The 72,089-nt window shown below is 39.9% G+C and overlaps 2 protein-coding genes across 2 annotated transcripts; one reads left to right on the forward strand and one right to left on the reverse strand.

The window, feature by feature from the left end:
• The first annotated feature begins 31,056 nt into the window (after positions 1-31,056).
• On the forward strand, positions 31,057-44,989 carry LOC141587054 (AMP deaminase-like). Its single transcript, XM_074408473.1, has 20 exons — positions 31,057-31,614; positions 33,407-33,582; positions 33,901-34,105; positions 36,485-36,663; positions 36,776-36,827; positions 36,963-37,090; positions 37,184-37,363; positions 37,570-37,637; positions 37,777-37,919; positions 38,384-38,445; positions 39,544-39,657; positions 40,836-40,976; positions 41,804-41,956; positions 42,368-42,421; positions 42,983-43,093; positions 43,195-43,368; positions 43,446-43,526; positions 44,294-44,392; positions 44,500-44,622; positions 44,703-44,989. The coding sequence occupies exons 1-19, from the start codon at positions 31,245-31,247 to the stop codon at positions 44,566-44,568; spliced, it is 2,559 nt and encodes an 852-aa protein (XP_074264574.1). The 5' UTR covers positions 31,057-31,244; the 3' UTR covers positions 44,569-44,622; positions 44,703-44,989.
• Positions 44,990-46,571: 1,582 nt separating this feature from the next.
• LOC141587055 (protein SCO1 homolog 1, mitochondrial-like) lies at positions 46,572-50,577 on the reverse strand. Its single transcript, XM_074408474.1, has 6 exons — positions 50,214-50,577; positions 49,305-49,395; positions 48,134-48,346; positions 47,536-47,625; positions 47,058-47,190; positions 46,572-46,877 (listed from the first exon to the last, which is right to left on the reverse strand). Exons 1-6 carry the CDS (start codon positions 50,502-50,504, stop codon positions 46,766-46,768), a joined length of 930 nt encoding a protein of 309 aa, XP_074264575.1. The 5' UTR covers positions 50,505-50,577; the 3' UTR covers positions 46,572-46,765.
• Between the last annotated feature and the right edge of the window lie 21,512 nt (positions 50,578-72,089).

The raw sequence follows: 72,089 nt of genomic DNA on the forward strand, positions 1-72,089 counted from the left end.
TAGCGGGCTTTGATCACAATTCTTCACTTGTCTTCTTACGTTATTAATTGAGCGCTTTTTCGTTTTTACCTTCGGCCTGGCCGAGGCAGTTAGAATGCGTATCTCAACTGTGCTTAACGTTTTTTTTTTAAAACATGTGAACATGTTAGCGTATCGACCGTTGTGTCCCCTGCCAGGCCTTCGGTTGGCCGAGGCGGCTAGAGGTTACGGCTCGACAGCGTTCGTATCTGTAGATATATTGATCGCTTCCTCTGCCAGGCCTTCGGTTGGCCGAGGCGGCTAGAATTGCGTCTCAACTGTACTTATACGTTCCTAAGGCATGTTGGTCGCTTTCGAGTATCAATCTATGGTAGTGATCGCCGTGGCGTCTACTTCTTGGGGTGACTGCCCGGCTTGCACCGTGGCGTCTACCTCGATATGACTACGGGGGGGAATAAACACTTTGATGGAAAACTTGGATGATTCTTCATTAGATATAAACACGCGTTGGGGTGCCAACAACAGTTTTGGACACCTCCGCCGCTATACAAAGTATTTCCTGAGGTTGTCAGTGTTCCAATGGCTCATCAAAGGCACACCCTCCATGGCTGTCAGCCGGTATGTACCCGGCCTCATTTCTTCAACCACTTTGTAGGGACCCTCCCAGTTGGCCGTCAATTTACCATGAATGTTTCCTTTGTTGGTGGCGGCCGACTTTCTTAGGACTAGATCCCCTACTTTTAAGTCCCTTTTGTGGACTCTTTGGTTGTAGGCTCTTCTCATTCGGTTTTGGTATACTGCCAAGTTGAGGCGTGCTGTATCTCGGCTTTCTTCGACCAGGTCTAGGGAGGTTCTCAGACCTTCCTCATTTTCAACCGGGTTAAAGGTGGCCGTTACGAATGCCGCACCGCCGCTTCAATTAGCGGGATCGCCGGACCCGTAGACTAAGTGGAATGGACTGTACCCCGTTGCTTCTTTCTCCGTGGTTCGAAGGGACCACAGGACGCCGGGTAGTTCATCGGCCCATCTTCCCTTTAGGTCTTCAACTTTCTTCTTCAAACCATTGAGGATTGTTTTATTGGTCGCCTCACTTTGTCCGTTGCTCTGTGGGTGGCAGACGGAGGAGTATGCAAATTTGATACCAAGTTCTTCCAACCAGTTCATTATTGTGTCACTCCAAAACTCTCGGCCGTGGTCAAATACCATGACTTGGGGTAACCCAAAACGAGTTATGACATTTTCCCAGATTACCTTTCTTACGGCCGCCGTGGTCTTGGCAGTACCCGACGACCTTCGACCCATTTGGTGAAGTAGTCAACGGCGACAATCAAGTACTTTCTTCCTCCGGATGCCGTTGGAAATGGCCCTAGTAGATCCATCCCCCACTTGTGCAAAAGGAAGGGGACTAAGTACTGGGTTGCGGGTCTCGCGAAGGTGCATGTATCACCGGAGCATGCATTTGACGATTGTTGCACTTTTTGGTTTTGGCTCTTGAATCCTCAAGCATGGTGGGCCAGAAGTAGCCGGCTCGGAGAGCTTTGTGGGCTAGTGTTCTTACCCCCATGTGATGACCACGGATGCCTTCGTGAATTTCTATCGATATTAGCTCGCGTCGGGCCGACATATTTCAAGAGTGGCCTTATCACGGACCTCTGTATAATTCTCCTTCAAACACCAAGTACCTTCTTTGCGATCCTTTTTATCTTCTCGTGAGAGATCTGCGGTCCTCCGGTAACTCATTCATCAGTTTGTACTTCATTATCGGAGTCATCCACGTTGTCTCGGCCTCTATGTCGCCCACCATGCCGACGGTCTCGGTAATGCTTTTGGCATTCCCGATGTCCACCAAAGACGTTCGACCGACATTCTTGATGGTTGAACTGCAAGCTTTGAGAGAGCGTCGGCTGGGTTGTTCTCAGACTTGGGAATGCATTGTATCTGGAAAGATTTCAATTTTGAAGTGTCAGCTTTTACCCTTTCCAGGTATCTTACCATCCCGTCGTCTCGAGTCTCGTACTCTCCTCTGATTTGATTAGCCACTAAAAGTGAATCTGTTTTCAAAATGATGTGTTCCGCCCCGGCAACTCTAGCTAGCTCGACTCCAGTTATCACCGCCTCGTATTCGGATTCGTTGTTTGAGGCCGAGAAGGTAAATTTTAAGGCGTACTCAAACTCGTCCCCGTTTGGGCTGATGATAAGGATGCCGACTCCTGAGTTGTTCGCCGTGGAGGACCCGTCGGTGTATACTTCCCAAACTCCGGGGTTTGGTTCTTCTTGATATGTGCACTCGGCCAGGAAGTCTGCAAGTGCTTGTCCCTTTATCGAGGGCCTCGGCTTGTATTGAATGCCGAAGCCGGATAGCTCTACTGCCCATTTGATGAGCCTGCCGGATTGCTCAAATTTTTCCAATGCTTTCTCCAATGGTTGGTCGGTTAAGACCGTCACGGGATGTGCGTCGAAGTAAGGTTTCAGTTTCCTTGCGGCAACGACGACAAAGAAAGGCTGCTTTTTCAATCGGGGTAATTTCTTTCGGCGGGCAACAATGTATGGTGACAAAGTAGATTGGGTGTTGCTTTGTTTGTCTTCTTCTCACGATGATCACGGATCGACCGTGGCCGAGGTAATCGCTATGTATAGATATATAGCGTCTCCCCGAGATTGGCCTGGACAGGGGTTGGGAGAGTTTGAAGATGAGCTTTCGATTGCACGAAAGCTGTGCTCTGTTCCTCCCCCCAGCTGAAGTCTTTATTTCCCTTCAACACTTTGAAGAATGGGGTGCTCTTGTCGGCTGACCAAGAGATGAAACGGGCGAGAGCCTCCATCCTCCCGGTCAACATCATAACCTCTTTTCGATTCCTCGGCTCCGGCAGGTCCAGTATTGCTTGGACTTTTTCTGGATTGGCATCAATTCCCCTGGCGCTGACAAGCACGCCGAGGAACTTACCTGACCGGACACCGAAGTTGCATTTCATTGGGTTAAGTTTCATCTTGTATTTCCTTAGTGAACAAAATGTCTCGTGTAAATCGGCTAAGTGCTCATTTGTCGACTTGCTTTTTACAATAGCATCGTCGACGTAAGCCTCAATGTTTCGTCCTTTTTGATTTTGGAACACTTTGTCCACCAGTCTTGTGTAAGTTGCGCCGGCGTTCTTCAAACCGAACGGCATCATTTTATACATGTATGTGCCGTTACCGGTGATAAATGCGCATTTAGGCATGTCTTCTTCGGCCATGAATACCTGATGATACCCTGAGAAAGCGTCCAACAGGCTCAGCATAGTGTAGCCTGCCGTGGCGTCGATTAAACTATCTATTCGAGGCAAGGGATAGCAATCTTTGGGGCACGCTTTATTAAGATTGGTAAAATCTACACACATCCTCCACGCCCCCGATGATTTCTTCACCATTACAACATTAGCTAACCACTCAGGATAAGTACAAGGCATGATAAAGCCCGCTGCTAGTAATTTATCTACCTCGGCTTTGATGGCCTCATCCTTCTCGGCTGAGGAGTTCCTCATCTTCTGCTTGACAGGGCGAGCGGTGGAGAGTACGTTCAGCTTGTGAACAATTACCTCCCGGCTCACGCCTGGCATCTCGGCTGCTGAGTAAGCGAAGACGTCTTTGTTCTTCCTCAGCAGGTCTAGGAGAGCGGCCCTGAATTTTAGCTCCAGGTTGACACCGAGCGATTCACGTGCGCCCGGGTCAATTTCCACTTCTTCGGTCTCGGCTCCTTCGACCATGCCGACAAAGGGCATCCATGAGGTCGCCCTCCTGTTGTAAGGATGGGCTTTTCCCCTTCTTCGACTTCTTCGCCACTTTGAGGGATTGCATGTTGCACCCTCCGCGATATCCGGGCGTTGACTACTTCGTCTTTTTCGTCCTTTGAGACGAGCTTATGCGCTTCCCCCGTCCGAGACATACATCGTGTCGTGGCCCTGATGGACATTACTTGCATCGGCCTCGCTCACAGTGACTCGGCCTATGAGAACGTTGTAGGCGGACGAGCCGTCAATGACCACGAACTCCGATAGGACGTTCTTAGCCGCATTCCCCTCGCCGAACATCACCGTGATCCCGATTGACCCCGGGGTACCGGTGGCCCGGAAAAAGCGTACAACGGATTGGTGCGGGGGCTCAAGTCCTCAACCTTCAGTAGAGATTGAGAAAGCACTCCACGAACTTGATGTTCGTGTAGGCGCCTGTGTCAATCAGGCACCTCTTGACCAGGTGGTTGGCTATGTCCAAGTGGACTACAAGTGGGTCGTTGTGCGGGCGATGACTCCTCGTAGTCCTTCTTCCCAATAGTCATATCGGGGATGTTGGAAGCGGGGATCGCTGTTTTGGGCACAAAGTTGATGGCCGATATAGCTCGTTCAGTGCGTTTGTGCCCATGAGCGGACCCACCGTTCTCGTTGCCCCGATGACAACATGGATTACTCTATCCGTTCAAAGACGGATTTTTATTTGAGCCGCGGTATTAGTCTTTTGGCCTCCGGAACATATTTCTTTGAGGCTCCCCTTCCTGGATCGGCTCTTCGATGGCATTCTTCGATGCCTGCGATTTGTCGATTAAGTGACCGGTGTGGCCGTGGTACTCACGATCTTGCTCGTGTCACCGTCCCCCTCGCCTTGGGAGGCCTTTCCCACTTCGACCCTCGTTCTTGCTCGGGAGAAGACCTCGGCGGATCGACCGGGGGTGTGACCATTGTACCGCTTTTGGTAGTACGGCCCCGAACTCCCCGCGCCCGCCGAGTTCTCATTTCTGGCGGACTTGTCGGCCGTGACCTATTATTGTCACGGCGTCCTTCATCCGGTTGTCCTCCCGGCGCTCTTACTCTCGAGTGCCCGGCCTCGCTGTGGCCTACCCAGGTTTTGTGATAGTCCTCCACCTTTATGGCTTGGTCGGCCATCTTCCTGGCGGAGTCTAGGTTCAGGCCTCCACACTTGATGAGCTCGTTTTTTAAGTCCCCTCTTGGGAGGCCTTTCATCGCTGAAAGGCCGCCATTCGCTTGCTCACTCACGAATCTGCTGAACCTTGGCGTCGAACCTCTTCACATAACTTCGGAGAGACTCGCCTCCCTCTTGTTTGATAGTCAGGAGATCCGATGTCTCGACGGCCCTTCTCTTATTGCAAGAATATTGGGCCAAAAATATGTCCCTTAGGTCGCCATAACAGTATATCGACCCATTGGGTAGCCCCTTGTACCAACTTTGTGCCATCCCATGCAGGGTCGTTAGGAAGACTCGGCACCAAACCTCATCAGGCTGCTCCCATACCGACATGTAAGACTCGAAAGCCTCGGCATGGTCGGTTGGGTCGCTTTCTCCTTTGTATGATATGGGCGGCAACTTTAGTTTAGTCGGCACCGGGACCTCTAGGACATAGGCGCTGAGGGGCTGTCTGACCACGTGTCGCATGACACGCGGCGATCGGCTCCTCGTATCCTTAGTCCGGCTCCTCTCCCCGTGGCGGGAAGGGCTTCTTCTCCGACTCTGGTGAGTCGGACTTCTTCTCCGACTCTGGTGAGTCGGACTTCTTCTCCGACTCTGGTGAGTCGGACTTCTTTCACTCCTCTGGGGCAGGCCTCGGTGGTGGTGCGGCGACACTGTCCTCCCGCGAGTGCGGGAAGGACTCAGGTCTACCACCGTACTGGCTCCCAGGCGTCTTGACATGGTCGCTTCCTCCAATGCTCCGTTCAAGTTTTTCTGAGTCACTTTTGGGCCCTGGTCTTCGTGGGGGTGCTGCTGCCGCTCTTGTCGTCGTGATAGTGTGAGCCGTGCTACCCATTAGGTCCGGGAGTAGCTTTAGTTTAGCGCATCAACCACATGTCCCATGACAAAGACTTGGTCGGTGGGCGGCGGTGTTTAGCTGTATTATTGGCATCCCGTCGCGGGCTGAATTACTCGGCGGTGGGGACTGCCAATCCCGCAATTGTGGACTGTATCATCCTGGCGATCGGTTTAAATCAGTCACAACTATTTCTTGTTGCTTTGACATTTTCTTAGCTTGTTGGGTGGGTTTTGTTTGTTTTTTTTTGTAAGGGATTTGACTAGCTTCTAGTATCTTTTTCCCACAGACGGCGCCAATTGTTCCGGGTGTAATTCCAGAGCAGTATTGTTTACCACGCAAGCTTGGTGAATGGATGTCCTTCCTTGCCTTGACTCTTCCTCTCGGTCTCTCCTGAAACAATGAACGAACTGAGGGCTCGGCTTTGCACCGAGCGTACTCACTCCGACGCTCAAGTCAGTGAACTTAAAGGGATTAAGTTGTGTGTTACTTGACAAAGTATATTGTAGAGAGATAAGGGAGTTTATACCAGATGAATAGTGAGTTTTAGGTTAGATTGTGGATCCCCTTCTCAATGAGAGAAGTGGAGTATTTATAGACTTTCACCTTTTGTCACGTAGTGGCCAAGTGGCCAAGTGGCTAGCAGGTGGAAGGACTGTTCTACCCTCGGCCGAGGGGCCCATGGCAGGCCGGCTGACTCCATGCCGAGGGGTCTTGGATATGAGTACGCGGATATGTCTCCCGGCCGGCTGATGGCTCAGCCGGGACCCAAGTGACCGGCCGACAGGCTGCGTCGGTTAGGCGGTCTAACATGTTGACTTGCTGTCTCTTGATCCTTGACCTTGCTCAATATGTTGACTCGGTCAGGGGGTGCAGAATATGCCCCATCAAATGCGATCACAACTGTTGATCATGATGATCACATGTTTAAGTCTCATTCTAAAGAATACAATTGGGAAGTAATATTTCTGTCAACTGGTCCACACATATCGGTAATGATTGGCTGACTAGAGTTTGACATTACTGTCGTGCGACGGTGGTGATCAGTTGATCCCCTTAGGTCATACCTAAAGGGTAACACTATTAATTGATTATTTAATTGATCGTATGACGATACGGGTTGATTAAATTACTTAAAATTAACGGACGATTTTGGAAGTAATATTTACGTATCTCATTATAATTTGATTAAATAAGATACGGTCTAAGTGATCGAATTGTTTTATTACTTAGATGAAATTATTGTTTAAGGAAACAATTGCATTTGAATGAATAATTTATTATAAATACAAGATGTTGTGATTTATAATTGGTAAAATATTTTGGTACAAGTAATTATGAATTACTAAGTCAATTTTGTATATGACGTATTTTTATTAATGCGTTGATTTTTAATATGTTAAAAAAACATAACAATTTTACATGACATGTGACATGTGACAAATTGACAAATTGACAAAGATAAAATGGAATCTATTTTATCTTAATATGACCGAAATAATGGGGTGTATTAGGAAAATATTATGTTGATTAACTAAGTGGTAAACATAATCATTCTTGCCTAAACCTAGCCATGCAAACCTAGTGCCTCTTGTGAAGAGCACCTTGCTCATGCATTGGCCCTCTTTAACCCTCCCTCTACCCGGTTTTGTGAAGGAAAAACCATGGGTTTTTCTTTCATAATTTTTACAATATACACTACTAAAAAGATTAGTGTATCATTCATTCATACACACATCTAAAATAAGAATTTTAGAGAGATAAAAATCCTTCCTCTTTCTCCCTTCTCTTAGCCGAAATATTAAGAGAACAAATAATATTTTGGTCAATTTTATTCAAAATTAATATTGTTCTAGTAATAATAATATTAATTTTATTAAGAGATTACCTTGGGTATTAATCCTTGGGAGGGATTCTACACTTGAATCCTTGTTCATCCAATATTTGGAGAGCTCAAGAACAAGTGAGTAGGAGAACTCACTTGTGCCCAAAAATCCGAAATATCAATGTAAGGGTTGATGATTTCTTCCTTATTTTTATTATTGTTTGCATGCATAAGATCAATGTTTAATTTTATGACTAAATTAAATCATCACATATATGAATATGTTAAGTAATGAGATATAGATTTCTTACACACTTATGCTCAGGCAAGGAAGATAAATGGGCTCTATAGATTACTTACTTCTTCTCAGCATCATGTCAGGCATCACAGGGACTATGCTTATAATAATATTGTTCCTCCAGTTCTTTCATGTAATGCAAATAAGACTAGTATTTAATTGTTGCATGCTAGGCTAGGCCATACATCAAAAGATAAACTCAGCCATGTAACAGCATATAATAAAACATCAATACAAGATTTTTTTTTTGTGAATCTTATGTTTTGGCAAAGCATCACATTCTGCCCTTTTCTAGGAGTGTCTCACATGCTTCTAATTGTTTTGATCTTGTGCATATGGATCTTTGTGGTCCTTATAAGGCCCCTAGTTTAAATGGTGCCAAGTATTTCTTGACCATTCTAGATGATTATTCTAGATGTACATGGACTACTTAATGCAGAACAAACAGCAAGCTTTTGGCTTGATCTCTGGTTTCCTCAATTATGTTCAGACACAGTTTAGTGCTTGTGTTAAGGTCATTAGAACTGGCCATGGATCAGAATTCATTCAAGATACTTGTGGTGGCTTATTTGTTGATTGAGGGACAATCCATCAAAAGAGTGTTATGGGGAGGCCTCAACAAAATGGTCGAGTTGAGAGAAAGCACGAGCACTTGCTTAACACAACAAGAGCTTTGAACATACATGTCGGTCTGCCTATAAAGTTTTGGGGTGAATCAATTTTGACAGCTACCTACCTCATTAATAAAATTCCCACCCCAATACTTGGTTGGAAAACCCCATTTAAGATCTTATTCAAAGAGAAACCTTCATATAATGAACTGAGAGTTTTTGGCTCTTTATGTTTTGCCTCTATGCTTATCACTCACAGGGATAAATTTGGTGTTAAGGCCAGGAAATATATCTTCATAGGTTACCCCTATGGAGAGAAATGTTACAAGCTTTATGATTTAACTAATCATAAAGTCTTTTTAAGTAGAGATGTTTTGTTTAGGGAAACCACCTTTCCTTTTAAAGATGGTTCTTCTATTGGTCATTCTGAGCATAGTATTGCAACTGAGTGTGTTAATTCAGCTGATTCCTCTTGGTGTCCTCTTCAAGAGTCTCAGAACAATCACCTATTCACTCACAATGATACTCCCACTACATCACCTACTACCTCAATGCCAAATACTGATATATCCTCCTCTTCTACCATACCAAACACTGATTCAATTCCATCTAATCCTCCCATTTCTTCTCCCTCACATAACTCCATTCCTACCCAATCCTCCCCTTCTTCCATTACCCATTCTCAATCCACTGTTTTTCCTCGACAATCTATAAGGACAAGACAACTTTATGTCAAATTATGTAACACCCCGTAAACAACAGGAGTACAAAATGGTATATTTTATTAATAGCAGCGGACATTATAGAGCGTTACCGCCTTATTTCCCCATACAGAGAAATACAAGGCTTACATTATTTCTCAGTACAACCAAATATCTAGTAACATGTTTTATTGATAGGTCTATCTTATTATGATACATTATCCTTATTCTATTTCCTTGCGTCAACCTCACTCATGCCCTTCCCTGTTTCCTGTACCTGAAAAAGATTAATAAAATAAAGGGTCAACCAACCACAGGTTGAGTATATTTCCCATAACCTCCAACTCAAATTAATATAATTCGGGTCATTATTATTGAACAGGGCCACATTACGGAGCCGAGACTCCCTTAGGCTATGCCCTCCTCCGTGTACACAGGATAACCATCTTTTTCTCTTTTTCTCTTTTTTTCTTTTTCTTTTTCTCTTTTTCTTTCTTTATTTTTATCCGGATATAACGGGGCGGAGCCAATTGCCAAGCCCCCTGCCGAGCCCACTTCAGAGCTCACATCCATGTACACGGGATAAAATAATAATGTGGTCCGGTCCCTTCCAATAATAATATCCCGGATGATACATTGGCCAAATGTACATCTTAGCAATGGTATTTTAACATTACCATTATCACGTGAGCATTATAACGTCAATTATTAACACAAACAGTACCACGGTCATATGTCAAGTAAACCACATTACGTAAAATATACAAGTATAACATAACTTTATCACATAAACAATAATTCACGTACATTATAATATCAGTTGAGTAATTATAACGATAATATACTTACTCATTATATTAACTTAAGACGAAGAGGTAGGAAATATACCTCAATTGCTTCACTATTCGGAATACCCGTACTTATGCTTTCTCTAACTGGTTGTTATTTAGTTGTGTGTGCATGGATTTGCCATTGGTTCACGTCCTTTTTATAGTAAAACTAAGTCGGTTACAATAGTAACCCTATTCCTACCTATATCTTTACGTGGATTTCACATTGTCCATGCAAAACCTATATGCCAAGCTATGTTGTATTCCTCACCAATCATACATACGTACTATTTTTTTACTAGTATTTAGAACATGTGACATATGTAAATAAACTATGTAAAATATCGTAAAATATCTTAGATATTTAACTTTACGGGTTATTTTTTTTTAGATAGGTCTAGTAAAAATTTTACGGGTGAAATTATTATTAAGTTGGACTCCATTCGAACTATTTTATTTTTATTCTAGGGTCTTACCTATACTAGGTTACTATGTCTTTGGAAATTTATTTGGTCAATATCTCCTTCTACGATGGACCCCTTTCATTTGTGTACCTTTTTGACTTTACTTGATAAAAATTCTTTCCCTTTTTAAATAACTATTTTTCTCAAATAAGATAATTTTATTTGGGGTATCACATTCTACCCCCCTTAAAATAAGTTTCGTCCTCGAAACTTGGAGTATTACCTTATTGGAACAAATAAGGGTATCGGATTCGCATTTCTTGTTCTGTTTCCCAAGTTGCTTCTGTGTCATCATGATGTGACCACAAAACCTTTACTAGTGGAATAACTTTGTTTCGAAGAGCCTTTTCCTTGTGATCTAAAATTTGAATCGGCTTCTCCTCGTAGGTTAAGTCATCCCTAACTCGCACCGGAGGTAAGTTAATGATGTGACTCGGGTCAGGGATATACTTTCTTAGGAGTGACACATGAAAAACGTCATAGATTCTAGAAAGTTCTATCGGAAGGGATAATCTATAGGCAACATCTCCAACTCGCTCCACTATCTCAAATGGTCCTATATATCTTGGACTCAATTTTCTCTGTTTCCCGAATCTAATAACCCCCTTTGTAGGTGATACCTTGAGGAAAACCGAATCACCTACTTTGAATTCCACTTGTCGTTTCTTAGGGTCAGCATAACTCTTTTGACGACTCTGAGCGCTTCTCATTTTCCTTGTATGAACTTTATCTTATCTCGTGGTCTCTTGAATCGATCGGTCCAATGATCCTCGACTCATCAATATCGCTCCAACATATTGGAGATCTACATTTCCTCCCATACAAGGCCTCAAAAGGAGCCATTCCAATGCTAGCATGGTAACTGTTATTATACGAGAACTCTATCAAGGGCAAATGTTGTTCCCAAGACACATGCCCTCAACAAATCCTCTAGGATTTGAATTGTTCTCTCTGTCTGTCCATCGGTCTGTAGATGGAAAGCCGTGCTAAAGTTCAAATGAGTTCCTAGGGAATTTTGAAAACTTTTCCAAAATTTTGCTAAAAAGTTTGTGTCACGATCCGACACAATGGTTTTGGGAACTCCGTGTAATCTAACAATTTCCTTTATGTATTTCTTTGCCAACTGTTCTGAGTTCCATATTGTTTTTGTTGCTAAAAAGTGTGCGCTCTTGGTTAATCGGTCCACAATTACCCATATCTCATTCATTCCCTGGGCTGTCGGAGGTAGTCCTGTCACAAAATCCATTGCTATTGACTCCCATTTCCAGGTGGGAACATCTAAAGGCTGCAAAAGTCCTCCTGGCCTTTGATGTTCGATTTTTACTTGTTGACAGGTTAGACATTTTGCGACAAATTCGGCAACCTCCTGTTTCATATTATTCCACCAAAACATTTTGGGGAGGTCCTTGTACATTTTGTTCCCCCCTGGATGAATCAAATATCGCGTGTTGTGAGCTTCCTCTAAAATATTTTTCTTAAGGGTTTCATTATTAGGTACACACAACCGATCTTGAAACCAAAGTGACCCGTCATTTTGGATGATGAACCCAGGGGATTTCCCTATCTCAACGTTCCTCCGAATCTTTTCTAATTGGAGGTCCATCTTTTGGGTCTCTTTTATTTCCTCCGTTAAGTTTGGTCTCACCTCTAAGGCTCTTAGCTGCCCGACACAAACCCCGTCATCCATGTCGGTACATAGATTTTTATTGCCTTCTTGGATGCTGATTTGATCACCCATAAGCGAGTTAACAGTAAGTCGTTTACGGCTAAGTGCATCCGCAACCACGTTTGCTTTACCTGGGTGGTATTGGATGTCTATTTCATAATCCTTGAGAAACTCAAGCCACCTACGTTGCCTCATGTTAAGCTCCTTTTGGGTGAATAGGTATTTCAAACTCTTGTGGTCTGTGTAGATACGACAAGAAACTCCATAAAGATAGTGTCTCCAAATTTTTAGGGCAAAGACCACAGCAGCTAACTCCAAATCATGGGTTGGGTAATTTTGTTCGTAAGGTTTTAGTTATCTTGATGCATAGGCAATAACTTTCCCATTTTGCATTAAAACACAACCCAATCCCTGTTTTGAAGCATCGCTGAAAATTTCAAACCCGTCCGTGCCATTTGGAAGGGTAAGAACAGGTGCCGAGGTAAGTCGTTTCTTAAGTTCACTAAATGCTTTTTCACATTTCTCACTACATTCAAACTTGGTACTCTTCTTTATAAGGTTTGTGAGTGGTTGGGCGATCTTTTAAAAATCCTCCACAAAGCGGCGATAATACCCCGCCAATCCCAAGAAGCTACGTACTTCTGTAACGTTTTTGGGTTTAGGCCATTTTATAATTGCCTCAACCTTTTGGGGATCCACTTGCACACCTTTCTCTGAGATAACGTGCCCTAAGAAAACAACTTTGTCTAACCAAAACTCGCATTTCTTCAGCTTAGCATATAGCTTATTATCCCGCAACGTTTCCAAGACTATTCTCAGGTGTTTACCATGCTCCTCTCTGGTTTTGGAATAGACCAGGATGTCATCAATGAAAACAACCACAAATTTGTCCAAGTATGGCGTGAAGACTCTATTCATGAGATCCATTAAGACCGCGGGGGCATTGGTAAGACCAAAAGGCATAACTACAAACTCATAATGCCCATATCGAGTCCTAAAGGCTGTTTTTGGAATATCTTCGGGTTTTATCCTCAATTGGTGGTATCCTGATCACAGGTCAATTTTGGAGAATACGGTCGAGCCTTGTAATTGGTCAAACAAGTCATCTATCCGGGGTAAAGGATACTTATTTTTAATGGTTACTTTATTAAGCTCACGATAATCTATGCACAATCTCAAACTTCCATCCTTCTTTTTCACAAAGAGTACGGGTGCACCCCATGGTGAGGAACTTGGCCTAATGTACCCTTTCTCTAATAGTTCATCAAGTTGATCTTTGAGTTCCTTCAGCTCCGCAGGATCCATCCTATAAGGTGCCTTAGATATAGGTCCTACACCGGGTACTAATTCAATGGTAAAATCCACCTCACGATGTGGGGGCATCCCTGGTATTTCTTCTGGGAATACGTCTGCAAACTCTCTAACTACAGGTATGTTAGATACACAGGGTTCAGACTCTGGGATTTGGTGAACTTCACACAGGAACCCTTCACATCCCTGTCATAGTAACTTTAAGGTTTTAACAGGGATATGATCATATTGACTTCGTTGTTTTTCACCCCCTGAAAATTTATTTTGTCCCGGTTTGGTTTCGAAATAGTTACTATTTTCTTATGACACTCTATAAGAACATGATTTGCTATAAGCCAATCCATCCCTAGAATGATATCAAAATCGTGTAGGTCAAGTTTGACAAGATCAACTAGGAAAGGGTTTTCTTCTATGGTTATGGTACAATCCTTGTATACAACGGAACACGGGATTGTTTCTCCGGTGGGTAATTGTGGGAAATAATCTGTATACTTCCCTTAAACTAGAAGGATTATAACGAATTTTAACAATGATGATAAAGGTCATAAACAAAATACATAAACAAAGTATAAGGATTTAGAATTAACCTTCGGTCCTAGCAAAATTGGCCTAAGAACAATATCAAAATTGATATTCGCCTATTAGTTGCACCCAAGACGATATGAGATATGCCCTTTGATTATGCTAGAAATCGATCTAAAATTTTCTGTAAAATTTAGTTGTTTTTGTGTTTTTTTGATGAGAGAGAGGAGGCAAGGTCAAGAAAAAGCATTAGGGTAGAAATAATTCTCTCCCTTTCTTTTTATACAGACCGAAATTTGGAGTCAATTAGGAAAGAAAAACCTTTCCTAATTTCGGCCATCAAACCGTGACAAGGAGTATTTCCTCCTTATTTTTGGTCTTTCCAAAAATATATAATATGTGTTGAATTTTCATCTAGTGAGGATCGAACCCATGACCTCTTGGTATGTGTATCCTCACTATTACCACTATGACACATTCAGCTTGTTGATATTAAATACAACTGATTATATTTAATTACGAATTAACAGATTAATTCGTCCAAGCTAACATTATATATATTTAATTAAATATAACTTATTATATTTAATTACGAATTGACAAATTAATTAAATCTCAACTAATATTATTTAATTTTCATTAAATAATTATCTCATCAACACATCGACTAACTTTTTAGTCATTTTGGGCATCAATGTGATTATATTTCTATAACCACATTTCTCAAACACATCCTATAGGTGTGACCTTTAGGGACCAGTTGATCACCGCCATCTGTATGATAATAACGTCAAACTTTCTAGCAAGCCAACCGTTATTAGGTAAACGTTAATCAACTGATTAAATATACGAAGTATACCCTTGTGAACCTGTAAGAGATTTACAAATGTTATCACACTAATTTGTGGAGGACACAAGCTCCAACAAACTCCCACTTGTCCTCACAAGTGTATGTGCGATAACCGATTCTCATATCCTATAAATTTTCTCCCACTCAATGTAAAACAATTTGCAAATCCGAATTCACAAAGGTCGTATTTTACAAGCGATCAATATCAAGAGTGGTTTCCCCGACTAGAGAGTAACTTAACTGATAAACGAATCAACATTCGAGCATGGCCATGCATTTCGATTCTGACTCCTCGAGTGGCCCAGAGAAATAACTATACCTGATAAGGGTTGGATATTTTCCTCAACTCAAATCCTGCAGATGTAAGCACAAGTATGAAATGACCCGGAAAAAATCTACTTAGCCCCGATTCACGGTAGACCGTGAGAAAGAAACCAAAGTCACCCAAAAACTGCCTTAATCTCAAGAGACGGTCGATAGTCAAAAGAATCGACTCTAGGAACACAATGGATGTCCTATCCACGACCTGGCACCGAATGTTTTTAAACATTTAGGACTCCATTACGTTGTCACAAAAAGTTGTCCTACGAGGTATCGTCATAATCTCGTATCTGTGATCGATTAGTCAACCGTTTAACTTATGGCTCGTTGAACCCACCATCAATCGACTGCACAATATAATAGCCGGAGTTATCAGCTCACATTGGCGATTACGGACCAAAACAAATATAATGTAATTCATTCACTTTGTGGCGTTCAATGTTGTCGATAAATCCACATGAAAAACAAAATATTATATATATAAAACGATGAAGTTATAAATAATATATGAAAAAGATAATGTATCAAATCCATAATCAAGTACTACAACTCTGGAACATGTTTAATTCCCATGGAATTAACATGCCCTACATGCTTATCATAATTTAACGGTTTGGTGAGAGGATCCGCGATGTTATCATCCGTCGCAATCTTGTCAATCACTATCTCTTCTTGCTCCACGTAATCACGGATCAGGTGAGCCTTCCGAAATACATGTCTAGATTTGTTGCTAGACTTTGGCTCCTTAGCCTGGAAGATGGCACCTCTATTATCACAATAGATGGTGATCGGGTCATTCGAACTAGGAACTACCGAAAACCCTTGTAAGAATTGACGCATCCATATCGCTTCCTTTCTTTGCCTCCGAAGCGGCATAGTACTCGGATTCAGAGTAGAATCGCTACAACACTCTGTTGGAAATCTTCCACCGACCGCAAGACCATTAAGAGTGAAGATGAACCCGGACTGAGATTTAGAATCGTCTCGATCCGTTTGGAAGCTAGCATCTGCACAGAATCGGTTGCGCATAGCTTAGTATCGCCTCCATAAGTCAATACCCAATCCTTAGTCCTCCGTAGGTACTTGAGGATATTTTTGATCGCTATCCAGGTGTTTTCACCTGAGTCTTTTGGTACCGACTCGTCATACTCAATGCATATGCCACGTCTGGACGTGTGCATATCATGGCATACATGATCGATCCTATTGCTGATGCATAAGGAACACGACTCATGAGCTCAATACCTTCAGGCGTCGTGGGTGACTGAGACTTGCTCAACTGCATCCCAGTCGTCATAGGAAGGTTCCCCTTCTTGGAGTTGGTCATGCTGAACCTCTCAAGAACCTTATCCAAATAAGACTCCTGACTAAGTGATAACGTCCGTCGTGATCTATCTCGGTAGATACGGATTCCCAAAATACGCTGTGCCTCACCCAGATCTTTCATCTGGAAATGGTTCTTCAACCATTCTTTAACCGAAGAAAGGAGAGGAATGTCATTCCCAATCAAGAGTATATCATCGACATACAATATCAAGAATACAATCTTGCTCCCACTCGACTTGATATATAAGCATGGTTCTTCGACCGATCGAATGAAGCCATACTCTTTTATCACTTGGTCGAAACGATGATTCCAACTCCGAGAAGCTTGCTTAAGTCCATAAATGGAATGCTTAAGCTTGCATACTTTCTTAGGATGTTTAGGATCTATGAAACCTTCGGGTTGCACCATGTACAACTCTTCCTCCAAATAATCGTTTAAGAAGGCGGTTTTCACATCCATTTGCCAAATTTCATAATCATGAAATGCGGCAATCGCTAAGATTATCTGAATGGAAAGTAGCATGACTACAGGTGCAAAAATCTCATCATAATGCAATCCTTGCACTTGAGTGAAACCTTTTGCCACAAGTCGTGCCTTATAGATATCTGGTTGCGCGTCTACAAAACGCTTTATTTTGTAAAGCCATTTGCACTGTAGAGGTTTTACCTTATTAGGTAAATCAACTAGATCTCATACGTTATTCTCATACATGGAGTCCATCTCGGATTGCATGGCTTCAAGCCATAGCTTTGAGTCAGAACAGGCCATAGCACCTTTATAGGTTGCGGGTTCATTACTTTCTAGAAGTAAAACGTCATTCTCCTCGACCATACCAATGTATCTGTCCGGAGGATGAGAGTCTCTACCCGACCTCCTGGGTTCCTCAGGAATCTTAACCGTATCATCAGTTGGAGGTACAGCTTCCTCCATTTGTTCCTCGGTTGTTGGTTCTGGAATCTCCGACAGCTCGAAGGTTCTATTACTCGACTTGTTCTCGAGAAATTCTTTCTCTAAGAACGTCGCACTAGCCGCAACAAAAACTCGATGTTCGGTAGGCGAATAGAAGTAATGACCAAATGTTCCTTTTGGATAACCTATAAAGTATGTCTTGACCGATCGCGGGCCGAGCTTATCCTCGTGTCTCCACTTGACATAAGCCTCGCAGCCCCAAACCCGAATAAAGGACAAGTTAGGGACCGTTCCCTTCCACATTTCATATGGAGTCTTGTCGACAGCTTTAGACGGACTTCGGTTAAGTATAAGAGCAGCTGACAAAAGAGCATAACCCCATAATGAATCATGCACTACGGTGTGACTCATCATGGATCGAACCATATCAAGTAAGGTTCGATTTCTCCGCTCGGACACACCATTTAATTGAGGTGTTCCGGTGGATTTAATCGTAGAGCGATTCCACGGTCTTTCAGGTGTTGATCAAACTCATTTGAAAGATATTCGCCACCCCGATCCGAACGGAGTGCTTTAATCTTTCTACCCATTGGTTGGTTCTGCCCCTATTCTCGGTATTCCTTGAATTTCTCAAAGGACTCACTTTTATGCTTCATTAAGTAGACATATCCGTATCTACTCAAATCGTTCGTGAAAGTGATAAAATATCTATAGCCATCTCTAGCGGTAATTGACATAGGTCCACATACGTCCGTATGTATGAGTCCTAATAGGTCACTAGCGCGCATTCCAACACCTTTGAAGGAAATTCGAGTCATCTTTCCAATGAGACATGATTCACACGTGCCATATGCGAAAAATCCGATTGAGGGAATAGTCCCATTATCGACGAGTTTTTTTTACGCGTTTCTCATTTATGTGTCCCATTCGACAATGCCATAGATAGGTTTGATCTTTGTCACCAACCTTTAATTTCTTATTATTCATGTGTAATACTTCCGTGGTTTGATCTAAGATGTAAATTCCATTCATGGAAATCGCTTTGCCATAAATCATTTCATTAAAAGAGAAAATCCAACTATTATCCTTTATTGAAAATGTAAAACCGTCTTTAGCAAGTACGGAAACAAAAATAATGTTCTTAGATAAACTGGGTACATAGTAACGGTTATTTAAAGATAACTCAAAACCACTAGGGAGTTGGATTACATATGTTCCCTTCGAGGCGTGAGCTACTCATGCTCCATTCCCGACTCGCAAGTCCACATCACCTTTTTCGAGAGGTATGATGTTCTTTAGGCCCTGCAAATGATTACACAGATGAGAACCACAACCAGTATCTAGTACCCAAGTTCCGAAACTTGCATGGTTAATCTCAATCATATGAATATAAGATGACATACCAACAGAACGACGCGGCTGCCTTGATGTCCTCACGGTAGACGGGACAGTTCCTCCTCCAATGTCCATCTTGTGACAATGGTGGCACTCTATGTCACCGCCCTTGCTCTTTGTCTTTCCCTCGTGAGCCACTAGTCTCACCAGCGCACTTTTACCGTTTCCCGGCTTCTTGAACTTTGGCTTACCTACGCTAGGTCGCCATGAGCCTTGCTTTTACCTTTACTCTTGTTGTGAATCGTGAGAACATCCCGCTTCATGCTCCCACTCAATTTCATATCCTTCTCGGTGCATGCGAGAAGGGAGTGTAGCTCATGAGGACTCTTTTTCAAGTCATTCATGTAGTAGTTCGCCCTGAAAAGGGCAAAACCATCGTGAAGAGAATGAAGCATTCGGTCAATGACAATGCTCTCACTGATTCTACAATTCAGTGACTCCAGTTTCTCGACATTCTCAATCATGTGAAGAATGTATGGGCTAACCGGTTGGCCCATCCGAGTTTCGCATCAAAGAAGCGACAAGTATGCTCATATGTAACGATTCTCGGTGCCTTTGAGAACTCGTTAGTGAGCGTGGTGAAAATCTTGTTTGCACCTTGGGCAATGAAGCGTCTCCGCAAATTGGTTTCCATTGCAAAGATGAGTACGTTCTTTATCGCACCCGCTTCCATAACGAAATCACTATAAGCGAGTGACTCGTTGACTCCTGCATTTGGGCCTGGTTGACCGGTATTGGCTCGATTAAATACCCGAGCTTACCGTCGCAGATGGCGACATTCCGTAGTGCCGCCTCCCGGTCCATAAAATTGGACCCATCATTCTTCGATCGAGTGGATTCATTTTTGTCCATGAACATTTTAAGCCAGGACGAACGATCTAGTGTGGCACTAGGCATTGGGATTGCGTTATTTCCACCCATTTGTTGTAACAAAGATATTGATAATAAGCGTGTTCTACACTGCAAAAGAAGAATAAAATAATAAGCATGCATCGTTTTTATTTTAAGTCTAATGAACTAATGTCATAACGCGAAGACTCTAAAACATTTATACAATTGACCTCCCTCAAGAATTATATAAATGACCCCAAGACTCAATTCTCTGTAAATTGATAAGCTAACCAGTTAGCTAATTCTACCGTTAGAATTCTTGGTCGATAAATTTCTGTAAATACTATCTTTAGTCCATCATAATCACGAGAAACTCTTCGGACTACAATGTTGAGGTAAACTAAGTCAACACAACTACTTACCCAACGTAGAAGGGGTCATATTAGGCCTACCGACGAAGAAGGGATTCATAGATGTTTGCCCTTATAAAGACTAATCTCAATTTCCGTTTTAGAGAAAGATCCCATCAACTTTTTAATTCATTTTAAGTGAACTATAATCTAGCATGCGAGAATGATTTAAACTAAGGTGATGGCTAAAAGACTGTGATATCTGCATGTCCATGAAAACTAACATACAACCTATATGAGTCAATTTTCATGCAATTTAGTAGTAGGTGGTTTGGTTTTAGGCGGAATATGATGCAATTACTAGCATGTGAATGAAAAGCAATAAAATGAAAAACGAAAAAAAAAAAGTCCTAAAAAAGTCCTAGTGTGGCCTATCCTATCAAAATGAACAATAAATACAAGTTTGGAATCCATCCTTGGACCCGAGAAGCTTGTCTTGATGTTCCATCTTGATCCATGTAGCGGGAGTGAGCTTGAATCTTCATCTTTAGTCTTCTTTGAAATTACAATAAATAAAATTACATAATTGACCTATTAATTACATTCTAATTTCAAAACCCAAAACTAAAATAAAGGAGATTCGAGATCTCATAATTACATAAAAATCATGTTTCCTTCATTACGAAAACATAATTTGACTAAGGCCACACTAAGTATTACATAATACAACCGATTGCAAAAATTAAATACGTAAATAAAATTCATTCATTCGATTCATTCAACAAAAATAAAAGCATCAACTAAAATAAATTAAACATACATAATACAATACATTAATTATGTTGATTAATTTATCCAAACCACCTATTTAAATTAAATTAAGTGACAATTTCGCAATTTAATCACATTAATTTCATTTCAATCCATATTAAACTTGTAATATGAATTCTATCCGTCAAAATTTTAAACCGCTTTAAAATAACTCGGTATCTTTAATTTGTGAACCGATTCACAATAACTAATTGGCCAAAAATAAAAAATAAAAACAAAAACCAATTAAAATTGGTTCGGCTGAAAAAATAAACAAATTTTTTTTTTTTTTTTTTTAACAGCTACTTCACGGCTGATCATAAAAAAAAAACAGCCCCTTCCCTCTTTTTTTTTTTATTCGGCAATTAAGAAAAGGAAAAAAAACTTTCCATAATTTTTTTTTCGGAAAAAAAACTTTCCTTCTTTTCTTTTTTTTTTTTTTCTGATTCGGTAATAGAGAAAAAAAATAACCTAAAAACGTTTTTTTTTTCCACGGCATACCTAAAAAAAAATTGAGCCGTCAAAATTATTTTCCTTTTGCGACAAAAAGCCCTAATACAAAAATTGATGAAGAACAAAGTTTATAGTTGCTAATAGAACATGATTTAGCAAATGAATTAACAATCATGATTAATCTTATATGCTAAAACTATATAGCAAAAACAAGTTCTTGTATCAATGACATGATGATACTATATCTATTCTAACTTAATCTGCATTAAATCAAAATTTCTCAATACTTCATATGATAATTTTAACCGATTAAAACAATGATATGATCAAAAGAAATTGAATATAAATCATCAAACAAAAGGAAAAACGAAATAAAAAAAAAAACAGGCCGAAAGAAAAAAAGGTCTCGGCCAAAAAAAAATTTCAACCGAAAAAAAAAACGAAACCCTAATTTATTTTCTCGAAAATTAGGTTATAGTTTACATACAAAATTTATGAAAATCATCAAAATTAAAATCGTGGCCTAGTGCTCTGATACCACTTGTGGGAAATAATCTGTATACTTCCCTTAAACTATAAGGATTATAACGAATTTTAACAATGATGATAAAGGTCATAAACAAAATACATAAACAAAGTATAAGGATTTAGAATTAACCTTCGGTCCTAGCAAAATTGGCCTAAGAACAATATCAAAATTGATATTCGCCTATTAGTTGCACCCAAGACGATATGAGATATGCCCTTTGATTATGCTAGAAATCGATCTAAAATTTTCTGTAAAATTTAGTTGTTTTTGTGTTTTTTTGATGAGAGAGAGGAGGCAAGGTCAAGAAAAAGCATTAGGGTAGAAATAATTCTCTCCCTTTCTTTTTATACAGACCGAAATTTGGAGTCAATTAGGAAAGAAAAACCTTTCCTAATTTCGGCCATCAAACCGTGACAAGGAGTATTTCCTCCTTATTTTTGGTCTTTCCAAAAATATATAATATGTGTTGAATTGTCATCTAGTGAGGATCGAACCCATGACCTCTTGGTATGTGTATCCTCACTATTACCACTATGACACATTCAGCTTGTTGATATTAAATACAACTGATTATATTTAATTACGAATTAACAGATTAATTCGTCCAAGCTAACATTATATATATTTAATTAAATATAACTTATTATATTTAATTTACGAATTGACAGTTAATTCGTCTCAACTAATATTATTTAATTTTCATTAAATAATTATCTCATCAACACATCGACTAACTTTTTAGTCATTTTGGGCATCAATGTGATTATATTTCTATAACCACATTTCTCAAACACATCCTATAGGTGTGACCTTTAGGGACCAGTTGATCACCGTCATCTGTATGATAATAACGTCAAACTTTCTAGCAAGCCAACCGTTATTAGGTAAACGTTAATCAACTGATTAAATATACGAAGTATACCCTTGTGAACCTGTAAGAGATTTACAAATGTTATCACACTAATTTGTGGAGGACACAAGCTCCAACAATAATCCTATCAGGAGTCCTATATCCGGGTTACTGGGCACTAATTTCAATTTCTTACTTAACGAATGTGATATAAAAGAGTGAGTTGCTCCGGTATCAAACAGTACACTAACAGGAGTAGAGTTAAATAGAATGTTACCCGTGACCACATCATTTGAATGTTCTGCCTCCTGGGCATTCATCACGTACATTCGACCAGGCACAAGGCCTTGTCTTTGTACCATGTTTCCTTGCGACCCTGGGGGAATCCTAGGGGGGTTGTTGTTGTTAGTGTTGGTGCCCACTCCAGGCGGCTTGCTCCTTGCTATTGGACAATTAAACCTTTTATGATCAGGGCTCCCACACTCAAAGCATCGCAGGATGGGGTACCTACATTGGTTTGTGTTGTGATTGGTTAATCCACATTTTGCACATCGGGGCATCTGGTTTCTTCCCTGAAACATGTTTGAGGAAAACCTTCCTCCTGCCAAATTAGGCTGCTTATTCTGATAATTTTGACCTAACGCACCGCCTCCCTCAAACTTTCTTTTTGGTTTGGTTTGTTCACCCTCACGCTCCTTCATTATCCTTTCTGTATTGGTAGCCTTATCATACATCTCTTGGTAGTTCAAACAGGTATGGGTTGACAACCTGTCACGAAGACTCCAATTAAGCCCCCTTTCGAAACGATTCATTCTTAATTCCTCAGTCGCCACCATGTGCGGTGCGAATCGAGACAATTCCATGAATTTTGTTGCATATTCCATAACAGACATTGACCTCTGTGTTAAACTATTAAATTCCTCTTCCTTCTGTCTCCTAAGAGACACGGGGTAAAATTTTGACCTCAGGAGTTCCTTAAACTCAGCCCATCCAAAACCTTCCTCATTTTTCTTTTCCTTAACTGTTTCCCACCAAAGGTCAGCTTGGCCGACCAGGTAGTAAACAGCAAACCCGACCTTCCATTTGTCAAGGCAGTTTACAGCCTCAAAAAGTTTGTCCATACCCCTTACCCAATCCTCAAAGACCACAGGGTCAATTTTTCCGTCGTAAGTTCTTGGGTTATAGCTAGCCATTTTCCTAAAATATTTCATACCCTCATCTTCCCCATTAGACTTATTTCCCTTCACAGCTTCAGCTATCATGGCGACAAGGGTTCTGGTGTCTGACTGGTCTTGGGTTATTAGTTGATTCACCTCCGAGCTTTCGGGGTTAGACATCCTACCGTACGAATGAAAAAAAAAAGTTAGGTACTTTCTACATAATTCCGCATAGGCCCAAGTAATTACTTACATAGTAGTTATGCATCATATCAAACTTATCATACAACATTCTTATCTTACAACATCTTATTATACATTACATCACACCTACTTTATATTAGTGGGATACCGAGAAAGGGTCGGGTAGTTCATTATCATAGTTGTTATTCTACCCTTATTTATTTCACACACCCCCTTTTTTTTCACACTTATATTACATATGTTACATATGTTACATCCTGACATTTATTGCGAACATTTCAGTTGTCATCCTCGCCGGAGTCGGGTGTGTACTCTGACACTGTACTTTCACCATCACTTTCGTCATCGGCATCACCATTCTCATTATTATCCCCGTTTGCGGAGTCAGCATCTGATAAGTAAATCACATTGTTCCTTTCTAATGTAATTAACTCTGCAGTTATGTCTTCAAATGTGGGATACCATAGACAATTCAGTCTCCCTCCAATATATATATATTTCTCATGGTTTGGAAACCCATTAACAATTAAATCGGAATATTTTTCCTTGATTCCGGCCCATGGGACAACGTTGGGTAACGTCTCTACGAGACATTGTGCTTGGAACGGAACAGTAAGACCAAAATGGGGAAACGCATAGTTGTAGATTGTCATGGCTACTCTTAGGCGTTCTATGTGGTCACTCACCCTGTCATTGGGGTTCATAGCAATTTCATGTGGGTTCGGAAAGGGTGCTGCCATGATCTTAAATCAACACAATACACAAGTAATCACATAATTAGATCAAGCATATGCATCCACGTAAGAAAACAAATAAGTAGGCAAGATAAAATCGTCTAAGCTACCCGTTAATCCTAGGGCGTCTACCCATCTCTCTCTCAATTTTTATGTTTTATTGACCCGTTTTTTTTTTTTTTTTTTAGCCTGGGCTCTGATACCACTTTTGTGACGCCCTATAAACAACAGGAGTACAAAATGGTATATTTTATTAATAGCAGCGGAAATTACAGAGCGTTACCGCCGTATTTCCCCATACAGAGAAATACAAGGCTTACATTATTTCTCAGTACAACCAAATATCTAGTAACATGTTTTATTGATAGGTCTATCTTATTATGATACATTATCCTTATTCTATTTCCTTGCGTCAACCTCACTCATGCCCTTCCCTGTTTCCTATACCTGAAAAAGATTAATAAAATAAAGGGTCAACCAACCACAGGTTGAGTATATTTTCCATAACCTCCAACTCAAATTAATATAATTCGGGTCATTATTATTGAACAAGGCCACATTACGGAGCTGAGACTCCCTTAGGCTATGCCCTCCTCCGTGTACACAGGATAACCATCTTTTTCTCCTTTTCTCCTTTTCTCTTTTTCTTTTTCTCTTTTTCTTTCTTTCTTTTTATCCGGATATAACGGAGCGGAGCCAATTGCCGAGCACCCTGCCGAGCCCACTTCAGAGCTCACATCCATGTACACGGGATAAAATAATAATGTGGTCCGGTCCCTTCCAATAATAATGTCCCGGATGATACATTGGCCAAATGTACATCTTAGTAATGGTATTTTAACATTACCATTATCACATGAGCATTATAACGTCAATTATTAACACAAACATTGGCCAAATGTGCAGCTTCCCTTGGTCCATGAGCCTTTTCAAGGCACTCGCATAAGTTGACCCTATATTGGTGAACACTCTCTGGGGGCGTTCAACTTTCTTGGCAGATGGTTCGACGAGGTTGACATCATCAATCTTGTTTGTCTGACCGTAAGGGCGAGATCCGGTTGAGGTGGATCCTTGATAACCCCTGCCTGTGGTCTTTGCTAAGACACCCTTTCGGAGGTCGTCCTCAATACGTGTCCTCAGAATCTGCAGATCTTGAAAAGTTTTGATGTTCTGATACCTCAGCAGGTTGGCATAAACCGGGCGGAGGTTGTTGACAAATTTCTCCACCAGAGTTGATTCACTCGGCTTACTGACCAACTGAGTACTCACCCTCCTCCAACGGGTTAGGAACTCAGTGAACCCCTCTTTGTCGTTTTGGTTTAACACCTCGAGAGTACGGGTGTTGGCCTGGATCTCGACATTGTCGGCATACTGTTTGGCAAAGTCAACTGCGATTTCATCCTAGGTGGTAAGGTTTTTCGGGTCCAAGGAGTAGTACCATTGGCGAGGAATTGGCTCCAAAGAGGATGGGAAGATCCTGGTAAAAAGTTCCTCTTTGACCCCCTTAATGGCCATGTAGTCTTTGAAAGCACGGATGTGGTTGAGTGGGTCCTTCACTCCCTTGAACTTAGGCACATCAGTCAGGGTGAAGTTGTCGGGTAACTGGTCCTCAACAGGTTCGAACCTTCGGTTATTTTCAAGGTGGATGTTGTTACCCCAGGCTAGGAGTTGTTCTTCCAAGAGTTTCAGCCTCTTCTTAGTCTCAGTCAGAGGTGGGGTATTATGTTCCCCAATTTCCTTGTTCTCCAGGGCGTCGATACGGGTCTCGACGCGATCCAGGGTGACCTTAAGAGCGGTAAGTAGGCTGGGTAGCTGATCAGTTGTGACATCTCTGTTGTTATCATTGTTGTTGTTGGACGAAGCTGAAGACGGGGCCATGGCTCTGAGGCAGAAAAACGGCTCACATTACAACTCAATCCGACACGGTTCCAAGACTGAACACAGACAACACAGAGGACGAGATCAAGATCGAATCAACAAGACGGGGTGACCGTGTGTGGTCCCTCGATGCTGACTCGATTTATAACGTGACGGTGTTTGACCGAACCTTTGACACGAGTCCAACATGACGGCGCGACGCCATTGGACGGGTCTCGTGGTGAGACGACTCATAAGTAAAGACCCATAAGTACGTTTGCTTTGACTCGATAGACACGAGGCGGAATTGGAATGGTGGACTGAAGTTTTCGAAAATAGAAATTTTCAAAAGATTCATTTGTCGCTTTAATGGGCGGCTTCCGAAGATAGAAATCTCTGCAAGTCAATCAGTTGAAAAGGGTTGTCTTAAGTTTATTTGCAAAAGACGGTTTGAGTTTGAGTCGGCTCGGAAAACGGTGTGTTGCTTCCCAAGACGGTTTTGAAATTCAAAATTGTATGTTTTGAAAATCGAGTTTGAAATGTTTGAAGAGGTCTCGGGGACGGCGCATGGTCCTCGGGATCCGAAAGTGTCTCGAGAAAAAGGGCGTGTGCTTTTCTCGGGTTTTGAAAGAGCCATTGTCGGCGCGAAACGGGTTAAAATCCGTGTCTAGACGCGGCGATTATGACGGCGTAAAAAGGTGATTTTGAAATGGTTATACAAAACCGGTTTTGAAAATTGTCATTACGACGGCCTAGAAAGGCGTGTTGAAATGGTTATACAAAACCGAGTTTGAAAATCGTCATTACGACGGCCTAGAAAGGCGTGTTGAAATGGTTATACAAAACCGAGTTTGAAAATCGTCATTACGACGGCCTAGAAAGGCGTGCATCGGTCGGCGAAAGACCGAGGTTTGAAATGGCCATTATAACGGCGCAAAAGGTGATTTTGAAAGTTTGCAAAATGACACGGAAGGACTTATGATCAAGTAGCACATAAGCACTCACAGTTTCATTATATTATGCATCATGCTGACACGGGTTTTGGCTTAAAAGGGTGGGTTACACACCAAGCAATCAAACCCCGATTTGCGAGAGGGATACCAATCCAAACAAAATGTGTAAGGAGGGTGCCCTAGTCTCGTGCTCGAAAGTGATGAAAGCTCTTTGACGAAACATAAATGTGTAACGTCAATGGTATGCTTGATTCAATCGGGATTCGAAACGCGGGGATGAGAAAACTCACGCCGACGAAACGAGTCAATTGGTCGAAAAGGGTTAGGTTGTGGGCCCGGACAAGGAACCCGACCGTGACCGTAATATCAATTAATGCATTCCAACCAAGACCTCGTTCGAGTCTCACCATCTAGGGATCACAAAGACGTAAGTGTCCTAGTTCTCCCCAGCGGAGTCGCCAATCTGTGGACATGGCCCACCTGCGTATGCCCAGCCGATCTGTGGACAATGGCAGCGGTCTTTTTGAAAGCCACGCTCGGCGGCGTAAAGGTGCTTTCGACCGGATCGTTTTAGATCGGTCGGTTTCGTCTCGTTAAGGGTCTCGAAACGATTAGAGATGTTCGGAGTCGCCACCAAGCATTTGTGGGATGCCTGGAACCCGTTCGAATTCCACTTTATACCTCGGTCTAATCGAAGCACAAAGCAGCGTTTTGACATAGGTACTAAAGACAAGGAAATCGTCCCTCTTTAGCATCCTATCTCTAGAATGACTCTCGTACGCCCTGGATAAGGTCGTCCACTATCCAAAGTTTCTGAGTAAGAGGTGAAGGTACGTATTGGGAAGCCCTTTAATCAGACACCCAATCCCGCCCGCGTTTAGCGGCCTCTACTGATCGATCTTGGTTGGTTGAATGTAAAAGTTGATAAAACGGTTTAAATGCATGAATGCACATCCAATGTTTTAAACCTAACATGTGAGAGCTTTCTAAGTCGGATGATTTAATCCAAGTATCAAGTATAAGATGTCGAGTTGGATTAATGGTTGATTTGCATGCAAGACGGAAATTAAACATCCATTTACCGTATTAGGTTTAGGGTACATAACATGATCCATTTGTCTTAGTAAGGCATTTTGCAAATATGATTTTGAATAATCGAATAGTCATCTGATCCGTCCTATATCCGGGTTAACCGGAGTCGGGATCGTCCTAGACTAATCTTTGGAAGGGAACAGACCACTGCACTGACGGATATAAGAGGCGCGAGCCAGCCGGCGGTGTAAGGGGCCTCCCTCTGGTTTTGAAAATGAGAAAGAAAAGGCCTGCTTGAGGCGCGGGTTAGCCAACGGCTGTATGCCGTGTTCTGACTGTTTAGAAAACGTTATGAAACGTGTTGAAAATGGGTATTTGAACCCGGTTTGATTTTGAAAGGGTCGTTTAGACCGCACTTGTTGATTTGAAGAACTAGACTCGAATAATCATCATTGTTTGATAATATTCGATGTCGGGTTCGATTTGACAAGCTTGACATGAATAGTTTTGAAAATGATTATGGACTAATTGTTTTAAGTCCATTTTGAATGTAATTAGTCGGTATTCATCATCGTACCCGGGTTAAAATCCGGCATGGTATATAGAACCAAGGATGATTTCGTGTTGGTGACTAATATGTTTGTTTGAAAATGTAAAGAAATGAAATAAAAGGCTTTAAAATACCTCTTAAATGTCATTAACCAAATATTATCACCGAAACACGGATTTAACCGTCATGGTATGAAGAACCAAGGGTGAAAAATGCTTTATGGTTAAAACATGTGAAATGAAACAAAAGGGTTTCGAAAATACTTGAAATGGTAAAAACCGATTACAAATATGAAAATGGATTAAGGGAAATGACGAGAACAAACACGGTTGATCTCTCGTCCGAGCACCCCATTTAGGCGCGAGCGATTGGCGACCTAAGGGGCTTCGCGCTCGGACCAAAAATCGCCTCTTGCTCGTTTATTCCATGTTTTGGTTCATGTTATGCATGTTTTAGCATGTTAAAGTCATGAAACGAATGAAAACATAATAAAAGAGGATTTTTACACCCTCATACTTACATGTTTGGTTATGGCGAGTGACCGACGTAAGTGTAACAACTTGTTTGATCGGAAAAAACTCGGTTTAAAACCGTTTTGGTAAGTAAAAGAGTGTTTTAAAAGTTTAGTGATGGTGTAGTGGTCAAAGTGGTCGGACAAGTGGTTTAATGCACGATGACGGTACCAAACAATGTGTAAGGCTCGTGTTTACGATCGGTAGGTCGTAAACACGCGTCGGATTGTGACTTTAGAAGTCCAGTCGAGAATTTTAAGGGAGAAAAGAGGGGGCGGACACTCGCGTAAGTCTCAAATGGGTGGCATTTGACGGGTATTTATAGGGAAATGAGTGGTTGTGTGAGTTTTGAGCGACGTGGCCACCTAGGCTGCTCAAAGAGGCGCGAGCCACGTCGCGGCACTTCGAGTTGTGTTGTCACTATCACAACAAACGCAATCATGATTTGTTCTATCCTAGGTTTTGTAGTCACATGTTTGGTACTTGACCAACATGAATCTGGGAAAACTTAGTATAGAAGGCTTGAGATATTTTTGGTTTTTGTGTTTGACTCGTTGTTGGAGTCGGGATTTGAATTTTCGAGTCGGTTTTTGGTCCGGTGTCGGTTTTGACTCTAGTTAGTGTCATTGCGACCCCGTCGTCGTGCATTAAACACTCCAGGTATTTTTGAAATGTTTTGAAATGTTTTGTTTTCGAAATCGTTTTAAGTTCTCCGACGTAAAGTTGTACACAAACTGTCGATCAAACGCTGCGATTCCAAAACATGTTGTAGTCCGATAATCATCGGGTGTTTGTTGGAGTCTCAGCAGATACCGGGTATCTACAGTATGCTCCTAGGCACATCCCCCATCTCATGGAAAACCAAAAAACAAAGGACCGTCAGCAAAAGCACAGCTGAAGCAGCTGAATCTGAACAGTAATGCTTATTGATATGATACACGGTTTGATGAGCTGTCCTAATTAGTTAGCATCAATTAGTTGCTTGTATATAAACTCCTTGTACATTCTTTCACAACTAACTTAATACAATACAACAACTTTATTTACCTCTTACTTTCTCTCTCTAAATTCTGTTACACTAAAAGCTCTAAACCTCCATTAATGGAGATCTTCATCATTTCACAGAAAGATGCTTTAAACGTTTCAAAAGTCGTTCACTACTCACTCAGTAGGCAATCAATCCCATTATGGAACCAACCTCAGTTTCCTAAGGCATAAACTAGTGTCGATATACAAATTCTTATTTAAAACGGCATATTCATTTAAGTTTAACGAATAAAGTATCATACATAACACAAAACGAATTGGATTAAAAATAATAAAATGCCCAATATAAATGATATGATTTGACCCATTTTATTTCGAGGACGGACATATCCGTTTTAAGGAAGTCCGTTTAATTGTTGATAACGCAACAATCACACATCAGAGGCTGACAGGCTCACTCAGCTCACAGCATATATCGAGTTAGAGAGAGACGTAGCGAATATAGTGGATAGAGAGAGAAAGTAGAGAGTAGTGATGAGGTGTCTTCCCTTATAAATATCCAAACTCCTCCTTCTCTTTCACCTCCAATAGGGTTTTAGAGAGAGAAACCTCAACCCTTAACAATCCAATTAAAAATGGACAATTACTCACTACACTTAGCCATGGCGGCGCTAGTTGGCGCCTCCTTCGTCGCCGTGTCGGCGTATTACATGCACCGCAAAACCCTATCGCAGCTCCTTGACTTCGCTAAGTCCCTCGAGAATGAACGCCGCCGTGAAGAAGACGCAGCCGCAGCCGCAGCGGATGAGGATGATGTTGTGCCTCGTCATTTCCGGCGCCGAAGGAAGAAAAGCGTGGGACCTTATCGCCGTGGTTCGGCGTCTATGTCGGATGTCACGACTGTTGGAGGTGGCGGCGAGGTTGACGGTGATGATAAACGGAATGGTGTTCTTCCTGTTGATGGTATTCCGGTTGGATTGCCCAGGCTTCGCACCTTATCTGAAGGTATCATTCAACTTTCTGCTGCTCAATTCTATGGTTTACTTTAGTGAATGGTCAACTATACTGGCGAATCATCATCATCATTATTACTTTATCATTTTTTAGTGTATACTCCCTCTGTCTCCCAAATTGCAAATGTTTAAATATCACTCCTGTCTTCTACCAAGTAATAGCTTTGACCTTAGTACAGGGACTAGTTCCTTAGAAATACCCTGTATTTTCGCTATTATTATAAAAATTGGAGAACGGAAACTAAAATTAGTTGAAGAGAGATAAATGAAGGAGAAGTGTGCATTTGTCAGAGTTAAGAAGTTTAACTTCAAGGCATAAAATGTACTCCCTCTGTCCCGGTCATTTGTTATCCTTTTCCATATTAGTTGTCTCAATCATTTGTTGTCCTTTCTATTTTAATAAGAATGAACTTGATGAACAATTTGGTCATTCACAATAAATTTGTTCCACTTGTCACCTAGTAATTGGCCCCTTCCTCTTTCCTTGGTCTTTATGCCAAAACCAAAGGACAACAATTGACCGGGACGGAGGAAGTACCAAATAAGGAAGTTTATACATTTGAGTGGAAATACCCTATATGAAATACATTTATAATTGAGTGGAAAGGAGGGAGCCCAATCAAAATTTCATACTCCCTCCCAGTCACTATATTGTTCCCATTTGATATGGGCACAATACTTAAGGAAAAGTATTAAAATAGGAGTAAAAGAGTTGTGTGGGGTTGGTGATAGGAGAGAGGGATATTATTAGTAATTAAATAAAAAATTGTGGGGCCAAAACATAAAGGAAAGTAATAAAATAGGAGTAAAAGAGTTGTGTGGGGTTTGGTGATAGGAGAGAGGAATGAATAAAATAAGAGTAAAAGTTTCTAAAAATAGAAAGGGGAACATTAGTTGAGAATCCATTTCGGGAAAGAGGGAACATTATAGTGACTGGGAGGGAGTATTTTGTTACTTTGTCAATATCATTAACCTCATTTTAAGTCCAGTTTAATCATTCCCTATATTTTTAACCCCTGGTTTACAAAGAAGAGAAAAACAAAATTGGAGAATAAAACCAATTTAGAGAAACAAAGAAAGGGAAAGCAAATCGGGGGAAAATGCGTATTTAGAGGATAACCGAATAAAAATAAAGTTGTAAAATTATCGTGTTAATGTTCAGCAAGAAAACCCCAAAATCAGGATTCCGGCAGGTTAATCATCTTTAACTTACTTTATGGGAACAATGATTTTGGTGGTGGTTGACAAAAAGAGCCTAAATTGAAGGGTGTGTTGGAACAATTTTGGGTAGTAGTTCACACAATTAAGTACAACTTTGATATTGTAGAAGAAATAAACCCCCCAAAGATTCAGGAATTAAAATTGTAAGCTAATTATTTTCTCTGCCCAGCCCAAAATCTGATGCTGACCAGTCGTTAGGATAGAAAGTAATGTCGACCTTCATTGATATAATTTTAATCACGTATAAGATAAATATATATCAATATATCTTCTGCAACTTGTATGATTTTGATTGTTGCGGCATCTAGTTGATACTTGCTTAAGCTAATCACCTGAAAAGTAGAGAAGCCATCAGAAGGAAAACCAACACTGGACCACTTTTATTTTTTTTTTGTATGATCAACTGTCTAAACACTGGTTGAGTGTAATGTACCTGAGTTGACAACCCATGTTTGTATATGACAGTAATGACACTATCAGGTGATGGATCATGAAGTCATTTACTCCTTTGAAACCTGCATTTTCTAATTTATGTTTTCATTGATTTGATTACTCTGGTCTAGGGAAAGCTACAAGCCTGGCTAGTTCAGCTAGTAGATCTACTCACCTAATTAGGCCTACATCTCCAAAGTCCCCTGGTGCAAGTGCATTTGAAAGTGTTGAAGGATCAGATGATGATGATGATTTCACGGATAACTCTAAATTGGATCCCGCGTATCTCCTTTCTAACGGAAATACTGTAAGTCGGAGGTGTATTCATAGAAAACTGTAGTTTCTTATTTAGTGATTTGTCAAAAAAAAAAAAAAAGTAACGTAGTTTCTTTCTCATACTAAAGCCTGGTGAATCTCATAGCTCTTACTAGTTATTATAACCCCCCCCCTCCTCTCTCTCTTTTGTGCCGTGCTTTTGCTCGGGTAGAAAAAGCTGTATAAGTTACTTTGCAATATTCTTCACCTTAAGGCCCTCAGAATGACAATTTGAAACAAAGGCAAAAGAAAGGGATGAATGAGTTCAATTGAGGTGATTATTTTACTGACTTGGAATTTTATTGGGCAGGGATCTGAAACAAAAAGCCAATATCAGGATTTACCTGGGGATAGCAACAATGGAGATCAAATTCCTATAGCTACTACAAGCATGATTCGCTCTCACAGTGTATCTGGTGATCTGCATGGGGTTCAGCCTGATCCTATAGCTGCTGACATACTGAGAAAGGAGCCAGAACAGGAAACATTTGTCCGATTAAAAATCTCACCAAGTGGTACCTACTTTTCTCTCTTAATATTCACTGGAGCCTGTATTTGTCTGCGTATTGTTCTGTCAGACACAGTTTTGTAGCTGGGTCGTGGTTTACCGTTTTGATTTTTTCCTGAATGTTTGGATTTTTTGTTGGAGGCGTTTTCCTGACCTTTTTTTAATATAAATACAATAACAACATCATCAAAGCCTTAATCCCAAAATGATTTGGGGTCGGCTGACATGAATCATCCTTTAGAACCGTGCATGGGTGAACGCACACCTCAAAATGCGAACAAAATAAAATAATGCTCAAAAATTATAATATTAGCATAATGTCTTGTAAACTCTAAATCCATATAGGATTAGTATTTCTATAGTTTAATTAGGAATAAGGTTGCCGCTTGCATGGCGGTTTTGTTTCGAGAAAAAAGAGAGAAAAAAAAATACTCTCTATACGTGCACCTACTGTGGTTGAGTTTTATGTAGCTTTATCTTATGATTGAATTGTCAGGTTACGCGTTCGAGACTTCTCAATTCTCATTGTTTGATCTAAAATAAGCCACTCCAGCATTTTTTATAAAGCTTAAAAACCGTTTGCCGTTGATATTTGACCCCGACGTCCAACTTAAATTGGAATCAATGGACCTGTGTATGAGATTTTCTATGATATATTAGAAGGCCGCACTGTATATGTTGCATAGTTTTGTCGGACTACACTGCACAAAACACACCACTTGAGATGATGGTTCCCTAATATACCCACCACGCGAAGTGGCAGTTCTTTAAAAGTAGGTTGATGAAAGGCTTGATAAGCGTAAAGAACATAAAGTGGGGTTTGAAGTGTGTTGTGACTTGTGAGAACTATAATATTTTATGTCAGACCTTGGGCCAACAGACCTACTTATAAACATGGTTCAAGACTTCAAGCAATGTGCAGTGATTCATCGTCAATCTATAGGTTATTTATTGTATTCTTGCGAGGAAATCAGTTTTTTTGAGCTTTATGATCTATGTATTGGTCATTTCTTTTCATTTGTTTTTCGTGCTGTTGTATCTCTCTCCCAGAGAGAACGGAAGAATTTCCTATTACCATCGGGGTGCATCAAGGTTCCGCACTTAGTCCTTTTCTCTTTGCTATAGTTATGGATGAGTTGACAAGGGATATTCAGGACGACATCCCTTGGTGTATGATGTTTGCTGATGATATTGTGTTGATTGATGAGACAAAAGAGGGGGTGGAGAGAAAGTTGGAAGTGTGGAGGCAGACCTTAGAGACTCGTGGGTTTAGGTTGAGCAGGAGTAAGACTGAGTATTTGAGGTGTCAGTTCACTAAGGTGGCGGGGTTGAGATCGACAGAGGCGGGGAGTATTATTTTCGATGGGAATGTTGTTGAGGGTTCGGATTTCTTCAGATATCTAGGATCTATTATTCAAAAAGATGGGGAGTTAGACGGAGATGTGGCTCACGAAATTAAAGGGATGGTTGAAATGGAAGAGTGCTTCAGGGTTTCTATGCGATAAAGATATGCCCCAAAGATTAAAGGGAAAATTTTATCGCACGGCAATTAGGCTCGCCCTACTTTACGGCTCCGAGTGTTGGGCGTGAAACATTGTCACATTCAAAAGATGAGTGTGGCGGAGATGCGCATGTTGAGGTGGATGTGCGGACATACAAGGAAAGATCGGTTAAGGAATGAGGTGATTAGGGAAAAGGTAAAAGTGGCGCCAATAGAGGACAAGATGATGGAAAACCGATTAAGATGGTTTGGCCATGTGAGAAGGAGACCTATGGACGCACCCGATTAGGAGGCCGGAGACTTGGAGAACAGAAAAAGGTCCTTAGAGGCGAGGAAAGACCGAGACAGACATGGTTGAGAGTGATAGAGCACGATATGAGAGTTCGGGGCTTGAGGAGAGTATGGTGACGGAGAGGGCACAATGGAGGAAAGGATACATGTGGATTTTTAGTATTTGATGTTTTTGACAGATTTAGTGTTTTTTTATTCATTTAATTTAAAGAAATTAATTTATTTATTTTTCTCTCCTTTATTACACACTTTTTCAACAACCACTTTCTTATAGTTTTGACCTGGTTCATTCCGGATCCTTAATTCTATTTCGATTTTCAAAATCGTTTTAATTTTTATTCTCGATTTAAATTTTAAGTTTTTATAAAAGAAAACCGGAATTCGATTTTAAAACCTGTAAGTTTACCTTGACTTTGTATTCCATTTCGCTCTCCCTTTTGTTTTTCATTTTTCCCTTTACTATTCGCATTTTGAGGAGGTGTGCGTTCACCCATTGACGGTTCTAAAGGATGATTCATGTCAGCCGACCCCAAATTATTTTGGGATTAAGGCTCTGATGTTGTTGTTGTTGTTGTTGTTGTATCTCTCTCCCAGAGACCCCTGCACCTGATGAAGTTGAATCTTATTTGGTTCTCCAAGAATGCCTTGAATTGAGAGAGAGTTATGTGTTCAGAGAAGGAATCGCTCCATGGGAAAGAGAAATTATATCTGATCCCAGTACGCCTAAACCTAACCTAAACCCCTTCCAGTATACTCCCGAGAAGAAGACTGATGTAAGTATTCGATTTTTCCTTCATTGTTTGTTTTGATATACGGTGGAGAAGTACAGATCTAACGTTGTGATTGTTTTGGGCAATCTTCTTATACTCTGTTTTATTTTTGCAGCACATTTTTCGAATGGAGGATGGAGTAGTTCAAGTTTATGATAGTAAAAGCTGTAAGTATTTTTAACATGCTTTGGTCAATGTTGTTCTTCCATCTTTATTTATAATTTATAAAACCCTCCGGTGCCGATTCTTTGTATTCTTATTTCTGCTTTGTTTGTCCTGTGTGTGTTTTTTTCCATGTCTAGCTAAAGAGAAGCTGTTCCCTGTTGCTGATGCAACAACCTTTTTCACTGATTTGCATCACATTCTTCGGGTTATTGCTGCTGGAAACATTCGGACCTTATGCCACCATCGGCTAAATTTACTGGAACAAGTAACGGCTTTCTCATTGCTAACACTTGACAGCTAACATATATATATTCTACATAAATTGTTCTTGATTTTCTTTATTTGGACATTTACCCAGAAATTCAATCTTCATTTGATGCTTAATGCGGATAGGGAGTTCCTTGCGCAAAAGAGTGCACCTCATCGTGACTTTTACAATGTCAGAAAAGTTGATACCCACGTTCACCATTCAGCATGCATGAACCAGAAGCATCTTTTGAGGTTTATTAAGTCAAAGCTGAGGAAGGAGCCTGATGAGGTGAAATTTATTTTATCTTACGCTATTTTTGCTATAGCTCATATTTCCCCATAAGGAATTGTCTTATGTCAATATGGTTCATGTTGTATGTGATTCTCTTAGCAGCAAGCTTGGAGAACTTGCTCACTGGACATATCTTCTTTATTTTATCTGTAAATCTATCCCGTGATCTATATATTTTATTAATAACTCCGTACCTGTTTCAGGTTGTTATATTTCGTGATGGGACCTATTTAACTTTAAAAGAAGTTTTTGAGAGCCTGGATCTCACTGGGTAAGAAAGATTTTTTATGGCATTCCCTTAAGACTATACTAATAGGATGTGCTCTGTTTGCCTGTCTGTTATACTTCTATGTGAACTTTTGAGGGACTTGAGATATATGATTAATCCTTCTTTTCATCTGGCCGCACAGATATGATCTAAACGTTGATCTATTAGATGTTCATGCTGACAAGAGCACTTTCCATCGTTTTGATAAATTTAACCTCAAGTACAATCCTTGTGGTCAAAGTAGGCTCCGGGAAATTTTCCTCAAACAGGATAATCTCATCCAAGGTTTGTACAAATGCACGTGTAACATAATTTAAATTCGGTCACCAACCAATTCTGAGAACTGGTTTTGAATTGGATTGTTTAATGATAGAATGCACGTCTTGTTGCTGAATTATTAGCGTGTGATATAATATGAGCGTGTTAGATACGAATATAATATGTTTTTTTTTGGTACGCGTTAGATATGAATATGTGAGCATGGGATATTATGCTTATGATTAAGTGTAGGACAAACATTTTGCAACTTGTTGTATTCTTCCTAGGTTTAGTATCTTCTCCGGCAATTTGATATATTTTCTTTAACAAATTCTGTTATTTTTAATTGTAGTATATTCTTATGTGTAGATTCGCTCTGATGAATGCCTACACGGGTTGTTGATTTGAGGCCCCAATTTGCTATTCGTTTACCTAATGCAAGGATAGCATTTTCTATATTAAGTTGTGGTTTTTCCTATTCCCTGTTACAGGACGATTTCTTGGAGAACTGACAAAGCAAGTTTTCTCTGACCTCGAGGCGAGCAAATATCAGGTTATTATATTGCCTACAGAACCTTGCGATTTATGTTGGCCCTTTCTGTTTTTGGCATTCATTGAGTGCCTTTTGGCGATGCCAGCTTCCCTTGGGTCTGAAAATCTCCTGCTTTCCCCTTGCAGTATGAATGTGAAATTTCCTGCTACTACTCTGTTCATATCCAAGTCCCCCATTAACTCAAAATCTCTTGCACAAAAAATTGGGACCATGGCAGTTGGATTCAAAGGGAGGGATTATTAGCTAGCCGATAGCCTGATAGGCAAAACTTGTCCTGACAGGCATCATTCTCTTGCATGTGGACAATAGATGTCTTGTATGGCTTGGGTGCGATAGGTGATGTGTCAAACGGGTAATTTAGGTCAAGTTCTAGTTGGGTCTTATGCGGGTCCGGCTCATCAAGGCTTCATGGGTGCACTATTCTCAGGTCAAACATGGTTCAGGTCATTTTTGGGTCAGCTATTATGGTTCAGGTGAATCGGGTCATTTTTTTTTGGTGGCCTTTATAGTTTTATTTAAGACTAGTCATTTTTTATCCCGGTTGTTCAGATCACATACTTCTAGGTTTGGGTCTACCTCAGGTTGTTCTTACCGCGTCAGGTCAGGTTTATTAGGTCTAATTATAACTGCCATTTAATTATAAGTTTTAGAGTCCAGATGCCCCCTTTGGTTGTCTGAACTTTGCTCTGGATATGGAACACGCCTGGCTAGCCCTCTAGTGTCAATTCTTCTTTCTGAAGGTTTCTGATTCTTGTTGTACCTGTGAGTTGTGACTCGTGAGATGCGTGATCTATTAGCAATCCATTCTTTGTTGCAGTTGGATATCCTTTACATTGACTTAAGAGATATTCTAGTTTTAACCTGGAAAGGAGTAAATTGTTCAAAAAATGCTGTTAAAGAATGGGTTTCCTTCCAATCATTAGCATTCTAACCAGTAAGCCTCATTGAGGGTCCACACAATCATTCCTAACATTTCTTCGGTTTGAGTCATTGTATTTCTGTGAAATGAACATGTACTTGATAATGTCATTTAAATCGTATCGTATCTCGTTGAATTGTAATGACTTCATCAGTGCATGATTCTGCTCTTTTATACAGATGGCCGAGTACAGAATATCTATATATGGTAGAAAGCAAAGTGAGTGGGACCAACTGGCCAGTTGGATTGTTAACAATGATTTGTACAGTGAGAATGTTGTTTGGTTGATTCAGGTATGTGAATGGCATTTCTGTACCATGCTGTGTAATTTCCATTCCAATGAAGCTAAGTTGGTCAATGTGATGTGTAATTTTTATCATATATTATCCAGAAACAACTTTCTTATATATTAATACTTGGTTCACTTTTAAGGTATTCCGGACCCTGAAGTTTTATTTCGGTTTTTAAAATCGTTTTAATCTTTTATTCTCGATTTAAATTCTAAGTTTTTATAAAAGAAATCTGGACTTCGGTTTTAAAACCTATAAGTTTACTTGGCTTTCGTATTATGTTTCACTCCCCTTTTGTTTTTCACTTTTTTTTTTGGGATATTCTACATGGTACCCCTCAACTTTTTGACTTTCTACGTGGTATCCCTACACTTTTTAAAACATACATGGTACCCCTAATTGTTGTCATTATCACCAAGTGCACCCCTAAACTTTATATTCCGTCAATTAAACTCAGTTTTAGGCGTTAAGTGATGACTTGTACGCGTAACCAAGCTTGTCATTTATTATCCCACGACATATGAACTCGATTAGGCTCAATATCCATCTCGATCCTAATATTTATTGATATATATGGGCTAAAAAATTTTTGACGGAAAATTTATTGATTCCATGCCAAATTATCACGTCCAAAGATGGATGTTGAGCCTAATAGAGTCCTTATGTCATGGGATGATAAATGACAAGCTTGTTTACGCGTCCAAGTAATAAAACTTAACGCCTAAAACTGAGTACACTTAGTGATAATGACAACAATTAGGGGTACCATGTATGTTTTAAAAAGTGTAGGGATACCACGTAGAAAGTCAAAAAATTAAGGGGTACCATGTAGAATATCCTTTTTTTTTTCTTCCCGCATTTTTGAGGTGTGCATTCAACCATGGATGGTTCTAAAAGATGATTCATGTCAGCCGACCCCAAATCATTTTGGGATTAAGGCTCTGATGTTGTTGTTGTTGTTGTATTATCCAGAAACATCTGTGTTAAAGTTGCACACATTTGACTCCCCTATCTCACTATAGGTAGGAGCCTTTGAGATAATGGGCCAATGTTGTTGTTGTTGCTGTTGCTCAAGCTTTTGAGTTTCATTGTCTATTGCCTGTCTAGAGTCAAGTTTATTGTTTGAAAAAAATCTAATGTGCTTCCTACAATGTAGTCTTCTCTAACTCTTCCTTTTCCAGATTCCAAGACTATATAACATATACAAGGAAATGGGGATAGTGACATCATTTCAAAACCTGCTTGACAACATATTCCTTCCTTTGTTCGAGGTTACTGTCGATCCAGATTCACATCCTCATTTGCACCTATTCCTGAAGCAGGTATTCATATTCATTCATTCACACCCCTGTAATGCAGAACTGTACCCAAATAAAAATGTCTACCTGAGGGCAAACCTTGTTCAGTTGTTGACCAGTGAACTTTAAATTTCTATTTTATTGTAGTGGTTCTCAGTTTACAATTAACATGTTGACGTGGCGCATTGTCATTTCCCTAGATCAGCTACTTGGTTCCTTGCAAACTTCCTTAGAATACAATGCTTGCTTAAAACATAGTTGGTATTTAGTCACCAGAGAGTGGTGTTGTAACACTTGTAACAACTTAGCGGCGTGGTGGAAGTTCGCGTGGCTAAGTTGTTGCCTCATGACAACGTGATTTGTAGTTAATATTTTGTAGTTAATAGAGTTTGCCATAAATGGTAAAAAAAAATTTACTCCATTTATAAGTAAGTACACATAAAAAAGACAATATTTTCTTTACTATTATGGGTAAACTCTCCCATATAGGTTAAGTTTACAACTCTTGGGATCCAAACCCGATGCATATTGTCCAAATAGACAACACATGTCCATTTCCTCGGGCGCACACTGGTCTCACTTGTGCACAGTTGCACACCATGAGAGACTTTTTGGGAGGTCAGCTATTCTAAGACTACTGTCCTACACTATTCGAAATGGTCATATCTATCAGAAGTCATTGTATTGGAAAGGGTAGTACTGATCTTTTAAGCACTCCATTTGTGCTCCTCAGTAACGTAGGGTACTACAAGTTTATCACTTGAGCAAGTGCTTCAATTTCTAGTGGATGTCATTCTTCCTATCACTCTAATGTTATAATTGTGTGTAATAATTTGGTTATGGCTCTCAAGGTGGTTGGACTAGATCTGGTGGACGATGAAAGCAAACCCGAAAGACGCCCCACAAAGCATATGCCTACTCCAGACCAGTGGACCAATATCTTCAATCCAGCGTATTCGTACTATGTGTACTACTGTTATGCAAATCTCTATACACTAAATAAGGTATTGTGTGGGCTCTTTTCTCTAGTTCTCCTTTTGTATATTTATTATGGCAACATTAAAAATCAGTCTTACCGTCTAACAACTAAGCGAGATATTATGTACACATAATTATTTTGTGATGTGTAACATGAAATTCTTGACCAATCATCAGTCATGTATACAATGTCAGATGATGTTTTATGTGACAATTTTATTGTGTGGCATCCTGAACAACTAGTTTCTATTGTTAACACAAGGGTAAAGCTGCATACATCCAACCTCCTTTACCCTGCCTTGTACGTTTACATTGTCGTTTTCGGCGGCAGCATTGATACGGTCTCCTGCTGTGGACAGTTCTTATGACCTCGTTGGGTGTGAACAGCTACTCTTTGTAGCGACATAACATAAATTTTTGGGTATTTTATCTGGCAGCTGCGTGAGTCCAAGGGTATGACAACGATAAAATTCAGACCGCATTGTGGAGAGGTACGTAACGAAACTACCATTCCTGTATATTTGATTTTATGCATCAAGAATATGTCTATTTTAGACGATAAAACTTAGGATATATCCCCTTTCACTGTCCACATTAGTTACTAAGGTCTCTGTTTGAATTGGCCAGACGATAAGGAAATGTTTATTATTGTAATAGACGGCTAATTTTCAAAGAAGAGACTGAGAGGGTTTTATATTCCGAATTTGTTTAGTTTTTTGCTTGTTGATTATTAAAACTACCTCACACCTTTATGTAGATTAACATGCAATGTTTCTGAGTTCATATGTGCATGTACAATACACATGACATGAATGCAAATACGCTTCTGGAACTCTCATCCTATGGTGCATGACATTATCAGATGAGTAGATGTTTCATGGATGAACAAAAGGGAAATATTGTAACAGGAATACTTTGTTATTTCAAATCCAAAAGCTTAGTCTCGTTTATGAGCTCACCGAAACCCTAGCAGTGGCTGATCATTGTTTGGGCTGTCTTATTGAAGTCTTGTTGTTTGAAATAGGTATTAATCTTTTCTATTGAATTTTCAGGCTGGCGACGTTGATCATCTTGCAGCAGCTTTCCTCACATCCCATAATATTGCTCATGGAATTAATTTGAGGAAATCTCCTGTACTTCAGTATCTCTATTATTTAGCGCAGGTATTCCTGAAGGAATCTCAATTTCGACTGGTTGTGTACTTGATTTATCTTAACGTCATGACTGGACAAGTACTTAACATAGTCTTCTCTTCTCTATTCAGATTGGGCTGGCAATGTCTCCTCTTAGCAACAACTCTTTATTTTTGGACTATCATCGCAACCCTTTTCCTGTCTTCTTTTTGCGTGGTCTAAATGTATCCCTATCTACAGATGACCCATTACAGATTCATTTAACCAAGGAGCCGTTAGTGGAAGAATACAGCATAGCTGCCTCCGTGAGTGTCTCCCTGTTTGGTATACTTGATGAGAATGTTGTCGTGAATTTGTGATCTAAAATGTTTTTCCGTGGTAGGTGTGGAAGCTAAGTTCATGTGATTTGTGTGAGATTGCCCGTAATTCTGTCCTTCAATCTGGATTTTCTCATGCTTTAAAGGTATTTCTCGTATAGCAGTAGTTGTGTACGTAGAGAGTTTCTGATCATGGGTCGGGTCTTGCATCTCTTGCCCACGTTAGTGATTTGATTAGGTGTCTCCGGATGAGTAGGGAGGATTTGGTCGCCGCTTGAAAAACACAGGAAGTGGAAAATTCCATGATTTCCAAAAAAGCGGGTTGTTTGGTTGCCATATTTTTTTGGAAAATGTTGGAATTGAAACTTCCCAGGAATTTCCAATGCCTACAGATTGTAGAAAGTGGCTTACCTACTCCCGTCATTGGAAATTCCTATGGAATTTACTTCCTACATTGGTGACCTAACACTTTTGCCAAATTCATCCGAATTGGATGGGGGAACTCAATTCTTATGAATTGGAATTTCCTAGGAAATTTAAGCTCATTGATCAGCCACATGATTCCTTAATATGTTCCTGTAACGTGTCTTAGTTTTAGAACATGAATTCCAGTACACATTTATTACGTGAAATGCATTAAATCAAAACTAGTATAAGTAATGGATAGGAGTTAACCCTTGCGGCTTGCGTTTGAGCCACGCTGCTTTTGTTCGGCAATGTTTAAGGCTAATAATTATGAGATGTGATACATGTTGGACCAACTCATTAACCCTATAACTAAATGAGGAGTACATAAGAATTTGGACTGGTTTCACATGATTCAACCATTACATATAAGCGATGCCCATTTTAAGGGTGCTCTTTATACTGATTTCATTTTGTAACTTGGTGCGACATTCTTTTTTGTCAATAGACTCATTGGATTGGACAACAGTACTACATAAGAGGACCAGAAGGGAACGACATTCACAAGACAAATGTACCTCACATACGAGTAGAGTTCCGTCAAATGGTATGTTATTGCTTCACAGATGCTCAATAAGGGGACACCCCCCCTTCTTTTCCAATAAGAGAAAATGTACCTAACTTTACTTTTTTTTTTTTTTTTTTCCTTTGCAGATATGGAGGGAGGAGATGCAGCAAGTGTATCTGGGAAAGGCTAATATCCCTGAAGAAGTTGACAAGTGATGCCTGAAGTACAGATATTTCTCGATTCACTAAATACTTGAGCTGCTTAATTGGGTATGGCCATCTTGATAGGATTTCTAGACTGTTTGTTTTATGTCCCAGAATTGTTTAGATACTGATGTGGATTCTCACAGATGATAGAAGTTTCATACCTCACCTGTTTTCAAACGCCACCGCAATTGTGTACACGAGATTGGCTCCAAAACCTCATCGGAGGGGTTTGGAGAAATGAAATTATGTCTTGAAATGTTATAGCATACGGCAATATGCCCAATAAACTCAGGATTAGAGTTGTAATAATGTCTACAGTTTGAGAACAGCTTGTATAATTTTCTATTATTTGGAGGAAGCAAGGCGATTGTTCTTCCTCAAGTTTTGCCCCTGTATGCTACAGAGAGTATATAGTTTATCTGGTTTTGTGTATTACAACTTACAAGGCCCCAATCATGATCCGTAGATCCAAATTACATGTACCCATATTGACTTGCGTTACAATATGGTTAGATTTGTATTGGTCGCGAAGGTATCTGATGGGAATATTAGGAGTCATGACTGCATAGGCTTGTATACGCAATGATTTACTCTTTTCATCCATCACCCTATTTCGTAAAGAGGATGTAGGAATGATTAATAGGAAGGTTAACGAACTACCTAAATGAGTAATTTTGTTCAACAAGGCTTTGTTATTTTGAACTTGATTTCAGTTCGCTGTAGTTCATTCTAGTTCCGTTTATTTTTGTTCTTCAAACAAATTCATTCAATTCAGATGGTTTCATTCCAAAAGAAGAGGACCTAAGTTTTATACCAGTCGGTCTCGTATGTGAGGCTCCTAAATTACTAATGTACTATATGCATTTTTCATTAGTCATAAGTGTTATTAGGTTATTAGCCCCGCTCTCTCAAATGTAAAATGTTTTCCAAGGAGTTTTTTTGCAATTTATGAGCTGTAATTAGTTATGCAGCCTCCTGATGCCTGGCAACATTGAGTCTTAAGATAGGGTGTTAATGTACTCAACTGTAGAACTACTATTATATAATTTTGTTGTCTTCAATTGAAATATAATTTCTTTATTGTTAATCTGGTAAACGTGTAGACGAGTACGTGTATTGAGGAATTGTGTCTATACTGTATAAATCCCCAAATATGTTTTGAAATGAGGGATCGTTGTCAGAAATGGTTACAAGGTTGGTGCCCAAATGGTGAAGGAAGTGCTTCCAAACAATGTTGTTAGGATCGAGATCCTACTTTGGATCGATGAGCTTCCTAGGATCGAATCGGTAGGATCGAATCGTAGAATCGTAAGATCCTACATATTAACTAAAATACATAATTGTGTTATCAAAATATGTTAAAATCTCGTACTTAAATCTCAAAACGCTATTATCTTAGCATGTGCCTACTAACTATTCTCGTTTATAGTAGATTTCTATCTTAAAAGTCATATATAAAATTTTAGTAACGATAAAAATTGAAATGTTAAGAATGTAGAATCGGGTCGTATAATCGTAGGATCGTAGGATCGGGTTAAGATTCTACTTTAAAAAAAATTGACACAAGTTGAATCGTAAGATTCTACAAAATTAAGATCCTACCTAGGATCGGGATCGGTCACCACTTTTTGGATCGTAGAATCGTAAGATCCTACGATCCGGATCGAGAGTTTAACAACAATGCTTCCAAAGTCCAAGTTATAGTGAGATTACCACAAATCTTTCCGGATATGGAGGTTGTCTAGCATCGACGAATTGCGCTGAATTCAGTGGGAGAAGAGTTCCAAAGGCAATACAATCAATGACAACACAAAAGGCATTAGAACTTAAAACCGTCTAAAAGCCCATGCCCATCCATCTTCTTTCGAATTGTGAGGTACATGACTTGTGGACCTCTTTTATAGGAGATGCATTTCAGTAAAAGTAACACCAGGAGTGACAGATTTATTTATTTCTTACCTTCTGCAGCTGTTCGTTTGTTTCAAAGACATGCGACTATGCGAGTAACATAGCTGAACATGGGATTATTTCTAAATGAAAATTTATGCCGAGCGAAACCTACAAAAATCATCTCCAAAGTTGAATTTGAAGTATCATACAATACTAATAAATGTACTCCCTCAAAACCAGAACAAAGTTGTATTCCAAATAACAAATGCCGCACAGTTTCTCCATGCTAAGATACTGAAAAATACAAGACTTGTACCTACTTCTTCTTGTACTGCTTCACTTCTTTGATTATACCATTGGTAAGCTCATCAATATCATTATTTTTTCCATAGAACTTAACAAAATCCATTTTAGGACTCATCAAGTACCTGCACAATATGAGATGAAAATTAGCCACTAGATTGTATTTCCAAGTGCACCACGCAATTCACCGCATTATAAACTACAAGACGGTCTTAGATTCAAACTCAAAATGCAATACAGGCAAACTGAAACTTTCAGAAGTGTAATTAATTCAATCAGATTTTTCAGTTAGTGACAATACTTACATGACGATAGAGTGGTCAACGAGATAATCAGAGCCTTCCTCTGCTGTCTTCATATAATACACTCTGTATGCGCGAGCAACTTTTCGGATCTCCTCTGGATCACCAGTTAATCCAATCAGCTTCGGATGGAACTCTGTAATGTATCCAAAAGTGTTAGGAATCTGAGAAGTGGAAATGAGTTACATCCATGCATCGCTGATTGTATATGATGTCTAGTTTGGGGTGTTGGTTTTGACAAGATAATAGGTACTCGTGTTTAACGAAGGAACACTAATCAAAATCACTGAATCTACATGACTTGCTACTCAAAAAAATAGCCACCCAAGTCATAATGATTTGCCTTTAAAACAGATCGTCTCAAAATTATGTGCATTTCAAAATTCTTATTATGGCAGCTCCATTTTCCCAATCATCCCATTCTAAACAGGTCTCAGTAAGTTGTGATTCAGAGGAAAGACGGTGTTTTTTTAGTTGGTACCTTTGACATACTCACTAACTTGCTCAACGGTATCTCTTTCAGGATCCACCGATATAAAAACTGGTACGATTTCAATTCCTGATTTTTCTTCTGCAAACAATAATTTATCAGCACATTAAAATATGTCCCAATAAAAAAAATACGATACAGCAATTTATGGCTAACGTGTCCAGCAACATTCAAGATTCAGATGAATGAATATATAACTGCAAGCCATCAGTAATTTGCTTGATGAAACCCCAAGAGAGTTGAGGAGTCAATCATTCCATCCCCACACCCCAAATAAAAATAGAAAACAAAGATTAGCTAAAAAAACTATCAAGAAAAGAAACCTATACTGTTAAAAGTTAAAACGTTAGTGAAATATTGATGCCATCCCATTTACACCTGTGCCCTCCCAATCTCCCATTAGTTCTTAATATTGCTAATAGGAAGTGTATATGTAGGCACAAAACAGACAATTGAGGAGTCAATCATTCTTTTTGCCAACGTTTTGCAGATACGCCTCATAGGACCTGGGGTCCTCAGGCATCGCTAATGTCTAAAAGATTGTCAGATACTAGTTACACCAATATTACACAAAGCAAAAAATACTTACTTATTTTATCAACTGCAACAGCAAGTTTCAGGAGTTCATCAGGGCAGATATCAGGACAATGAGTAAAGCCAAAATACATCACAGTCCATTTACCCAAAAAGTCTTCATCAGTTACAGTTTTCCCTTCATGATTAATGAGCTTGAATGGCCCTCCAATAGCTGCTTGTCCAACAGAGGGTCCCTGTCGTACCGTATTTGAGGCAGTGTCTATTTCTGCAAGATTAGAAATTCACACAGGCTCAAGAGCTTGAATATGTGAGACCATGTACCCAAGATAACCACAGTAAAGGGATACACCCAGCTATAGAGATGGCTTGTACAACTCAATGCTTTAATCCCTTTTGGTTGGGGACGAGAGAACACTAAAAAGGAAAGTCGCTAGTAAATATGTAAAGGAATAACTATAAAATATGCATTCCGTATTGAATGTTATAAGAGACAGCAACTCAGTAAAACAAGTAAACAATATTTTAGCTGCCAAAATCAATATAGGTCACCTTTTAATTTTACCCATAGATTCAATGTCACTCTTTATGATGAAAATCTCTAGAACTATAACAGGGAAACTATACAAGCAAAAGGAGTGAAAACGAGTATTGCATCAACCTATTGACCCCGAACACATGTAGTTTCCAAAGACAGCAACCATTCTCAACTGAAAGACGTTATTTTTGGAAGTCTAAGAAGTTCTACACTGCTTGCTAAAGATAAAGCGGTAGGTTGATACAATATTCATTTTCAAGGACATAATTTATAAGAGAAAATACCCTTCCACCACTACATTTTCATTTTCAATATAAATTTGTAGTTCTAGAACTATAACAGGGAAACCCCTGAATTAACAATTTATTGCATATATGTTGTATAAAGCTTCGAATGAGCATAATCGATAGACCGCGACCTAGTCTAGAGAAAATACCGTTCCACCACTACCATAACAGCAACAACACCATGTGATATAAACTTTCCGTACCACTATCTAAGAGACCTTACCATATTGATATATTTAAGACAATTAATTCTTACTAGAAGCCAGTTATTCATTGCCTATAGTTTCCACTTTCTGTCCACCCAACTCCTATATTCTGAACTTAGTATGTTAACATCTCAAGTTTACCTAATCACTAATCAATAAGACCAAAAAAACAACTGACTCACCATAGTAATCTACCTTCAATATGGCGCTTCTTTTCTTGGTCGTAGTAGAAGACAATCCCTGCTCCAGTAACAAGCAACAAAAGGAGGCTCACCCATGAAACAGGCTGCCACGCACCAATAAAACAACCAGGTCACTAATCAGAGACCACCTAAATTGATATCAATTAACTATCTTCATTCCAGATTAAAGACAAAGATCGCAACTCAAGAAACAAAGCATGTTGTAAGTGTCCATTAGACCAGCTCTAATGCACCGCAATATATCTTTTCATATTTCTAAATTAATCAAATATCTAAGAATCATTAGACATAATTTGTCCTGCGATCTCGATAAAAAACACAAGAACTTTTTCACAAAGGTCTGAAATTTGACATTGAGCATAAAAACATGAAGCAATTGGACGAAACAACCTCAAACTCAGTACCAAACTCAGAAACAGAGACAATTCTCAAGCACCTCCAAATTTAGGGGTACTTTATTACACTTCCAGCCCCTCCAATTCGATATGATACTGTGATAGTATCTTTAGTAAGTTTTCATTGCAAATGTGACAATTTTACCCCCACTATCTGCTCACCCAATCCTCAGTCTCCTCCGTCCCCTCTCCCCGCATTTTAGGAGGTTGCGGGTTAATTTAGTAACTTTGTGCTAAAGACGCGGCATTTTCCGCTTTCGGTACAACATTCTGCCAAAGGCAAACGTGAAGTACAATACAAGTCATTAAGTCAATGGATTGGATTGGAGGGACTATATTTTAAACGGATAGCTTAAGATTCGAGAAATCAGGCAAATGATCAAAATCATGGCTTCAATTTTAAAACTTGAGAAACTACACACATGACAATTACAAATCGCTTCAACAAGAGTAACCAAATAAGACACAAGAATGATGGAAAAAGCGAACGAGAAAGTGGAAATTACCGATCCACGAATGGATTTTCCAGCATCGGCACCAGATTGTTGTGATCCCTGAGATTTTTCGCCATCGCCGGAAGAAGGAGATGGTGCAGAAGTGGAAAGGTACCTGTGGCTTAATCTGAAGGAATTGAGTTCCCTATAGTAACTGTTGATAGGAGAGAGAGAAGAGGATTTGGAGAGGTGTGGCAATGGCGATAATGGAGAAGTCAAGTAAGAACGGTGGTGTAGGAGGTTGAGATGGCGGAGATAACGGTGGAGTTGGTTGCTTTTGGTTATGGCGCTGCTGCCTGACATTGTTGTTCTGATTTTGACCGCAAACCCCCTCCTGTCTTTCCAAGGGTTTAACACAATCAACACTTTTTTCTCCCTTTCCACTTTGACCGCAAACTAGGTAGTACCAAAACGGACCACGGACACGGACACGTGACACGGCATCCCATGAAATTTAGGACACGGGACACGTTATTTAAATTTAATAAAATATATATTTTTTAGTTATAAACGTTTGATTTTATTTTTGTAAAAGTATTTGATATACATTTAAATAAGTGAAAGTAAAACCTGCCCTTGATTAGAACTCGTTTTCATTTCCCAGCCAAACTCATATTCTAATCAATCTCTTTCGGCTGCTCATTTCTCGTGTAAAGAACACCATTCACCCCAAATGATTTCGAAATATCAAGGACACGCGTCGGACACGTTCCCAAATACCATGGACACGCACCTTGATTTACAAACCAGTCGCTAGCTTGATTTGATTCCCTATAAACATGATCGATATGAACTGACCAATCTTCTTTCTTAATAAGCTCTTTGCAATATTGAATAATCGGACGTAGGTTATTGCTCATTAGTTGTTCTTCTTGTGTCAACTTTACGTAAGAAGCGTTATCCATATGAATTAGAAGTTTACTTACTCGAAATATCCTCACTCTTTCGTGACTAGAGACGCGGGCTAGGAGCTCAACCCGCATAGACGAACATATTCAACCTGAGAAAAGAAAGCATAATTAAATTATCGGTTTCATCTCTAAAAAAACCACCACACCGTGTAGGACCTAGATTATCTTTGGACACGCCATCGGTGTTAAGTAAGACTCACCCATGAGGTGGCGGGTTCCATCTTAGGAATATTTATTTATGAAAATTAAACTGTGGGGTTTAGCAGGAAAATTAAGCAAATTCTGAACTTTAAGCAATTCCGATAGAACTTCAACAATGCACTGATCTTGCAGATGAAAGAAAAAATAGCAAATGATTTTTAAAATTCATGAAATTTGGTGGTAAATACTATGATTATATAAACTTCAACTGATAAAAATTTGGAGATTTAATTTTCAATTTAACTATTTTAAAAAATTCATTCAAGTCTGATAACAATTTGAACTCTGACAGAAGTTCTGATGAAATTATGAACTGATGATTTGTTTTGGGGTCTTCGGATATAATTACTCACTTAAATTTCTACAGAAGATCACAGGATAATCTAAGCAAGTAACTTGAGAATTTAAATAAGAAAATCCATAACAAAGTGTTAGTCATTTAGACCAAATAAGAATGATCTTATAAAATCAAAATTACTAATTAATTTTATAGTGGTCTAAATCTACATGCATGCATAAGAAAATACAAGAAGATGGTATAAAACCATCTTAAGATAAAAATTTCTTACAATGGGTTAAGGCAAATAAGGGCACTACAAAGGTCTCCTACCTTTGTAGTTCTTGTGCTAAATTGACTAGGATGATCCTCCTTCTTTAAGTACCCAAAGTTGAGTACCTCCTTTAATTAACACCCAAGATTAACCCAAAATAATTACTACAAATAATATAGACTAGATATTATTTGAGTATTAATATATATATATATATATATATATATATATATATATATATATATATATATATATATATATATATATATATATATATATATATATATATATATATACTAGTATTGGTGCCCGGCTTTCCCGGCTACCTCTACTTACCATTAAGTTTTTTTTTCATTAAATAAAATTACTTAAAGTTGCATAACCTATAAATTTATCATTAATATATTTTTATAACATATCCTAAAATCACGATGAAATAAATTTTGAGACAAATCCACTGCTCCCGCTATTAATATTTTACTCTTATTAATGAAACAATAGTAATAACATTTCACTACTTGCCCTTAATCATTGTTACTTTCACTACTCCCGCCGTAATTATTGTTACCTTACACTCTTTAGCATTAATATTGATAATTTCACTACTCCCGCCGTAATTATTGTTACTTTCACTATTGCCGCATTAATATTGATTATTTCACTACTCCCGTTGTTGTTTCTATCACTCTCACTAATCTCGTTGATAATATTGTTACTTTTACTATTCAAATGAGGGATTACTATCATATAACTATATCCAATGTTACTACAATTCTTTTCTTTACTGATGAAATTACATTTACTACTTAGGCATGAAATTTTAAGAGGATTATATATTTCTATAAATATATTACATATATGCATTAAATCAAATCGAAAGAATTATGAAATATTATATATTATGGATTCTAACTTGAATTATTTATAACCTACTTATTATATTTTTGTATGTTAAATAATTAACATATCTATACATCTAATAAACTATAAAGTTTAATAAAATTGCATAGATTTTAAATTTAATATATAATTTTATGATGATAATAATTAATTCATAATTGTGCATATTTATACTAATTAATTATTTAATTTTAAGGAAATTGACCATCTTCTAGTCTTCTATAAATATTTAGGAAAATTATCAGACATCTTCTTTCTTTTAGTTTCCTTGAAATTGGCTATCTTAATTAATTATTTTATTTTAAGGAAATTGACCATCTTAATTAATTATTTTATTTTAAGAAAATTGACCATGTTTAGGAAAATTATCAAGCTTCTATATAATTTAATTTTAACCCAAGCTATGTAATATTTGCATCGAGATCCCTTAATTGGGTCCATCACACGGTGCTATTTATTTAAAACTATATAGTATAATTAATTTGTGTAAGTTTCTTTAATTACATTGAAGTCCCTTGGTTTCTGGATTTAATATATAGTATTGATATATATATATATATTTGATGTACTAACTTATATTATTACTTTGATAATGTTGTTAGTTAATTTATATGTGTTTTAAGATGTAAGAGTTGAACAAAATAAGAAGGAAAAATTGGTCTATAAAAGGGAAAGAGGAACCGGTCAAGAGAGCTCCAAAAGACTAATATTTCCTTCAAATTTTTCAACCATAGAAATAGAGGAATGAAGTGGGTATTTATAGGCAAAAATGGGAGACAAAAAGATGTGGTAAAATGCCACATAATGGACACTTGTTATGTCCTCATAAAACCGGTCCAAGTGGACCAAATATGAGTCTATTTTGGTTTTCGACATTTGCCCCACAAATGCTTATAAGTCTTATATTTAATTATCTTACATAATTAAATATTAATTTAATTATTTAACACTTAAATAATACAAATTAACTACCAATGACTACTTAACTATTAAGTGGTCATAAGACTATTTTATCAACATACAATGTGTCCCATTTAGCTAATTTTACAACCTCTTGTAAAATTTAAATAGCTAATTAAATCCACCTCTAAACATATACACATATCGTATAAAATTAATTAATTAACAATTAATTAATAAATTCTAATTTATTTATTTATTATTTAAATATGACATAATTAAATAATAAATCTTCTTGGCCTGGGTTCGTAACCCGTCATCAAATAATACATTTACGCGACTAATAAAAAATCAAATAATACAAGGATTAATTATCTCGTATCTCATACAAACAATTAATTCATTCTTTTTGGGCGTCATCCTATAGGTGTGACCTAAAGGGATCAGCTGATCACCGCCGTCACACGACAATAATGTCAAACTCTAGTCAGCCAATCATTACCGATTAACGATAACCAGCTGACAATTAAATAAATAAATCCCTGATATTCCTTTAACGAGATTTAATATGTAAACACACTTATTGCGGAAGACACTACTCCAACAATCTCTCACTTGTCCGACACAAGTGTGCGTTACCAATTGTGGACGCAGGCCCACGGAGGCGCTTTGGAACAAGCGTTTGCATTTGTGGAGTCGCCACCAATTTATTGTGGAAAATTGGAAACCGTTCGAATACCCCGTGCCATGTTAAGACACAAAGTAGTGACATGAACACCAAGAACTCGTTACCCTTAGCATTCTATGTCTAGAATGACTCTCGTGGATGCCAATGAACACGGATGTTCACAAAGAACTGGAGTAAAGGGTGAGGGTACATATTAGGAAGCTCTTTTGATCGAACACCTAATCCCGCCCGCCTCGATAGCGGCCTCTACTAATGATTAGGGAAATTGTCTATACTCGATATGTTGTCGATTATATGCATTTAATGCAACATCCAATAGATTAATCCTAACATGTGAGAATTAGACTAAGTCGGTGAACACGTAATTTAACATACAATTAATGTCAAGGTAGAAATTTAGGTTCAATTACATGTGAAGGCATACAAACGGTAAAAGAAATACAATAATAAATACAATAATGAAAATTGCAATAATTACATTGGATTTAATCGATTTATGTCGAAAATATATTTAAAACGGATGGTTTTAGAAAAGAACGAATAAAGAAATAAACGAACAGAAATTAGGATGGTAATACGATTAATAGTTAATTAATACGTAATTAATAAACTAGGTCAAGGCAAAAACGGAGTTCGAGAGACAAAATCGCCCAGAATAAAGCGCAATGAGAGCGTCCCTTGGAAGAGGCGAGCGATTCTTGCCGCGTCCGCCTTTGCTTGGCCTAAAATGTGTGAAGCTGGAATTGCAAATTGTTAATATTCGTTGGTGATTTTAATGATCGATTATGAATAATTGACTCGGATGGAAGTGATTAATAGATTATTTACATATGATTGGGGTCATAAAACATGAACATGGACGGAATTAAACAATACGAGCTAATTACAAGATTAAAAGGCTAATTAATGAATTTAATTAGGTTAAACAAGTTGTTAATGATGAATTAATAATGATTATGATAATAAACAGATGAAAATATATCAAAGATCGAATTCCAGAGATTCAATGTGGATGAATCGAACCTCTAAAACCCGGATTGATTTTAATGACGAAAACCCGCAAATATTGGCTTATAAGGGATTTAAGTCGGGATTTAATGACAAATTTAATATTAATGACGATGAATAATTTACAGATTAAATTATTATGTTCAGATTGTTATATTAAAGAAACAAAGAACAAACGAAAGAAAATAAAAACAAACGAATTAACGAAAGACGAAGGAAGAAGAAAGGAAACAGGAACTGCGGCAGCCTCACGAAGAGGCGCAGCAGGTACTGCGTCCCTTCGAAGAGGCGCAGCAGTTGCTGCGTCATTTCTCGACGGTTGTCTTCTGATAATCCGTAAAAAAGGTTTAAACAAGGTTTTACAAATCGGTTTTAAGAATACTTTCGACATAAATCTTACAATTGTGATTACAATAAATAAAGAACAATAATAAAATAGGGATTTACACCCTCAGACTTACATGTTTGACGAAACGAGATGAACTAAGTTAACGTTTAGTGATGCTCGACTCGAATGTAGACGAAAGTGCCCTCTAGGAGGAAAACGAATAAGATTGATTAATGTTGATTAGTTGTGGAGTTGGTCAAATTGGTCGGTCATGCAAAACGAGGCTGGTACTCAGAAAGATCCGAGCTTATGTGGTCGAAAGTTCAAGCACGTAGACGCTAAAAAGTAAGAACGTGGTCTAGAATGCAAAGGGAGAAGAGAAGGGGCGGACACTCGCGTGAGAAATATGAGAGACCGAAGGTCTCTATTTATACTAATCACACGGAGGAAGTAGGGTTTTCGGAGAAACTTTGGAAGTGAATCTCGAAAAGATATGAAAAGATACGAAAAAATACGCAGAAAAGAACTTGGGAAGAGGCGCAGCAGGCACTGCGTCTCTTGGAAGAGGCGCAACACTTGCTGCGTCCTTTCCCAGGTGGTTTCCTCCTGCGGAAGGAAGATTTCCGTGTTTTGATTATGGAATAACGGATTAATCTTGTTTTCCTTAATATTTTGTGTGAATATTACGGGAAATTCTTTACCAAAGATTAAAAGGTTGCAAAATATGGAATGGAAATATCCGGAACATTCCAGAACATTCTGACTCGGCTTTAGAAAATGGAGACGGTTTTTTGACCCGGACTCCAAATGTACTCTAATTACTTCCAAAACGACCGTATCGGTACGTAGATGTCAGTTAAGAGGTAGACACAAGTGTTTGAGCTATCACTTGACGATAAACTTACGAACTGTCACAAATCGTTCCGCGTACCAAACATGCGGCCCAATCATCACCGGGTGGTTTGCGGGAGGTGCGGAAATGAGGTATCTACAGAGCCCCCACTTTGACTAAGGCTTGGACAAGGCGAAAGTCAAAGTATAGCCATCAGGTCAATCGAAGATTACAACCTGACGACTATGGCGACGCGAGGCGGTTCAAGGGGTCTGAACCAAGGACCTGTCGTCGAGAACATTTTAGAGTCTGTCGACTATCGGGGAGGTTCGTTTAAAGTCCATTAGACTATGTAAGGAGGCTCGCCAGCCATAGGAAGAGACCATACTTGAAATTCCTTGAAACTCCAGGGGAAACAAAACGCGATATTGGGTGAAGGCAGCAGGACGTAGTCAGGAACTGCTGGGAGAAATCTGCTTGTGGTCGGCTTCAAACAAACTTCAGAAGAGCTTGGGGTCGATGTTGATCTCCATGTCTCGAGAGGGAATGTCTATCCGTGAACTCTCGCTGGGGAAACGTAATCAGGAACTTATCTCCATGTCTCGAGAGGGAATGTTTATCCGTGTACTCTCGCTGGGGGAACGTAATAAAGGCGTGTCGAAACACCTGTCAAAGAACAACTGCTCATTGTGACAAGCTAGGTCCTGGCAAAAAAATAGGGCAACAGTTTGATTCTGGCTTTGAAACACGGGTCCGGGCGAAGAACAAACGTCAAACGGACCAAATATGTGATATGGCATCGAGGAAGAGGCGCACCAAAGATGGGCCCACGAAATAACGAACTTATAACGAATCTTCGAAAATTCATATGGAGGGAAACTGAGGAAGAGGCGCAGCAAGAGCTGCCTCCCTTGGAAGAGGCGCATCACCTGCTGCGTCTTTTCTTGAGCGTGTCAATCCTGCGTAAAAACCCGATGAAACAGAGGGGTTTATTTCATTATTTCGAAATACAATTCTCAATTTCTCTCTCAAATTCCAACCATTTCCGTCAAAATTTGATCCAAAAGCTGGCATTTGCCATGACTAATCGAGGTATGTGTATTAATCTTGCATTTCTCTTCCGTATCTGATTGAATTGGACCGACAAAATCAGGGTTTTCAACCCTAATTAGTCGAAAATTTGGGGCTTTCCCCCAAATGATTTTGCCTTGCAAAATTGACTTTATAAATGGCTAATTGGTAATATAAGGATCATAACCATGTATTTGTTTCGAATTTTCGTTGAGTTTTGAGCATTTGAGTGAAATTGTGACGGTCTCACAGCTAAACCGTAAATCGCTTCGAAAATAGCCTTAGGATTGCCCATTTGCGAGAAAACTTGGTATTTGGAATCCTTGTAATATGGGTAAACTTCCTATCATCTCGTAATTTTGATTTGTGACGGCTTTTTCAGGACACTTTTCTAGGGCATAATCGCCGTTATAACGAAATGCTGTTGAAATTCCGACTCGAACCCATGACTAGACTTCAACTTAGGCTTGAGTTGACCCAAATTACCGGAAAATTGCCAACGATGGCGAGAAAAGAGCGATTTCGGAGCTCCGAAAACTCGAAAATCCCCTAATTAAGGCTTGTCGTCACTTGACGCGGCCTAAATTCACTTTAATTTTGCAGGTGACGAGGCTTCTACATCTGGGAGAGATCCCATGGACGTGGACACCGCTCTTGACCCTTCTCAGATGCTTGAGGAGGCGTTGGAGGAGGCTTTCACCGCTGCGGTGACGGCTGCTGAGGACGAGGTCCTCGAGGAGGAGGTTCCTGAGTAGGAGGAGGCCCCGAGACGGGCCAACGTTGGACGGGGTGGTCGCCAGCTGAGGGGAGCACCTGCGTGGGCTGAGACTTGGGACAGTAGGCACCTGCTTTGGGCTGTGGAGGGTCACATATCCTACCGGACGGTGAAGAGCTTGGTAAATCGAATTCATCACTCTTCATTCATCTTCTCTCATTTCTATCTTGTCATTCCTTTCATTCAAGCTAAAGACAGCTTTTGTTTCGAATCCAAACATAGGAGGCCGGGAACATCAGATCGTTTTCGAGCTACACGACGGTGATGGGGTGCTACGAGAGGCTGTCGGCTGAGGAGCGAGCCATGATCGAGTGGGGAGCGTTCGGCGCCTTGGTACAGGCTTGGAGGGATATCGCGAAGAGGAAGCTTCGGGCCAACCTCAGTTTGGTACGAGCTTTCTTGGACCGATTTTGGGATACGACGTCCACCTTTCACATGCCTTTTGGTTAGGTGGGGGTCACTTTGGAGGATTACGGCATGATTTTTGGTTTGCCCTGTGGGACTGAGGTGGTGGAGTGGCCGGAGACAGCCATGAGGGTTGATTCGGCTGAGGCTAGGAGGTTGATCGGCTGGAACTTGGTGCCGAAGGCTGCTGCGGTGCCTGGATTGGTGCCTAGTTCTTACGTTCTGGAGTACTTTGCGGGGAAGACCCCGACGTTGGTGGTGATCGAGGGGAGAGAGACGGCTCTTCCTCCCTGCACTGCAGAGCAGATAGTCCGTTTGTGGCTCTGGTGGTTCTTGTCTTCGATCTACCTCGGAGACAAGGGGGAGAGGCTGTCGACGAAGCTTCTTCCCTTTCTTTCTAACTTAAGCGCCCTAGGCCGTTGGGACTGGGTCACTGCTGGTTTTGCGGTCCCCATCCGCTTCATGAGGGCCATGGTTCGTCCGGAGTTGATGGAGAAGGTGACTTCTCCTGCTGCTGTCGACCCTGGACTGCTGTTGGAGGTATGGACCTTCATCTTCATTTTATGAAAGATCATTTCCTTTTCTTATCGAAAGATTGCTTTTGATTATCTTGTTTTACAGGCGTGGGTGTACTCCTACATTCCGGGCCTCGTGCCTAAGAGGACGGAGCCGGTGGAGAGGGCCTATCCCGTTGTGAGGGATTGGGTGATGTTGTTGGAATAAGTGTCCTCCGACAATAATGCGATCACAACCGTCGATCATAATGATCACATGTTTAAATCTCATATTTAAGAATACATGTGAGAAGTAATATTTTAAAGTCAACTGGTCCACACATATCGATAATGATTGGCTGACTAGAGTTTGACATTACTGTCGTGCGACGGTGGTGATCAGTTGATCCCCTTAGGTCATACCTATAAGGAAATACTCTTAATTGATTATTTAATTAATCGTATGCCGATACGAGTTAATTAAGTTGCTTAAAATTGACGGATGATTTGTGAGTAAAATTAACGTGTCTCATTATAATTCAATTAAATTAGATACGGTCTAAGTAATCGAATTGTTTTATTACTTAGATAAAATTATTGTTTACGAAACAATTGAAATTGAAATTGAATGAATAATTTATTATAAATACAAGATGTTGTAATTTATAATTTGATAAACCATTTTGGTACAAGTAATCAAGAATTACTAGTCGATTTTGTATATGACATATTTTATTAATATGTTGATTTTTAATATGTTAAAAATACATTATAGTGTGACATGTCATGTAACATGTGACACACGACAAAATTGACAAAAGACAAAATAAAATGGACTTTCCATTTTATATGTGTGCCGAAAATTGGAGGGAGTATTAGAGTTTATATTGTGTTGTTTATTTTAATAGAAACACAATGATTAAACCCTACTTGTAGCCATGCATACCTAGTTTATGTTGGGTAGAAAAACAAGCTCATGCATTGGCCACCTTTCCCCCCTCCCCACCGGTTTTCTAGAGGAGAAAAGCCAAGGGTTTTTCTCTCAAATTATTCACTACCTTACTTAATAATTTTTCTAGTGTTAGAAAATTATGATATTCTCTACAATTTTTGAAACATTTTAGAGATAGAAAACTCACAAAAATCCTCTCCTGTTAACCGAAATAGAGGAGAACAAAATCAATATTTTTGTGTCTAAATTTAAGCTTGTTTTAATTGATACTAGTCCAATATTAATTAAAATATTAAGGGTATTCCTTGGGTATATGCTTTTGGGAGAGGTTCTAATTTGAACCTTTGTTCATCCATTGTTGGAAAGCTCAAGAACAAACAAGAAGGAGATCTTGTTGATGCCCAAATATCCGAAACACAAATGTAAGAAGTGACGATTTCTTCTCTACTTTGTTTTATGTTTGCATGCATAAGATCTTGTTTTTATTTTATGAACATATATATTAATTCATATATGAATATGTAAACTTATGAGATTAATGAATCCTAACAGATGTGTCGTACGAGGAGCCGGCGTTCCTTCCACGACGTCTGTCGACGGGAGGTGAACGCTCTTCAGTTGGACGCCGTGAGTACTTCACCTTGCATTGTTTGTCTTTCTTCTTTTACTTTTAGAACTGATCATAAGAATGTTCCTTCATTTGCTTTTCTAGTGGGTGCCCAGGCCTTGGGAGGAGTACGCTGGCGCTCCTCCCTTCGTAGCTGAGGTCCTTCGACCTAAGAGCTCGAGCCGGTTGCTGTTGAGGATGTCGGTGGGTCCGGTGTGGTACTTGGGTGAGCGCTTGGCTCGTCAGTGCTCTCGGGATGTCTTGACGGTTCTCATAGATCCTCCTAGGACGATGTTCAGGGAGCCTTCCGAGGCTGAGAGGGAGGCTGACTTGGCTGGCGTTGGTGGTGACGCCCTCCTTCTTCTGAGCAAGGACTACTTGGCGTTCCTCTATGGGAGGCTGGCGTACTGGCCGGTTGTGGTAAGTATTTACTCTCCTTTTGATCAATTTGAGAACACGACAAATGATCATCGGCTTAATGGAAATAATTTAACTTTGCAGGAGGTCGAGGCGGCGGGCATCGAGCCCCCAGAGTACCCCGAGACCCTTGAGTACACCGACGCGACGGGGATGACGATGATCTCCGAGCTGCGTGATTTGACGCGGCGGTGAGAGATGCTGGCTTGGATGAGTGGCGGCATCTGATTCGGAGGGTGAGTCTCCTAACTTGTATAATTTTGTGTAAGAACACATTTGCTTGATTTTGTCCAATCGTTAAGAATCTCTTCTTTTGAAATGTAGGTCGCGCCATCCCGGTTTGTGGCTTTATGGAGGGTAGCCAACCGGCTGCGGGCTACTGCTGGCGGCCGAGGACGTCAGGTTTGAACCTTCCGCTTACTTCATTTTCGAATTTATTAACTTTTCTTATGTTTGAAACGATTGACATGAGCCAATTCTTGTTGCTTGCAGAGGGAGCGTGAGCTGGAGCGAGAGCTTGCCCAGTCCCGAGAGGAGACAGCTCGCCTGTCGAGGGAGCTCGAGGTTCGTGATGCCGAGGTTGCTGCTCTTGAGGCGAGAGTTGCTGAGCTAGACGGCGACTGGTAGTAGCTTGCTTGTTGTTTTTTGTTTTTTGGCTGTACTTTGTACATTTGTACATTTTTAGGACCCACATTTTGGACATTCGGACTTTGTTTTGGGGCTCGAGCCCCCAGTTTGGCGTACATATCCCCTTTTGATTGTATATATGATGGCCTGAGCGCCTTTGCTGCTGAGTTGCTTTGTTTGTACCTGCAGGTTAGCTTTGAACATGTTTGGTAGATGACGGTTTGCGCCGTCATGCTGCCGAAATTTACACATAAATCACATAGAACATACATTTGTACACATGGCCTAAATTAGCGCAAAACAATGACTCGAAAATGCAAAAATTTGGCCGGAAATGACCAAACGGTAGGGAGGGTTACCCCCTAAAAAAAAAAAAAAATAGAAACATATAAGTTTGAAGGTTAATGTGGGATGGGAGTGAAATGATTCCCCAAAAAGAAAATAAAAAAGAAATGTATAAGTTTGGAAAGAATGAATAAATTAATCTAAATTAAATTGGTGAGATGATTCCCGGATTGACTTTAATGACGAAAACCCGCAAATATTGGCTTATAAGGGATTTAAGTCGGAATTTAATGACAAATTTAATATTAATGACGATGAATAATTTACAGATCAAATTATTATGTTCAGATTGTTATATTAAAGAAACAAAGAACAAACGAAAGAAAATAAAAACAAACGAATTAACGAAAGACGAAGGAAGAAGAAAGGAAGCAGGAACTGCGGCAGCCTCACGAAGAGGCGCAGCAGGTACTGCGTCCCTTCGAAGAGGCGCATCAGTTGTTGCGTCCTTTCTCGACGGTTGTCTTCTGATAATCCGTAAAAAGGGTTTAAACAAGGTTTTACAAATCGGTTTTAAGAAATTTCGACATAAATCTTACAATTGTGATTAGAATAAATAAAGAACAATAATAAATTAGGGATTTACATCCTCAGACTTACATGTTTGACGAAACGAGATGAACTAAGTTAACGTTTAGTGATGCTCGACTCGAATGTAGACGAAAGTGCCCTCTAGGAGGAAAACGAATAAGATTGATTAATGTTGATTAGTTGTGGAGTTGGTCAAATTGGTCGGTCATGCAAAACGAGGCTGGTACTCAGAAAGATCCGAGCTTACGTGGTCGAAAGTTCAAGGACGTAGATGCCAAAAAGTAAGAACGTGGTCTAGAATGCAAAGGGAGAAGAGAAGGGGCGGACACTCGAGTGAGAAATATGAGAGACCGAAGGTCTCTATTTATACTAATCACACGGAGGAAGTAGGGTTTTCGGAGAAACTTTGGAAGTGAATCTCGAAAAGATATGAAAAGATACGAAAAAATACGCAGAAAAGAACTTGGGAAGAGGCGCAGCAGGCACTTCGTCTCTTGGAAGAGGCGCAGCACTTGCTGCGTCCTTTCCCGGTGGTTTCCTCCTACGGAAGAAAGATTTCCGTGTTTTGATTATGGAATAACGGATTAATCTTGTTTTCCTTAATATTTTGTGTGAATATTACGGGAAATTCTTTACCAAAGATTAGAAGGTTGTAAAATATGGAATAGAAATATCCAGAACATTCCAGAACATTCTGACTCGGTTTTAGAAAATGGAGACGCATTTTTGATCCGGACTCCAAATGTACTCTAATTACTGCCAAAACGACCGTATAGGCACGTAGATGTCAGTTAATAGGTAGACACAAGTGTTTGAGCAATCACTTGACGATAAACTTACGAACTGTCACAAATCGTTCCGCGTACCAAACATGCGGCCCAATCATCACCGGGTGGTTTGCGGGAGGTGCAGAAATGAGGTATCTACACCAATTGTCTCGTCAAATAATATCTCCCACTCAATTCAAGATGTCTTTCAGGTCGTTCTTGCACGTGATCTTATCATAAAGTGATTTTCTCGATCAGGAGAATAACTGTCTAACTGGATAATCTACTATAGATCTCATTCGAGCGTGGCCACGCATTTCCAGTCACCTATCTTCGAGTGGCCTTGAGATAAAATATGACTTAAATGGACAATCCTGTTAACCTATTTTCTTTGTTAAATACAGATCACAATGACCCAATAAATGCCCATCGGCCTCCTTTTACGGCGCGACCTAGAACAAAAACCTAAGCCACCGGATAACCATACCAATTCAGACAAATAGTCACCAGTCTAAAGAATTGACTCGTAGGAATAAATAGAAATCCTCCCTACGACCCAGCAATAAAAAGATTCTATAAACGGTCACTGTCTGACAAATTTTCTCACAATCTTCCTATGTAATCGACCAGCCATCACTATGACCATATGACAGTCGAACTTGTCATCTATCGCCTTACAATCTAGTCACTCCGAGACGTCACCTCATTAAGTAACTAGGGACAAAATACAATATTAATCCAGTTCACTTTAATAGGGTTCGACATTGTCACTACAACCTATTTGGATAAAAACAAAGTATTTAAAATTCAGATATAAAACTGAATACAATGATAAATGTAATTATCATATATGAAATAATAAATACAATATCTTAATTATTACATATCATATAATTTACAAAAGTTCTGGCATTCGTCTCAATCCCATCGAAACTACACGACTATCATGTTTAGCTTGAGACAATGGCTTGGTTAAAGGATCAGCGATGTTGTCAGCTGTCCCAACCTTACAGACTGTAATTTCCTTCCTTTCAATTAAATCTCTAATTACATGAAATTTCCTAAGTACGTGTCTAGACTTGTTACTAGACTTGGGCTCTTTTGCTTGAAAAATTGCCCCACTGTTATCACAATATAAAGTGATAGGATCCTCGGCGGTCGGAACTACTTTCAGTCCCTCTGAGAATTGCCTAATCCAAACTGCTTCCTTTGCAGTTTCAGAGGCTTCAATGTACTCAGCTTCCGTTGTAGAATCAGTAGTCACAGACTCCTTAAAACTTCTCTAGCAAACCGCCCCTCCGTTCAACAAAAAAGATAAAACCAGCCTGGGATTTCAAATCATCCCTGTCGGTTTGGAAACTGGCGTCCGTATAACCTCTTATACGTAATTCAGATTCTCCTCCAAACACTAAGAATGAATCTTTAGTCCTTCTCAAGTACTTCAGAATATTCTTGACAGCTATCCAGTGACTCTCACCTGGAGTTTTCTGAAAACGACTCGTCATACTCAAAGCATACGAGACGTCAGGACGAGAACACATCATAACATACATGATCGATCTAACAGCGGAAGCATAGGGAATCAATTTCATGCGTTCAATATCCTTAGGATTAGTAGGACACTGTGACTTACTCAAAGTAATTCCACTGCCTATAGGTAGAAAACCTCTCTTGGAGTTTTTCATATTGAATCGGTCAAGAATCTTATCGATATAGGCTTCTTGACTCAATGCTAATATCCTTTTGGATCTATCCCTATAGATCCGGATACCCAAGATGCGTTGAGCTTCTCCTAAATCTTTCATTTGGAAGTGATTTTCTAACCACTTCTTGACAGAAGCAAACATATCTACGTCATTCGCAATGAGTAATATGTCGTCCACATAAAGAAGCAAGAAAACAACTTTACTCCCACTAAACTTCATGTATAAACATGGTTCCTCAACACTTCGAGAAAAACCATTCTATTTAATAACATGATTAAAACGATGATTCCAACTCCTTGATGCTTGCTTAAGACCATAAATGGATCTCTTAAGTTTGCATACTTTGTTAGGATTTTTAGGATCCACAAAACCTTCACGTTGTGACATAAACACTTCCTCTTACAGAAACCCATTCAGGAAAGCGGTTTTGACATCCATTTGCCATATCTCATAATCATGAAATGCAGCAATCGCTAACATTATCCGAACAGATCTAAGCATAGCAACTGGTGAAAAAGTTTCATCATAGTTTAAACTATGAACCTGGGTGAAACCTTTTGCCACCAATCTAGCTTTGTAGACATCTTTATGTCCATCCATGCCGATTTTAATCTTGAATATCCACTTACACTTAAGAGTTCAAACCTCTTTAGGTAAGTCAACCAGGTCCCATACCTGATTTTCGTACATGGAATCCATTTCAGATTGCATGGCCTCGAGCCATAGCTTAGAGTCAGAACTAGTAATAGCTGCTTTGTAGGTTTTAGGTTCATCACTTTCCAAAAGTAAAACCTCATAGTCACCATCTTCCTCGATAACACCAAGGTATCTATCGGCGACTAACCTTCTCTGATCTCCTAGGTTCAGAAGGAACAATAACCGATTCAGACGTAGAAGGAACATCTTCCTGTACTATCACATCAGTTTGTGGCTCTTGAACTTCATCAAGTTCAAATTTTCTCCCACTCTGTCTTCTAGAAATAAAATCTTTTTCTAGAAAGACAGCTTCACGAGCCACAAACATTTTGTTCTCGCTACTATTGTAGAAGTAATATCCACAAGTTTCCTTAAGGTACCCTATAAAAATGCATTTTTCAGAACGAGGTGCAAGCTCATCGTCAGACTTGCTCTTGACATAAGCATCACAACCCCATACTTTCATGTATCGTAGATTCGGGACTTTCCCTTTCCATATCTCATATGGAGTTTTTTCAGTTGCTTTAGTGGGACTTTGATTAAGTGAGCGTATAGCAGATGAAATGGCAAAACCCCAAAATGACTTAGGTAATTCAGTTTGACTCATAATTGATCAGACCATATCTAATAAAATTCGATTCCTCCTTTCATTCATACCATTCAACTGTGGTGTGCAAGGAGGAGTTAACTGGGATACAATACCACAGTCTTTATGGTGATATCTAAAGTCATTGCTTAAATACTCCCCACCACGATCTGATCGTAATGCTTTAATCTTCTTATTTAATTGGTTTTCTACTTCATTCTGAAACTCTTTGAACTTATCAAAAGCTTCACTTTTATACCTCATTAAGTAGATATACCTATATCTACTCATGTCATCGGTAAAAGTAATGAAATAGTCATAATTACCTCTAACAGTGACTGTCATTGGACCACATATATCGGTGTGTATTAAACCCAACAACTCACTAGCTCGAGATCCTTTTCCTAAAAAAGGTGAACTAGTCATCTTGCCAAGAAGACAAGATTCGCATGTACCAAATGATTCGAAATCAAAAGGTTTAATTATACCGGTCGACACTAGTCTTTTAATGCGTTTCTATTTAATGTGCCCTAATCGACAATGCCATAAATAAAATTGATCGAGATCACCAGTTTTGAGTCTTTTATTATCTAAAGGATAAACATCGTTGCAAGTGTCTAGAATATAAATACCATTGATTGAAATAGCTTCGCTATATACAATATGTAGATACCTCATTTCTGCACCTCCCGCAAACCACCCGGTGATGATTGGGCCGCATGTTTGGTACGCGGAACGATTTGTGACAGTTCGTAAGTTTATCGTCAAGTGATTGCTCAAACACTGATGTTTACCTCTTAGTTGTCATCTACGCGCCGATACGGTCGTTTTGACAGTAATTAGAGTACATTTGGAGCCCGGGTCTAAAACCGTCTTCATTTTCTGATAACCGTTAAATCCCGAGTCAGAATGTTCTGGAATATTCCGGATATTTCTATTCCATATTATAAATATTTCACAATCTTTTAATCTTTGGTAAAAAATTTCCCGTAATATTCATACAAAATATTAAGGAAAATAACATTATCCCGTTATTCCATAAACAAAACACGGAAATCTTTCTTCCGCAGGAGGAAACCGCCTGGGAACAGACGCAGCAGGTGCTGCGCCTCTTCCAAGAGACGCAGTGCATGCTGCGCCTCTTCCCAGGTCCTTTTCTGCGTATTTTTCGTATCTTTTTCATATCCTTTCGAGATTCACTTCCAAAGTTTCTCCGAAAACCCTATGCCTTCACGTGATTAGTATAAATAGGAGCCTTCGCTCCTCATATTTCTCACGCGAGTGTCCGCCCTTCTCTTCTCCCTTTGCATTCTAGACCACGTTCTTACTTTTTGGCGTCTACGTGCTTGAACATTCGACCACGTAATGTAACACCCCCATACTCCGAGTGCCTTACCAGGACCACTCAGGTATGAAGACATCACCATCTCGGTCGCCCGAGGTATGATAATCAAATAGACAAAACGGAAACAATATTTATTATAAATAGTTTAATGATAAACACAATCCTCAAAACCAAACCAAAGTACAATACATTATTCCAAACTATCTGTTCTCAACTGAAATGTAAATAAATGCTAAACTACAGCGGAAGACTCTATCGTCATGTCGTGGCCATCCCAAATTATCCCAAAGATCATCTCTATACCGTTCAATATCTCGCTCACCATCCCCGAATGGATCACCGCAGGTTTTACAAAACAACACCGGGTCGGTACTAATCACACAATCAATATAAATAACAATAATAAGACAAACAGACATGAACCACACACACACACACACACACCACCAACTCCCATCATCTCAATACCGACTGTCCACCGACCACCGCGCTGGGGGACCGCAGCCGTTCCCACCTAAGCCCCGCTCATCGTACGAGCGATAACCCTGTCCATTAATGTGCACATCCCCTTTCGTGGCGGGTTCCACGAAGGGCGAAACTAGGGCGTGAGATCACTCCCGCAAGTGACCCCACTCAGCCGAGAACGCATCTCGAGAACCATCAACAAACACAACCACAATCACAATCACAATCACAATCATCATATCAAACAACTAACTACAAAGACATCACCAATATCCCATTATGGGACTAATACCGAGTAGAAATCCTACCGGAAAGCACAACACGCACACGGTATCTACAAAATTTGTATCAAACGGCTCCTCTACGAATTCTCCTCCTATCATACAACACATAGATGCTACTATTCAAATACTACTCATAAAAACCCCCAATTCCTAAATTAGGGTTTCACCAATCTTAACAAAACATTATAGAAATTATATTAAAAGCTTACCCTCGACGCAAGGAATCCAACGACACGAACTACGATACGAACTGACCGTCTGAACTCCGGGAATTGTCAAGAACGCGATTAGGAAGAAGGACTAGTTGCTTTCTCTCTTAAACAGGTTTTAGGTTTTGTAAAAAGTGATTTAGAACAATGACGAATATGTTTAAATACCTTAATCGCGTAATTAACAAAACCCGAGAAAACTCCCCGTAAAAACCGGACACTCGATCGAGTACCCAAGGTACTCGATCGAGTACCCCTTACTCGATCGAGTACCCCACTACTCGATCGAGTACCCAACAGTCGAAACTATTTTATTCCGCAACTTGCCCATACTCGACAGAGTAAGGGCTACTCGATAGAGTACCCCAAGACATATAAATACGGAGTATTACGGTCTTCCCTCCTTAAAGGAACTTCGTCCCCGGTTCAAACCACTACTACTAAAACAAAGGTACTCCAAAACATTCCCGACTCAACAACCAAAACAAAACTCAATATAAAACACGCTACTTACCCAACTCATCCCGACAACCTACCGACGCAACATATAAAAAGGTGTATAAAACTCCTAGAAACTGCTCGCGATCATCTCCTACCCCCCTAAAAGAAACAAGGTTACGTCCCCGTAACCATACATACCTGATCAAAAAGGAAGGGGTAACGCTCTTTCATGATATCCTCTGCCTCCCACGTAGCTTCCTCGGTCTCGTGGTTAGACCAAAGGATCTTGAGCAAAACTGTCTCACCACCCCTAGTCTTTCTAACCTTTCGGTCTAGGATCTGCTTAGGCACCTCAAGGTATGATAAAGACTCATCTAGCTCTAAGCTCTCTGCCTCCAACACATGTGACGGGTCACTCACATACTTCCGCAGCTGCGATACATGAAACACATTATGCACTCTCTCCAACGCAGCTGGTAAAGCCAAACGATAAGCAACTTCCCCAACTCGCTCTAAGATCTCATAAGGCCCTATAAACTTCTGGCTTAGCTTGCCTTTCTTCCCAAATCTCATAACCCCGCGCATAGGAGACACTTTCAGAAGAACCTTGTCCCCAACCTGAAACTCTATGTCCCGACGATGTAGATCTGCATAACTCTTTTGTCGATCCTGAGCTGCTCTCATCCTTTCCCTGATCATCTTAATCTGTTCCACCATCTCATGCACCATCTCTGGTCCTAAAACCACTGCCTCAGCACTATCGTCCCAACAGATTGGACTCCTACATCTCCTCCCATACAAAGCCTCAAACGGTGCCATACCAAAACTAGTGTGATAGCTGTTATTGTAAGAAAATTCTATCAAGTCCAACCTCTGCTCCCAGCTACCACCAAAATCCATCACACAAGCTCGCAACATATCCTCAAGAGTCTTGATTGTTCTCTCAGTCTGCCCATCCGCGGGATGAAAAGTCATACTCATCTTGATTTGTCCCCAACGATTCCCGCAACTCCTTCCAAAACCTCGATATAAATCTCGCATCTCTCGTCGACACTATGTCCTTAGGGACTCCATGCAACTTCAAAGACGTTCTTTCGATAGGCCATAGCCAATTGTGCCTTAGTCCATGTATCTTTCATTGGAACAAAGTGAGATGACTTGGTCGACGATCCACTATCACCCAAATCATGTTGTTACCTTGTTGACTCTTAGGCAAACCCACAATGAAATCCATGGAAATGGATTCCCACTTCCACTCAGGCACCTCCAAAGACTGAACCTTACCTTGTGGTCTTCTCTGTTCCCCTTTAACTCTCTGGCATGTCAAACAACGGGACACAAACTCAGCTGTCTCTTTCTTCATCCCAGGCCACCAAAACGTTTTCTTCAAATCTTTGTAAAGCTTGTCTCCACCGGATGCACCCAATATGGTGTGCAATGTGCCTCTGTCATGATAGTCTTTTTCAACTCTTCATCATTAGGAACACACCACCTACCATCAAACCTCAAGCTACCATCTCAGTATGAATAGAAAACCGGACACTGTCCCTTTCTCTACTCCAGCTCTCCACTCCACTATCTTAGGATCCAAAGCCCGCTTATCCCGAATATCATCATAAAACTCAAGTCGTCTTTGTCATATCACCCATGGCATCTCCTTTCTGCATCATATGTATCCCGAACCTCGCTACCTCATCTCTCAGCCTCATCAAAGATAGAGCTGTACACAAAGAATGTACACTCTTCCTACTCAAAGCATCAGCTACAACATTGGCTTTCCCTTCATGGTAGATGATTTCCATGTCATAATCGCCAATCAACTCCATCCACCTCCTCTCGTCGATGTTCAACTCCTTCTGCGTGAAGATGTACTTGAGACTCTTGTGATCAGAAAATACCTTAAAGATTGCTCCATAAAGGTAATGTCTCCAAATCTTGAGAGCAAACACCACTGCACCCAACTCCAGATCATGAGTAGGGTAATTCTCCTCATAAGGCTTCAACTGCCTAGACGCATAGGCAATCACTTTACCATTATGCATCAACACACATCCTAGCCCATTCTTCGAAGCATCAGTATAAACCTCGAAATTCTCGCTCCCTTCAGTAATGCTAGGACAGAGCTGGTCAAACGCTCCTTTAATGTTTGGAACGCCGTCTCACAACTCTCATCCCAACGAAACCTGTTCTCTTTCCTCATCAACGCCGTCATTGGTCTAGCTATCTTGGAGAAATCCTTCACGAACCGCCTGTAGTATCCAGCTAAACCCAAGAAACTCCTAACCTCAGCAACATTCTTTGGTGCTTCCCACTTTGTCACACCTCAATCTTCGCGGATCCACAAATACCCCATCTTTAGAGATTACATGCCCCAAAAAGCAACTTTCTCTAACCGAACTCACACTTGGACAAAAGCATACAACTCATGATCCCTCAAAGTCTGCAACACGATCCTCGGATGCTCCTCATGCTCCTCCTTAGTCTTAGAGTAGACTAAGATATCATCAATAAACACCACCAAGAACTGGTCCAAGAACTGTCTGAAGATCCTATTCATCAAATCCATAAACACTGCCGGTGCATTAGACAACCCAAACGGCATCACCACATACTCATAATGGCCATACCTCGACGTGAAAGTCTGTCTTGGTATGTCCACCTCTCTAATCTTCACCCGATGGTACCCCGACCTCAAATCAATCTTAGAAAAGACTGTTGCACCACTCAACCGATCAAACAGTCATCTATCCTTGGCAAAGGATACTTGTTCTTTATCGTCACTCGGTTCAGCTCCCTGTAATCTATGCACAGCCTCAAGCTCCCATCTTTCTTCTTCACAAACAGAA

Source organism: Silene latifolia, chromosome 6, assembly GCF_048544455.1.
Source record: "Silene latifolia isolate original U9 population chromosome 6, ASM4854445v1, whole genome shotgun sequence".
NCBI lineage: Eukaryota > Viridiplantae > Streptophyta > Magnoliopsida > Caryophyllales > Caryophyllaceae > Silene > Silene latifolia.

What these genes read in the sequence shown, in the direction of transcription:
- LOC141587055 (XM_074408474.1), bottom strand. Translation starts at nt 50,504, where the DNA reads ATGTCAGGCAGCAGCGCCATAACCAAAAGCAACCAACTCCACCGTTAT. An exon ending in AGTTAGTGAGTATGTCAAAG is followed by an intron (nt 47,191 to 47,535) that starts GTACCAACTAAA and finishes GATACATTACAG; the next exon opens with AGTTCCATCCGAAGCTGATT. An exon ending in GTTGACCACTCTATCGTCAT is followed by an intron (nt 46,878 to 47,057) that starts GTAAGTATTGTC and finishes CATATTGTGCAG; the next exon opens with GTACTTGATGAGTCCTAAAA.
- LOC141587054 (XM_074408473.1), top strand. Translation starts at nt 31,245, where the DNA reads ATGGACAATTACTCACTACACTTAGCCATGGCGGCGCTAGTTGGCGCC. An exon ending in ATGTTGTTTGGTTGATTCAG is followed by an intron (nt 39,658 to 40,835) that starts GTATGTGAATGG and finishes TTCCTTTTCCAG; the next exon opens with ATTCCAAGACTATATAACAT. An exon ending in TGCACCTATTCCTGAAGCAG is followed by an intron (nt 40,977 to 41,803) that starts GTATTCATATTC and finishes ATGGCTCTCAAG; the next exon opens with GTGGTTGGACTAGATCTGGT.